This window comes from Nuphar pumila, chromosome 12, assembly GCF_984573655.1.
Source record: "Nuphar pumila chromosome 12, dmNupPumi1.hap1.1, whole genome shotgun sequence".
Classification (NCBI taxonomy): domain Eukaryota; kingdom Viridiplantae; phylum Streptophyta; class Magnoliopsida; order Nymphaeales; family Nymphaeaceae; genus Nuphar; species Nuphar pumila.
Genome location: NC_143260.1, coordinates 98,933,968 through 98,997,931, shown reverse-complemented (window position 1 = coordinate 98,997,931; position 63,964 = coordinate 98,933,968). Strand labels below are relative to the sequence as shown.

At 36.4% G+C, this 63,964-nt stretch overlaps 2 protein-coding genes across 2 annotated transcripts; both read left to right on the top strand.

Annotated features, from left to right (window-relative positions):
* Positions 1-7,576: 7,576 nt before the first annotated feature.
* PHIP1 (phragmoplastin interacting protein 1) lies at positions 7,577-23,954 on the top strand. Its single transcript, XM_089982540.1, has 4 exons — positions 7,577-8,231; positions 8,413-8,584; positions 23,063-23,109; positions 23,200-23,954. Exons 1-4 carry the CDS (start codon positions 7,660-7,662, stop codon positions 23,705-23,707), a joined length of 1,299 nt encoding a protein of 432 aa, XP_089838666.1. The 5' UTR covers positions 7,577-7,659; the 3' UTR covers positions 23,708-23,954.
* Positions 23,955-47,348: 23,394 nt separating this feature from the next.
* LOC149821291 (protein SOSEKI 5-like) lies at positions 47,349-50,768 on the top strand. Its single transcript, XM_089981930.1, has 4 exons — positions 47,349-47,574; positions 47,682-47,751; positions 48,382-49,209; positions 50,319-50,768. Exons 1-4 carry the CDS (start codon positions 47,349-47,351, stop codon positions 50,488-50,490), a joined length of 1,296 nt encoding a protein of 431 aa, XP_089838056.1. The 3' UTR covers positions 50,491-50,768.
* Positions 50,769-63,964: the final 13,196 nt, after the last annotated feature.

Sequence of the window (63,964 nt, the reverse complement as noted above, 5' to 3'; positions counted from 1 at the left end):
TTTTTTTTGTCAAGTCTCATTTCGTCGAGGTCAAAGAATTTACTAAAAAGGCTCGTCGAAAAAGTTCTGGTTTATAAAATTTGTATGTATAGATTCGTAGCGTAGTTTATTTTTGTATTTGTGTTTATTTGATTAATTTTAGAATCATTTTAGATCAAATCTGAGTTTCTTAGTTTTAAAATTTAGTTTTTTCTAAACATAAATTAGGCAAAAATTAGGGTTTTTTGATTTTTAGTGTTTTCTTCATATTTTGGGGGTTTTCTTCAAGTCGTTAGGTGAAAATTGTTTACTTTTTAGTGTTTTCATGATTTTTATTCAGATTAGGTTTAGATTTAGTTTATATTTAATTTATATTAGGTTTTAATATTCAGTTTTTATGTAGTCTTAGTTATTTAGTTAAATTAATGCTAGCTGATTAAGATTTTTATAGAATTTTTTTATTCCTTTTTAATTTTTGGCGGTAGATCTTGATATTTGCTATTTTTTTTACAGTAATTAGATTAGTTTCAGTTCAATAAGATTAAATTAGTTTAGTGAAATTAAATTTAATTGAATTAGATTAGATTAAAATCATTCTAGACGATTTCCTTTTTCTCTATGTAATTATCATTTTTTAGCATAGTTCATAAATTACCTTTAATTGAATTAACTGTAGTATTTTCTATTTGTAATTAATTAATTAGTAATCCACGTCAATATAGATTTTATTGGGTAGTTCATGTTTTGATTTTTTAATATTGCATAGACAAGTTAGATAAATATTATAGCCGGTTTAGTTTTTTATTTCAATTATCATATTTATAACATAGTAAATTGTTCTTCCTTATGAAGTTGATGATGTAGCTTTAATTTTTTTTATTCAGTTAGTTTAAGTTAATCATTCACATCAGTAGTTAGTTTTAAATCTAATCTTGCACATAGATTTAGTTTAGTTAAATTGTTTTTAGCCGAATCTTTTTACTTGTAAGTCATTTATTTAGTAATTAGATTGGATAGTTTTTAGTAGTTGTCTTTATTACCAGATGAGTTAGTTAGTTTTATCTAGATCTGAGTACAATACAACATGTAATGTTAATTAGGTTAGTTAGTTTGTATTTTCTTGTTCTTGTTTAGTTAGTATGTTAGTTATAAATCTTGAATCATACTATACGGGTAGCCTTCTTGTTAGTAGAGTTAATTAGTTTCTTACTTATTTGTTTCTTGTTCTCGTAATTATTAAAATAGTTAGAATCTTGTTAGTTGAGATTTTAAATCTTGTATGTTATTCAGTTAGATGCTTTCCTTATTAATATGTTAGTTTTTCAATCCTTGATATTTGGTTAGCTTGATTTCTTGATTTTTTAGTTAGCTAGTGAAGTTAGTTATTTCTTGTCTTTTAGTTATTTGTCATTAGTTAGTTTCAATTATTGAATTTCTTGTTTAATAAATTAGTTAGGTTTAGTTATTTCATAATTAATTGCATTAATTAAATTTTGTTAGTTTAGATTAATTACTACTTGGTCGTAGATAGTTTAATGTAATATTAGGTAATCAATTTTTCCTCTTAGTATTAAGGCCCCTTTACTTCGTAGTTTAGTTTTCTTAATTTTGTAAACCTTAACATAGTTTCCTTTTTATTTATTGTCCCACTTACTTATTTTATTACCCCTTTATTTAGTTGAATATACTTGGCTTATTGTTTAGAATAGGGTAGGTCCCTTCTCGTTTTTCTTTCTATTATTACAGGTCCCTACATTGTGCCTGCATAAGGAGGAGGGTGGGTTGAGGTGGATACATAAGAAGAGGATTATAAAGCTCCCTGAATTTCATCTGAAGACCCGAGCATAGTTAGAATTTTTATTGTTTTTGTTCTCTTTTTATTTGTATTAGATTGTAATTAAGAGATAGTGTAATTTTCCTTTCTCAGTTATTAATAAATTAAAGTTTTGAGTTGTTTTTGCCTAAGTTCCATTCCCTGTGGAGACAATACGACTTGCTACTCTGCAACGAGTGCAAGAACTGGTTTTAAAATTTATTATTTGGTGCGCAGATCTTGACTTAAAAATATTGTTTTCAAAATCATTACCATAAGACTTGTCTAACGGTCAAGTCAATATTATTCGAGCCTCGGGACAAACCCCACAAAAACAAGTCAACCAAAGGCATAAAATTGCCCCAAAGAAGGCAAACTAAAATGGAAATGGGTATGATGGAAACCCAAAATGGACCAGAGTTCAGAGATTTACAAAGTTCAATCAAGCTCAGTCACAAATCCTTGATCTTCTATTGTAAAATGACCCAGTGAAGTTCCCTGAAGTGTCAGATCCACTACAGATAAAGAAAAAGACTCATCTAAATATTGTCGATATCATCGGGCGATAGGCTATGACACTGAAGAATGCACCATCTTCGAGTATATCATACAAGATAACATAGAGAGCGTCAAGTTGGTGGTTGATAAGGAACAACAAAATCATGGGAACAATGATATGGGCATCTTTAAAGAGTCATTCCTCAATCACAACACAAAAGAGGAGGTCCAAGCTTGTGAACAAATGGATAATTGACTTCCATAAAAGGTTATAGATCATTGACCATCTGCCAACTCAGTGATATGCATTCCTCGAGCCCTCACATACAATACCATTTATTATCATCTACTACCGGTTCATCAAGTCTACTACCAAGGAGGGATGAGGGTACAAAGAAGGCAAACTCCAGAGAAAAATAAAGAAGTTTCAAGAGAGTCCCCCTCAAATAAGTGTGATTCATCTGGACCCTCCAAAAAATAATTATAACTAGATTCCTCACCCAACGTTCCAGCATAAGAAATCCATTACAGAAAAGGACAACCTCCCTTTACAGCCCATGTTCTAAACTGATGGGCAAACAAACATACTGACAGTTTGGCCAAAAGAGGAAATAACCCCATCATCTATCTCAATCGTGAACGTGACATTATCCAATTTAGGCCAAGTGCCAGTCATAGACTTCTCAAAAAGGCCCAAGGCCTTCAAGTTCATGGGAAGGATATATGACTTTGACCTTAAGAGTCATCCCTTATATCAACATATGTGAAAATATGTCAATGGATGGAGAATTGCCTTGCACATGGGATACCAACCTTTTGAGAGACTAGAAAAAAGCCAACAGGGCATAAGGGAGCCTCTCTCAGTAGTGTCAAAAGTAGGGACTCAAGGTCTAGGTTACAAAGGACCTGAATAGAAAATTAGCAAAAGGAAAAACCTCTCATGGGTCCTGAAATATCACTTCAAAAAAGGGTCAGCCATCATCGGCTCAATAGAGAGTCTGGTTGCTTTAGAGAACACAAGATCAACACTTTCTTTGCATCAACTCAGCTTGGTCTCATAAAAGTCAAACAACCACTTGAGTTCTTTATCTCCTTATGAAAAAGGATGGCATGCTCAAAACAAGGTGACCATAGGTCAGGGAAAAACCACAATGGTGTGAAGGAGAAAAGACCTTCTACATGGTTCATAATCACATAGTTCTAAGTAAGCCTTTAAAACCTAAATTTTGTAAAATAGTCCTTTAAAAGCCCTAAATTTTGTAAAATAGTCATTTAAAAAAAATAAAAATGGTTTAAAAATCTAAAAAAATTAAAATATTCAAAAAATTCAAAAAATGAGAAAAGCCATGAAAATCCAAAAGAATTTTCTTCTTTCAGGGCCCATGCTATCCTCTTTGTTCCAAGAGTATGTTATTCCTGTTAACAAGACTAAGAAAGCTTTTGTCAAACCTTTCTTTTCTTTTCTTTTCGGATCATTCCCAATGATATCTTTCTGTCAAAACTATGTGGAGGCACGTCAAAGGAGTTTAAACACATCTAAAACCCAAAGATAGGGTATCATAGAGCCATCTAAAGTATAAATCTCTTAAGCAAGAAGGGACTATTAGCAGCTAAGCATACAAACATTTGTTCATAAATTGGCTCGACCTCGTTTGATGAGATCCAGATGGTCTTGCAAGCTCAATTTTACCTCTGGATACTAGTTCAACCTCGTTCAACGATGCCCACAACGGTCTCCATACCCCACTCATCATTGAACTGGTTTGACCTCATTTGACAAGACCTCGACAATCTAGTTCATCTTGACTCCAACAATCATAGGAGAAGGATAAAGTTTCATCATGATGCAAGACATATCATTAAAAGATCATTAAAGGTCAATGATCTTGTCCTAAAATGGATCTAGCTCTCTTTAAAATGGTCCTCCACCCAAGTATGTTACTGCATCCGAGAGTCTAGTATATAAGATATCTAAGTCTTAGCAAAATATAAGGAAGTGATGTAGTGAGGTCAAGATACTTCAATATAAAATTCTATTCCATGAGCATATAAGGATGAATTATAAGGGCAAGAGATCATTACCAATGCATAAGTATAGAATATGTGGAAACTCACCTAGGTAACCAACTTTCTAAGAAAAGAGTCAAGTGCTGAACACCTTCAATGCCCATCTGCCTTATAGGTCGATCCCCTAAAACACCTTTTTTTTATCCCAACAGAAGAAATATTGAAAGAGCAGATAAAAAGACAAAAAAAAAGAAAAAAGGTGACCAATACCTACCTCTGGATCTATAGTATGGTGGCGGGCTCCAATCATACGATTGCCTTAGGGACAGAAGTTAGAATAAAAAAATGAGAGCTAGGAGAAAGTCAATACTTACCTCTAGACCTATGATCAAGTGACAAACTTCGATCATATGGCTTTCAAGAGACAGATGTTGGAGTAGTCATATAACTCATTATTTATAGGTCTTAGGTCAAAGTATAGAAAAAATGAAGAATAAAACCCTTTCAAGTTAAAATCAAAGACTCCAAGTTTAGATACTGTCTATGGGCAGATACAAGATAAAAACTTGATATTTCACGTTTATGCTTGAGTTTTTTAGATTTTTTCATGATTTATATTATATTTTCTATGATGTCTTGATTTTCTTGACCAACACATTATGGTAAAATAATTATACAACCCAAATTAAATACAAAAGTGCGGGTTATGCCTGCTGCAACCCAAGACAAATTTTTTATCCTATATGTAGAGTGATTCTTGACAGTCGATTTTGCAAAAAATCTAATAAATCATTGATTTTGAGTTAATGACTGATTTTTTGATATGTCATTCATATGAATAGATCTGAGAAAAATATGTTTCATTTTTTGTAAATCTTGAAGGCTTACACAAATCGTGAAAGATTCAAGATTTTGCAAAAAAACTGGATCTGAAACTATCTTAAGCAGGGTCCAATCCAGAAACCCTAAAAAAATTATATGATGAAGTTTTTTAACAAACTCAAATGATTTTGAAAGCTAATAAGTATACCTTTCACCAAAAAAATTGGGAGGACGAAATCCTTCTTGGATTGGGCTTGGTCATTGCTTCTTTGGAAAGCAAGATTCTAGTAGGTTTTATCAAGAACAGAAAACCAGTTTTGGCTATGCGAATTTTTACTGGCAAACAAAATCGTTTGTTTTAAACCTACTAATTGGAATTAAAATTTAATATATTCTGACATGATAGTAAATTTTTATAGAGTTATATTTGTTCATTTTGATGCTCTGTCAAACCCATAAACAACATACAAATTCTGATATTATACAGTTTTTTATTTTAAACAATATATTGACTTGTGAAAGTATGTTTCTAAAATCATGTATTTAATTATGATATGAGATGTTAATCATGCATATGTTAATATAGAATTAGTCATGAATATGTTGTATGTAGGCATGTGAATTATTTGGGCATAATAGCATGCATATTAAATATGAGAATTAAATATGATAATCAAACCAAATGATATGCATGATCATATATGTGTTATTCTATGAAATTTATGGTTCATGCTAAATTGAAATGAGTCTCGTGCATCATAGAGTGCGATATGTGTCATGTGATATATTGTGTCATGTAAAGCATGCATACATAGGGCTTGAATGCGAGTCAGGTTCGGTAGAACCCATGGGGTGCTTGTGAGTACCTGGTTTGGCTTTGATAAACATGTTTATATAGACACTCTCTAACTGAACTCTTGGGTACTTCTTAGTGTGAGTACGTACCTTGAGATATTCTTAGGTATTCCTTAGTGTGAGTACGTACATTGAGATACTCTTGGGTGCTCATTAAGTTGAGTACGTACCTTGAGTTGGGTTCAAATAAGCTATGTTATGACACCTGAGTGATTATAGGAGGTATGAGTCTGTACCTTGTGAGGTCGTGGTTTGTTGAGCTGGCTATATTGGAGCTTGGGGTTGTTGAGCCTGGTGCCGAGTGCACCCAGTGTTGTGGTTGAACCCAATATAAATAACAACTAATAGCTCATTTATACAAGTGACCTACCTTGAAGAGGGTAGAAGGTACACTCATCGACTGACATATTTTGAGAGCATTGACACATCTTGCCCTCCCAGTCGTTGGTGTAGGGAGCTGAGGCTGTCAATTTATCCTAGGTATACAGTCATGCTCTGCAGAGTAGGAATTGATTCTCTTTGACAACTGTTAAGTTCTCCCTCAGTTAAAGACTGCTTCAATGGATGTTTGGCATGGCTCTTCAAATCGATGAGTTAATTAAAATACATAGATAATAAACTCCCATCTAATTGTTGAATTAAGATTAGGTCATGAGTGTGTACCCTTCAGAAAAGAAAAGAAAGACAATGCATTAGATTAGGTTCACCAGTGGTTAAATGACATAAATTTATAGGCATGTCATGTATAATTTCTAGTTCATGCATATGTTGGCATACATAAATCCTTTTGATTACTAATAATATGAGACATATACGTTATTTGATGATAAACTTGAATTATTATGTAATCTTGCATGATTTGTGATCATTAACTGTATTGAGTCTATATGCTATGACATGCTATGATTTATTTGCTTTGGGAAAAATGTATGTTTTATGTATTTGTATTATTTTCATGCCTATGTGTAGGATATTTTTATACTAGAGTTGTGGCTAACGCTCGTACATTTTAAATATTTTAGGTAATGAATAAGCTAGAGGGTGATAACAGGAGGCTCGGGGTGGCGTCGAGAGGGTCCTATTCTTTTAGGTTGTTGGATGAATTAAATTATTTTATTTACTTTTTATGCTTTTTTTAGTCCTTATATTTGGAAGACTAGTATTTGATTGATTGCAATTTAATTAATGGTTTGATTCTATTAATCTAGTTTTTCAAGTGTGTATTGGTAACTGTAACTCGTTCACCATTCTTAAAAATAATTTCCGCTGTGTTCTTAAAAATCGTGTGAAGAATTTAAAAAAAAAATCCTAAAATATTTTATTTCAAAAATTGGGGTGTTACGTTACCTCCAGAGTATTTTGCAACAACTTATGTTTCTCAAGAAAGACTTAGGGAAACTATATTAAATAGAATTAGAACATGAATAATAAAAATGTCAGAATAATTATTTTTATCACACTAATTCAAAACAAGTTAAAAATGATATGTTTTTTTTGCCATTACATTTGCCTGTAGAATTCTCTAAATAAAATCACGATATTTCAAAATATCGGCGATATTTATGACATAGGTACCTTCACGGCTTCACCATTCCCGGGTCGTATCAGAAATTCAGAATAACTCTCTCTCCGAAAGGAGACCTGTTTTTTGGGTGGTAGGTAGGGTTGCAGTGTGTAGGAGCAAGATGGTGCTATCAAACAAGAAGCTCAAGCTGAAAATAAGAGCGACTCTCGCGGAGTCGGCACTTGGAAACCTGTCTCATGGGGAATCGAAGAAAAGAAAACGAGAGGGAGATGAAGCGGATGGCTCTCACCTTCAGTCCGTCAGAGAGATCCTCGGTTCGTCTATTAAGTTGCCTAGATTGTCCAAGAGAGAGAAGAGGAGGCAGAAATTATCGCTCTCGAGTAACACCCAGGAAGAGATTGGCGAAACTCCTGCTGCAGAGTCGAATGGTGTCGACCATCATCAGAATTCGAGCTCTGTGAATGGAAAGAAGAGGAAGGAGAAGAAAAAGCGGAAAAGAGAGGAAACAGACCAAGCAGCGGAGAAGGAGGAGAAGAATGATGCGAAGAAGAAGGAGAAGACGAAGATGAAAAGAGAGGAAATAGACCAAGCGGCGGAGAAGAAGGAGAAGAATGAAGCGAAGAAGGGGAAGAAGAAGAAGAAGAAAACGAGGAAGAAAGTTAAGAAGACCAACGAAAAGGGGGAGAAAAAACCCGAAGTAGAGAACACCCAATTGGAGAAATCGAATGTGAGGTAAGAATTCGGGCGATTAATGGCCTCTGTTGACGTTTTTCTTTTTTATCTTTGGGTTTATTTCGTTCTGTTGGTTTGTTTCTGGCAATGGGTTGTTTTCTGAGGTTAAGGAAAAGGTAGTTTTTTGTTAGCTTTCTTATATGAGTTTTCCTTATTATGTTGTATTCTGTTGGGTTTACAGTGAAGAGAAAGTGAATGTTTCAACAAAGGTTTATGTGGGTGGAATTCCTTATTATTCTTCAGAAGAGGATATTCGGAGTTTTTTTTATGGTTGTGGCACCATTACTGAAATGGATTGTATGACGTTTCCTGAGAGTGGAAAGTTCAGGGGTATCGCCATAATCACATTCAAGGTCAGTTTATACTTTAATTTGAATTTATTGAATTCGTTTTGGTTTAATTCTGTTAGACTCCTCATTTTTTCGGTTTATGTGTTTACTACTATCTAATGGAATGCAAAATTGTCTTATTGCTATTAAATGACTGAATTCACTTTTGGTTTATTTCTATTAGACTCCTTGTTGTTCGATTCATATGTTTTCTAGTATTGAATGGAATGCAGATTTTTTTTGTGGCTGTTTAATTTAAGTTTTGCATAACCGAACTGCTTTAATACATTATATCAAACACTTGACGAGAAGCATTGTTTCCAAAAGATGCTGCATATGCTACATGAGTTTCTCGTGAACTGCTTAAATGTTATTTTTATCTAGATTATGCATGAGTTAGAAGCGCTAAGTAAATATAAGATTTATGAGGCAGATGAAGGTCATATATGCAAGGGGATCCATGCGAAATTATCTCAATGTAGATAGATTATGGAGCTCACGTGTTGCAGCTAAAGAAAATGGATCACATATATCAGATTATCTCTATTCAAGCTGAATGAGAATGGTTTAAAAATATGACAAGGCACAAATTGAAGTTTGCGTTCAGTGGGACGAACCTACAGAAGATGCTACTTAGGATTCCTATAGTAACCTGATGGAGTGATTTCCTGGTTTCAACCGTGAGGAAAGGTCGGTTCTTGTTGGAAAAACAATGTTATCTGCAAGGGATTCACTTCATGAGTCATCTCCTTTTTTATTGAATCGGTTATTGTGTAGTAATGAGTGGTGGTTTGTGATGAAGGCGTCATATAGTAGGTTATGGAGTCTGTCTGAAAATTATGATTGTGTCAAGTATGGATTGGTTAACTATACTGTGACCTCTGCTAATTAAAGCTATGTATATTTAATGAAGAGGGACCAATATTCCTGTTGTATATTTGAAGGTCTTGTAATGAAATACAAACAAATGTCTCTTATGGGCAATTACAACACACACAAATGAAGACTACTTATGGGTCAAGATACAATTGCAACACAATGCCACTTGTGGGCAAGAGAGATGACATAAAAAATATAAAGAATCTTATTAAGAGAGTGATTGAGAACAAGCATCCACGAACACTGCAAGAGAGAGGGGTTCAACCCCTTTATATACACAACCACAAGGGAGAGGGGCCTTGGGACCCTCCCCAACAACTATAAATAGAGCCATTGGGGAGGTGCCAAGACTCTCTCATGAATACCTTGAATGCCCTTGAGCTTTAGCTAAAGGACATTTAAGTAAGATAATAAGAAAAACAAAAAATAAATACAAAAGCCAATTTACTATTGAGACCCTAATGAGCATAGCCTATTACATAAAGTGAAATGACTAAAATACCCCTAGTAGGTTTTACTTATTACATTAGGAAATATATATATATATATACATATTAATGCATATATATATATATGTACATACACAAAAACAATAAGTATATATACTTTAACACTCCCCCTCAAACTTATAGTGTAATCAGCAAAAGTTTGTCCAGCCAAAAATAAAACCGGGTAGAAGAGCTTTTGTAAAGAAGTCGACCAACTGAAATTCCGATGCTACGTAAGGCAGGAGGATGGTCTTCTTCAGGTACTCTTCACGAACATAGAGACAATCTATTTCGATATGTTTTGTGTGCTCATAAAATATGTGATTGTCGGCTATGTAGATGACGCTTTTATTGTTGCAACATAACCTTGAGGGTGATTGCATATGCATGCTCATATTTCCAAGTAATTTTCGCAACCAAACAATATTTGATATTGTAGTAGCCATTGCACGATATGCAACTTCAATGGATGATAATGATACTTTTTATTGTTTTTTGCATTTTCACGACATCGGATAATCACCTAAAAATATACAAAAGCCAATAGTTGAGCGGCGATCATTTGGATCTCCTTCCCAATCTGAGTCCGAATAAACAATCAACTCAAGATAAAAGGATGATAACAAAAAGCCTCTAGAGGTAGAGGTTTGTAAATATCTAACAATCTTCATCACAACACTCATGAACTATGGTGGGAGAATGCTAGAATTGGCTAGCAGTATTAACCGCATGCGCAATATCAAACTTAGTAATAGTTAAATAAGTTAAGGCGCCGATCATTTGGCCATACGGAGTAGGATTATCTAGAGGTGTTTCATCATCAATTTTTATTTTGAAATAAATAACTTCAGGGGTGTCCACTCTTTTTTCGTGAGTAATTCTTGATCTGTCAATAATATCATTAGCAAACTTGGTTTGAGAAAGTAAATGTCTCCTAGGAGATTAAGCAACCTCAATTCCTAGAAAAAATCTAAAAACTCTAAGGTCAATCATTTCAAAATATTTTTTTATAATACATTTAATATACTTTACTTTTTCTTTGTCATCACCTGTGATGATCATGTCATCAACATAAAGAAGGAGAATAACAATTCCTTCAACAGATTTCTTAGTAAATATAGCAGTATCAATATAACAAGATTTAAAACTAAGTTTAAGCATAACAGAGCTAAAACGATCATACTAGGCTTTGAGTGCCTGTTTTAAGCTATAAAGAACCTTTCTAAATCAAAACATCTTACCAGGAGGAGTATTTATATAAACTTATTCTTTTAAATCCCCATTTAAAAAGATATTTTATACATCTATTTGGTAAATAGCCCAACCTGGAGGTGAAGATATAGAGACTGCGACTCCCGAAAGATAGGAAGAGGAGTTTTTGATTAGTGGATGAAGGGCCTTCATGATTTGAGAGAATATGGTTTCAATGGATTTTGAATCCTCATTGGTTCCACTTTCTTCGTGAGACGTTCTCTCGGATGCCACATTTTTGTCTTCTCTTCATTTGAACTTGGGATAATAAGGCTTGATGTGCCCCGATTCTCCACAATTATAATATGTTATTATATTTCTTCTCTTGTTGTCATCATATCTAGGTCTTCCATAGTAAGGTTTTGAAAAGTATGGTTGTCTGCAAACATTTGTATTGGCATCCGGTCTTGATACGGCTAAAACATTATTCTTGATCTCCTTATAATCAGATATGGATTTAAACTTTTTCTCCTCTATACATACTTGTGCCAAGACTTCATACAAGGGAAAAGATTTTTTCCTATGAATGATATTGACCCGAACTTGTTCAAATTCAGGTCTAAGACCTCTAAAAAATTAGAACAATTGTACCTAATGCTTGTATTTTTTCTATTCTTGAGCATCATTAGGTGTCTCATATAGGCTCAAGCTTAGCCAATTGATCCCAAAGTCTTTTGAGGGTATTATAATGTTTTCTCACTTTGTTTGCAACTATGTATTTTGTCTTTGAGATCCTACTTGTGAGCAGCATCTTTTTGGGCATATATTTGTCTAACATACTTCCAAGCTTCATTCGCTCTTTCAAATTCAAGAATATCGGAGCAAGCCTCCTCATGCATACTATCCATAAAGAGAGAAAGAACCTTAGCATGACTCACTTCTCACTTTTTATAGGCTTTTTTGTATTCAAGTCTTTTCTCTTTCGATTCCCTTAAGAATCTCCTCTTTAGATTCACCATTAGTTTCAACAACCAGTTTTGTGAAAATTGGTTGTTGTTCCAATGCGGATCCATCAACAAAATGCCAGATATCTTTACCCATGAGGATTCTTTTCACTGGCGCAACCCCACATGTTGTAGTTTTTCCCATCAAATTTGATAAGAACAACCATTACAATTTCTTTATCGGTCATAGCAGAGGAAAGAAAAGAGATAAAGAGATAAGAAAGAGAGGAAAGAAGAGGAGAAGATAGCAAGAAAAAAGTGTTGAAGAAGTTTGATGGTATACTTACCGAGGCAACAAATCAACAAACCAATGCTCCACCAATCTCAAGGTCCTCCTCTTGATCTTCACGTACAAGTTTCAACCCAAGAGTACCAAAGGCTCTGATACCATGTAAAACATACGCAAATGAAGACCACTTATAGGTCAAGATACAATTACAACACAATGTCACTTATGGGCTAGAGAGACAACATAAAAAATATAAAGAATCTTATTAAGAGAGTGCTTGAGAACAAGCATCCAAAAGCATTGAAAGAGAGGGGGGTTCAAACCCTGTATATACTCAACCACAAGGGAGAGGGGCCTTGGGACCCTCCTCAACGGCTATAAATAGAGCTGTTGGGGAGGTCCCAACAACTCTCTCTTGAATATCTTAAATGCCATTTAAGCTATGTCACATGGGTGCATTTCAAAAAACTTGGGTGCGGGGGTGCGGCAAAAAAAAAAAAAAAAAAAAATATATATATATATATATATATATATATATATATATATATATATATATATATATATATATATAATTTGTGCAGGGGAGGGGTCAAGCCGATGAGTTGTGGAGCCTGATTCAGAGTTTTTGCCCTTGCAGAAAGGGGGGTTCGGGGGCTCCCCCGGCGTGGGTCCCATTGCGCGGTCAGCGGTCCAGGGGGCCCCGCCCCTGTCGGGGTCTCTGGGGGCAGCGCCCTCCAGAACAATTTTTTTTTAATAAAAAAATTGGACACAAATTTTTTTTTAATAAAAAAATTGGACCAAAATGACCCTGGGTGCACCCAGGGTCGGGTTGACTGCACCTGGTGCCGCACCCGCATCGAGTCGCGTCGATGCGGGTGCGGCACACTGCTAGCCGAATCCCTGTGACATAGCCTTTAAGATAATAAGAAAAACAAAAAATAAATGCAAAAGACAATTTACTGTTGTGCCCCTAATAGGCACAACCTATTACATAAGGTGAAATGACTAAAACACCCCTAATGGGTTTTACTTATTACATCAAGAATATATATATATATATATATATATATATATATATATATATATATATATATATATATATATATATATATATATATATATATATATACTTTAACAGGTCTATCCCTCTAATTAACGCTGTTAAAATGTAAAACTGTACATATATGTATATATAATAATATTATATTATTATATATATATAAATACATTTTTCATTTCTTTCTTTTCTGTAATTTTTTTCCTTTATTTTTATTTTTTGTCTTTATGTCATCTAGTTCAGTTTGAAATAGAATGACTGTTGCTAGTCAAGTCCTGTCCAGACTTGACTAGCAATAGAGCTGTTGGACTGACACATTCCAACAACTCTAAATAGAGCTGTTGGACTGTGTCCAACAGCTCTATTGAGTCCTCTTTCAGCTGTGTATATAAAGGGGTGCAACCCCTCTTGTATTTTATTCCAATGCTTCTTAAGCAATTGGTTTTTCATATCAATAAAGAATACATTTTTATTTTTATTTTCTTTCCAGTTATACCCTTTTTAAGGGTTATGCTTTAGTGTCATTCTTGACACTTGCCCTTGTTAATCTAAGCTCGTGTTTCGAAGATCCCCATTTCATTTCATGGTATCAGAGCCGCGGAAGTACTAAATCTTGAGGAAAAGCTGCCTCGGTTTCCGTGCCCGTTTGCAAAAGTGTTCGCCACTTGAAGAGAAGTGTTTTATCACTTCATTGAAGAAGATTTCACATCTTGTTGTATTGTTTTTTTTCTTTCTTTTTCATTTTCCTTCTTGTTTCTCTTCTATCCCTATTCTTTCTCTCCTTGTAATCGATGGATGACAATGATAAAGTCACCATCATGCCTATGAAACTAAGCGATACGAACTATGTAACATGGGCTTCAATCATGAAGCACCATATATGGGGAAAAGGCTTATGGGGGATTGTGGATGGTTCCGATTCGGAACCTAAGCTATCTCTTACTAAAAAGGAGGGAGATAAAGAGGTCCCTCTATCGGAAGAAGAGAAAATCAAGGCTATTGCCTCATACGAGAAGAAATGAAAAGAATGAAGAATATCTCATGCGAAGATAATGTCATGACTTATCAATAGCGTTGACATTAAAAAATGCTCAAGTCTTGCCAAATTTGATCATGCCGATAAGGCATGGGAATACCTTAAGAATATGTATTCCCTTAAAGATATTGCACACATGTGCAACCTCCAAGAAAAAGTTCGAATGATGACATAAGGAGACAAAACTATTCGTGAATATTACAATGGGTTGTCCGAACTTTGTGAAAAACTTTCCCTTTTAGAACCAAAGTGGCATTGTGCCGAAGACATCGAGCTTCGTCAGAAACAACTCGATGCTGAACATTTTTACCAGTTTATCACTGGATTAAGGTCGGAATTTGAAACCACTAAATCGGCCCTACTTCACCGGGGAAAAATTCCTTCTATTGTTGAAACTATTGAAGAGTTAACAATGGAAGAAAATCGTCTCCGGAAAGGTTCTTTAAAAATTGAAGATGATTCCGTTTTAGCCGTATCTAGACCAGGGAATCATGTTCGATCATATAGGCCTCCTCACTTTAACCGACAAAATGGTGACTATGATAAGAAGAAAGTTATTTGTCATCACTGTCATGAACCGGGACACTACAGGCCACAATGTCCCAAACTTAAGGAGCTGAGAGAAAAAAGAACTGCAATTGCTGGATCGGAGCTTAAAGATCAGGATGCACCAGTTTCCCTGGCCCAACTAATGGAGATTCTTCAGCCTCTCATCAAAGGTGCTTCTTCCTCATCTGAAGTTTCAACCGGCGCAACAACCTCATCTTTTTCTGATCTAGGTAAAATTTCTTTGCTTCTTGACTCTAGTGCATCTTTTCATATGACCCCAAATAATCAAAGTCTATCCAAATGTGTTAAAAATAAAACAAGTGTGTCAAAGGTCTTTACTGCTGATGGGACTTCTCTTGAAATAGAAGGAATAGGAAATTTTGAAAAAATTTATAAAACAAATTTTTTTTATTCCAGAAATTAGACATGTTCCCAAATTAAATTTAAATCTTTTATCTGTATCTCAAATTTCTGATTATGGGTGTAATATTTCTTTTTCTTCTCATGGTTGTTGGGTACAGGATCGCCAGTCAGGCAAGCTGATTGGGGAAGGCCATAGAGAAGGAGGACTCTATTACATGGATTTTTTGGAAATGCCGAAGAAAGCTTTTTGTTATAATATTCAAAAAATAGAGTTGGAACTGTGGCATAAGAGACTTGATCACCCACATATAACCAAAATCCAACATTTTCCAAATCTAGGGAAATTTTGTAACTCTGAATCATTTGGTTGTAAAGATTGTATTCTCGGCAAAATGAAAAGATTACCATTTCAGAACAGAACCTTTTTCTCTTCAAGACCACTTGAATTAATGCACTCGGATGTTTGGGGTCCTGCACCAGTAATTTCTAAAGGAGGATTTGTTTACTATGTTATTTTTGTCGATGATTTCTCCCGACATACGTGGATGTACTTTCTCAAACATAAGTCTGAAGTATTTTCATACTTTCAAACTTTTCATAATATGGTTAAAAACAAGTTTCAAAATGATATTACTATTTTTCGCACAGATTCAGGGGGAAAGTTTTTATCCACAGATTTTCAAAATTATCTTAAATTGCATGGCATCACACATCAAAGATCTTGTCCTTATACACCTCAACAAAATGGACTGGCAGAACGAAAACATCGCCATATTATAGAAACCACTAGGACTTTATTAATAGCAAATCAAGTCCCGAAAGATTTTTGGGCAGAAGCTGCCTTAACTACCACCTATCTCATTAATAGGATGCCATCTTCTTCGTTACAAAATATCACTCCCATTGAAAAACTTATGAACATTTCTCCAGACTACTCTAGACTAAGAATATTTGGGTGCAAATGTTTCATATTTACTGACAAAAATGATAAACTTTCCCCTCGTGTGATTCCCTGTGCCTTTTTAGGATATGCTGAAAACCAGAAAGGTTATAGATGTTTTGACTTCAAAAATAATAAACTATATGTGTCTAGAAATGTTTTCTTTCTTGAAAAGGAGAGCTTCTTTGATTTTAGAAAATTAAAAGACGTCACTGAGTACTCCTTTTTGTTAGATCTAACATCAACATCTGATGAATATGACCTTGACTGGAACTTTGATGATAATCAAAGAATTATTGATCTTAATGTTGAAAATGAAGTTCATAGAGATACTAGTATTCAATATTCCAGGCGACAAGAGTCTAATCCTCCATGTGCACTTGAGAAATATTCTAACATTCCAACTAGATAATCATCCCGAATCTCGAGGCCTCCAAGAAAGTTTGTATCATACGAGTCTTTCTCACCCACATATAAGGCAGTTATTGCATTAATTCACTCATATGAAGAACCATCCACATATTTTCAAGCAAAAAATGATATCAAATGGATAGAAGCCATGAAAGCTGAATTAGATGCACTTGAAAAGGCTTCTACATGGAATATTCAAGATCTTCCTCCAGGGAAGAAAACTATAGGATGTCGATGGGTTTATAAAATTAAAACCAAGAGTGATGATACTCTTGAAAGATATAAACCCCGTTTAGTAGCCAAAGGTTATGCCCAAGAATACGGGATTGATTATGAAGAAACCTTTGCTCCGGTGGCTCGTATGACTACTGTCCGAACCTTAATTGCCTTAGCTTCTATCAAAAAATGGTCTATTTTTTAAATGGATGTCAAAAATGCTTTTTTAAATGGAAAGCTAGTTGAAGAAGTATATATGGAACTCCCTTTTGGTCTAAGTATTCCTAAGGGTAAAGTCCTTCGCTTAGAAAAAGCTCTTTATGGACTTAAACAAACACCAAAAGCTTGGTATGATAGGTTTAGTCGTGTTATGATTGATATTGGTTTTCAATTCTGTTTAACTGACACTGCTTTGTTTATTAAGAATTCTGATGCAGGGATCATTGTGCTTCTTCTCTATGTGGATGATATGATCATCACCGGAAGCGATAAACAGGGAGTTGAAATAATCAAAACACTTCTTAAATCTCATTTTGAAATGACTGATTTGGGCTTGTTGAGATATTTTTTAGGCATTGAAGTTGCTTATTCTCCTAGAGGATATTTATTATCTCAGACTAAATTTGTTTTTTATATTGTTTTCAGGTCTGGTATTACTGTTGATAAGAAAGTTGACACTCCAGAAGTTGTTAATGTTAAAATGAAGATTGATGATAGAGAACTTCTTGCAGACCCTACTCCTTACAGACAGCTTGTTGGAGCACTTTCCTATCTATCCATTACCCGACCAGATATAGCACATGTTGTTCATACAACAAGTCAATTTCAACATGCTCCTACTTTTGTTCATATTGGGAGCAGTCATGCGTATTATCAGATACATCAAGTCCTCTCTTTCACGAGGACTTTTCTTATCTTTCTCCTCTTCTCTTGATTTAATTGCATATACTGATGCTGATTGGGGAGGTGATCCCAATAACAGACACTCAACCACTGGCTTTTGTGTCTTTTTAGGGGAATCATTGATCTCGTGGAGGTGTAAAAAGCAGCAGAAGGTATCTCTCTCATCCACCGAAGCTGAATACAGAGCCATGACAACCACAACCATGAAAGTAGTTTGGCTCCGACGACTGCTTGCTGACATGGGAGCTGAAGCAACAAAGGCTTTACAAATGTGTTGTGACAACAAAAGTGCGATCTACATTGCTAATAACAGAACATTCCACGAACGCACCAAACACATCGAAATAGATTGTCACTACGTCAGAGAGGAATATCTACACGGGATAATTGATCTGCCATATGTCACTTCAGAATATCAGTTAGCAGACTTCTTTACAAAGCCTCTCGCTGCTTCCTGATTTCACTTTCTCTTAGACAAACTTTCGCTCATTGTACCGTAAGTTTGAGGGGGAGTGTTAAAATGTAAAACTGTACATATATGTATATATAATAATATTATATTATTATATATATATAAATACATTTTTCATTTCTTTCTTTTCTGTAATTTTTTTTCTTTATTTTTATTTTTTGTCTTTATGTCATCTAGTTCAGTTTGAACTAGAATGACTGTTGCTAGTCAAGTCCTGTCCAGACTTGACTAGCAATAGAGCTGTTGGACTGACACAGTCCAACAGCTCTTGACACATTCCAACAACTCTAAATAGAGTTGTTGGACTGTGTCCAACAGCTCTATTGAGTCCTCTTTCAGCTGTGTATATAAAGGGGTGCAGCCCCTCTTGTATTTTATTCCAATGCTTCTTAAGCAATTGGTTTTTCATATCAATAAAGAATACATTTTTATTTTTATTTTATTTCCAGTTATACCCTTTTTAAGGGTTATGCTTAAGTGTCATTCTTGACACTTGCCCTTGTTAATCTAAGCTCGTGTTTCGAAGATCCCCATTTCATTTCAAACGCATCCCTTCGGAACCTTTTGGTTTTTGTCTCTCTTTTTTTTCTCCCCCACTGCAGCTTCTTGGGGATGTGGGCCTGTAGCCATAGAAGAGGCAGTGACAATGAGCATATTGATCTACAAGTATGTAAAGAAGCTGATGAGAAAGGAGTGTAATGGTAAGAACCGTAAGATAAATAAAGGTAAACAAAAAAGTGGCATTGTTCAACATTGGTGACTTTAAGAAATTCTTATTGTTTGTGCAAAAGATCTTATTAGCAAGTGTTGATATGCAGTTTAACTTTAGGGATGAAAACAGGATCGAAATCTGTTTCAATGTGTTGTAATCTTCAACCCTTTTTTTCGGTAGGATTGTAATCTTCAACCTTGACTTTCCAAATTCTGTTCTTTGTGGAAGGGATAGCTCCACTTATGCTGAAAAATAAAGGAGAGGTGACTTTTATATGCAGCCGGTCTGGTCCAACTGAATTCATTTAAAAAAAAATTAATGGACATGGATCTGCCACTTCATTGCAGTATTTCTTTTTTTATTTTGTTTATTCAGTTTTAATGTGCCATTTGTTTTAGTCTCCACTTTATTATATTATAGAGTTGTTACATAGAACTAGCTTCATAATAAGAGATTTTATGAGATATCATGGGCGCTCTTCATTGACTTGATCAATGACATAGCTCCTGCTCCATGATATCAGTGGTAATGCAGGTGGATCCTTAAGTCTCAATTCCTACTCCCTGTAATGAGAAGTGATTTTTGAGTTGACTAGTCACTATTATCAAACACATGCAAATTGCTTTATCTTATATTCCGACCGTTGAAGTATTAGGAACAATGGCATTCCTGTGGTTTTGTTGCCATAGTCTAAGTATATGCTGCAAAACAAATAAGGTTATTTAATAGTTGCTTTATTTTATATTTCTGCTTTGTAAAGGTCAAGAATGTTTAAATTTGAAGGGTTTGGGTTTAATCTTTGGGCTACAAGGAGAGGAATGGATAAAAGTTGTTAAAGTGTTTTGGTTTAACCATTTATGCCAGAGAGACTTGAAATTCCAAGAGAGAGCGCAGTGAGGAGAAATAACTTGTTTAGTCATTGGTGCTTGCTGAGGGAAGTATTTTGAAGATGATATGCCAAAGGATTCATAGGTTGATTACCTGGAAAGAAGATTTGAAAGCAGGGGAGACAGGGAATGTGCTCTAGTGTTACTCTATGCTTAGACTCTTGTTTGTGGACTAGACAGCAACTTGGCTCCATTTAGAGCCTTCTAAATGAGGTAATACTTAAAGGAGATCCAGGTCCTTGTTTTTATGTCTCTCACATTCTCTGAGAGAAGCATCTAGTGGCACACCCAGGGGCTCTAAATCTGGTATTCACTTGTTTAGTGCCTTCATCTTTGAGTCTGAGAATCATTTCAACCAAAAAACAAAAAAAGAGGAAAGAAATAATCTTTTAGTTAGTGAATGAACATTCTCATTAATTGAAAATTGAGGCTTCCCTTTCATATGAGCAATGGGGAACTTTATGCAGAGTCTGCAGACACCTTCAGCATGGAAGCATTAGGGATTGCATAGTTTTTTTGCTTGTTATTTTTTTCTTTTTAAGGCTCTAACGAGTAATGTGGTTATAGTGAAACTCTTGTACTGCTGAAGTGCCATTGGCATCTAGATGGCTTGATGGCATGGTGCTTGCATCATAGGCATATCAGTAGTGGCAAAGATATGGCTTTTTCTGTGGCATCATTCTGTCATCCCCCATCCATGTGCAACAGGTTATAATCAAGCTTAAATGGCCAAAATGCCACCTAAAGGATTGTGAGTATAAATGTGAAAGTGAACATGCAAAGGATTTTTGAGGAGTCCCAGTAAAACAATTCTTGTTATGATCTATTGCATGGTTACCAAAAGCTTCTTAAAACCTTAGAAGCTCGCCTTGAAGTGCCAATATTATGCTTCTTCCATGCTTCCAAAATTTTATGAGAAACCTGCTTACTAAAAGTAGAAATCTCAGTTCTCCAAATATGAAAATGAACTTCCTTGATATATTAAATGTCTTCCTCATGTAAACAATTTGTACCGTCTTTTTTAAAACTTATATTTTAAAATGAAATTTACATATTCATATTTTGAATAAAAATACTTAAATTTCATTTTATATAAAGAATAAAGAACTAAAATTTTAACTATATTTTTACGTTATTTTTTACTCAATGCTATTGTTGTTTCTTACTGCTTGCAGTTATGCTTCCTAACCACTCCACTATTCACATATCCAAGCATTTTTTAAACATACTTCTCTCTTCACGCTTCATGCATCGCTTCTCTCATCCACTTTTTACACAATTTGCAATCGAATGATATTCCAAAATAAATCAAACTGCTATAAATGTAGAATTGGATGTGCTAATTGTTTTTTGTTTATATGTAACACACAATCCACAATGGGCTAATACATCACACAAAATGAGCAAGAGAGCACAATAAAAATAAATATAATTTGTATTCAAAATGCTTAAGAAAAGCATTAACAAGAGAGGTGATGAAACCTTCTTTAAATAGGCCACAAGGCAGCTCAATAGAGCTGTTGGGAAGCTCCTACAGCTTTATTGGCTGTCTACAAAAATGCCCTTTCACTAATGTGAAAGGGACACCAAACAGAATAATAAAAAAATAAATAAAGATTACAATGCTGCCCCTAATGGGCAGCTCCTATTATATAGGGAGAAAATGATGAAAATGCCCCTGGTGGGCATTTCTAATTTACAATCATAGGAACATAATATATATATATATACATTTGCATGTATATATTTTAACAACACGCACACACATGCTACACTCATGGGTTCGGAACCTCGTAGTCAGAACTCATAGAGGCAGTTGTGTTGACCAAATCTAGCACCATAGATTTGCGCAGAATAGTCCGTTTATTAAGGATGGACCGTTGAATCATGTTTTTTTAATAAAAAAATATGATTTTTTTGAGGGTTGAATTTTTGGTACATTGTAGGACTTTGATTTTTCAACCCCCGGAACAACGTGTATAGTTGTTGGGAAATCATGGTCTGTTACCTACTCAATGAAGAGCATTTGATCTAAATAATAATAATAATAATAAATATACAAAATAGTGCTTTCACTCGTGTGTTTGGATCCCAATAGTGTAGCCCATATTTTCCCATATGTATGAGAAGTCCACACCATGAATGTGCATATTTAAAATTTTGAGAAAGCCATGGTCAAACAATCCATCTTCTGATCTATACTGAGATCATCAAAACAAAAATGTCATAAATGCTAGTTATTAAGTGCATGCAAATGATTATAAACAAAAAAGTGCATGCAAGCATTTTTCTATTTTTAATTGCATATATATACATATATATTGTATGTATGTTTTTTTGTATGTGTGACGTGCAGAATCTCTGGAACAAGAAAGTGAACATTCAGAGGATTTGGAGAAGCCCTGTTCAAACAATCCATGTTCTCATCTATCTAGAGATCATCAAACGAAAAGCTGTCATAAATACTAGTTATTAACTGCATGGAAGAATTTTTTTAATTTTTATGTTAAAATAAAAACAATTAACAGCTCTAATTCTAGCTGTTGATGTACATTATATGTGTGTATGTAAGTATATGTGCATGTATATACAATGTTGCCAATATTCCGAGTTGATGGTGATTTTATCATGATAAATTGAAATATCACCTTTTTTCACGATTTTAAGGGGTTTTATTTTTATATCTTTATGTTTGATACAATTTTTAACATTTTTAAAATTTATATTTTCCAAGAATTCTTGCATTTTTAAATTTATTAAAAGATTTCCCCTTGAGAAGAAATCCACATGCATACACACACACACACACACGTGTATGTGTATATGTATGTATGCATGTTCATACTTTTATTTGCATGTGTATCCCTATTTAGTCAGTGCCCTACCAGTGCTGATCATCAGTTGAGGCAGGCACAAGTGCCAAATGGATATGAAAGTCAAAGCAGTGTCTCCTTGTCCAATAGAAATATAGAATTTGTCAATAAACTGCTTCATGTATATTGATTTTTTTTCTCCCCATTGCACTTGCAAAGAGGAAAAAGGTAACTACCACCCTATGCTGTGTTAGATATGCCCACTCTGAAATTTTCCTGCTCTGTTACTGTGCTAGCGAGTTTCCTGTACATTTAGCTTGATGTTCATTAGAAATCTCGTGTTTGTTTGCAGACTGAGGCTGCAGCTAAAAGAGCTCTAGCTCTAGATGGTGCTGACATGTAAGCATGATTTAGTCTGAACTACCAAAATCCTTTCTAAAATGCTAGTCCTAATTTTTTTGCAAACCCCAAAATGTGTTTCTTCTCCAGGGGAGGCCTATTTCTTAAGATACAGCCCTACCGAACCACCCAAACAGAGAAATCAGATTTTGCCCCTGAGAGAGTAGACGGCTACAACAGAATTTACATGGGGAATCTGTCATGGGATGTAACAGATGAAGACATCCGAAATCTGTTTTCTGACTGCAAGATCAAGGCTATCCGGTTTGGCACGAACAAAGATACAGACGAGTTCTTGGGTTATGGTCATGTTGATTTTGCAGATGATGTATCGCTTGGAATAGCATTGACTTTGGATCAGCAGATGGTGCATGGAAGGCCGGTTAAAATAAGGTGTGCTGTACCGACAAAGGGAACAGAGAATAAGAAACCAGAGACTGGATCTGTCCCTGGCAAGAACAGTAAGAAAAGGCGGACATGCTACACATGCGGTACTCCTGGTCACCTCTCATCTTCCTGTCCTCAGAAACAGCAGCCTGATAAGAAAACAAATGAACAGGAATTATGCATTTTTCTCTCTGATCATGGCTTGCCTTGAACCTTCTAATACAATCAACATTTTCAAACTTCAGGCTTACAGAAGGCAATGTGGGTGCCGCTTTGGAGTGTCATATGAAGTACTTTGGAAATTTTGTAGCCTCAGTAGTGCATTTTTGTTATTTAAAGAACTTTTTTTTAGGATTTTTGTAGCTTGGCAGTGCATTTTTGTTGTTTAAAAAAGTTGACCAACTGTATACTGTGCTGAACACTTGCCATGGTTGAGAATCAGATTCTTGAAGTATTTCAACATTTCAGATTTTTTTTGGCAAAATTGAGAAGCCTTGTGTTGATATTGATGGATCGACTTTGCATTGAAACTGTCCTGTAATTATTTTCCCTTCTGGGGATTAATGTTACGACTGTCCCTGATGGACATGGACATTGCAGCATTATCATCACCATCATCGTCATGATACCTTGCCCCCCCATGTACTTGCCGTATGGATCCTCAGATGCTTACCAAGATAATTCTGAGACAGGTTGTAAATCGGACTGCCTCTTTCACCCTTTTTGTTGACAAGGAACCTTCTTAGGGAGAACGGTCACTTGGGGTGTGTTTGATTGCTGTGTCACGTGGGATGCCGCAGCACGTGTGCAGCCAAACTCAGGGACGTGCGAACTGTGCATGTGATCCGTAATGAGGGGGACAATTAAAAAAAAAAATCTCCCGTCAACAATCTTTCTATACTCAGTTTTTCTTTCTTTCTTTCTTTTTTTTGTTTCTATCTTGATGCTCCTTTTTTTTTGTTTTTAATTTTCAAATTCATAACATGGATCGTTGGATTCTGTATACTACCGAGCTTTGAGCTGATTTTTTGGGATTTCTTTTTATCAGTATAGATGAAAAATTGACGGTCAATTTCCTTATTTTGCTTCATTTACTGAATTCTGAGTCGATCTAAACCTTCCTGCTTTCTTTCTTTTCTTTTCTTTTCTTTTTTATGAAGATGTAATGGTTTGAGATATTTTGATGATTGTAGATTACTAAATTTTTGGAATTCGCTTTTCTTTACTTTTTTCTTTGGTTGAAGATTTTGTGTTCACTGTCTTTATTTGTTTCTCTTGTCCCTTGAGGAAGGCAGTATTGCATTTGTATATCCAAAATATGAATTTATTATTTTTTGTCAAATACACAAAATTTAAACATTGTTTGGTATTTAGATCCAGTACAAGACCCATATCTGGGGCTAAAATCTATAATTTTTTTGACATACTTTCATAACTGGATCCAATATGATACCCATTAAAACATTTGTATATAAAAAAATATGAACTTTTTTGTTAAATTACATAAATTTTAAATATTTTTTGGTATTTAGATCCAGTCTGATATACATATGCAGATTTAAAATCCAATCTAAACTTGTTCAAACACTGATTTGGTGGGTGGAACTGGGTCATACAATCCGAAACAAAGCTATCCGACTCATTTTACATATGTATCCAAGCTGTCCCCTCTGTGCAAATCAAATGCTCGACATACCAAACACTGGACAAGGACAGTTTTATTTGTCCGAGATAGAACATGTGTTATGTCTGTGCTGGACATGTGTTTCATCCAAGCTTGAACAAGCAGTCAAACACACCCTTAATGGGGCCACCTCCCTGCAAAGTAAACCTCGGGTAGTCCACCGACCCCCATATCTTGCAAGGACTGACCCCCACCGACCCCCATATCTTGCAAGGACTGACCGGAAAAAGCAGTGGGGTTTATGTGAATTTATTCTATGTTTGGGAACTGAGATAATGTTCATGCCATTAAGCTCATCTTCCAGCTGGAAGTAGACCTTCATATTACTAAAGCCATTCAATGTTTGCTTCATCCTGTTTTTTCTTTTCTTTCTTTCTTGTTTTTTATTTTTTGACAGGCAAGCTGTGGGATAACCTCATGTAATTCTAATCCGAGTCCTTTAGGTTCTGATAGTGCGACCCTCAGCGATTCAGCTATCTCACTTGAGCCTGCAATAGATTGTTCGTTTGATACATGTTGCACCAACTGATGTGGTCACATTATTTCCTAACCACTTCAGAACCCTAAATGGATTGTATTTGCGAGGGCTCAACTTCTCGTATATCCCTATAGAAAATTGTTTCGGATCTAAGTGATGAGTTGTGAAGCCTGATTCAGAGTTTTTGCCCTTACAGAAAGGAGAGTCCGGGGGCTTCCTGCGGCACGAGTCTCGATTTTTTTCTTGGGCTTATGTTTGAGACTCGGTTTCTTATGAATGAAACCCGATTCGTTTAGGGTTAGGGTTGTCGCCCTTACCTTGTATAATTTCCTTTTTTTCTTTGGCTTTTGTAACAGTTAAAGAAGAGCAATAAAGTTTTTATTTTGAGCGGCCGTGGTTTTTTACTCCCTCTCGGATTTGAGAGGTTTTTCCACGTAAATTTGTGTATCCTTATTGTGTTTGGTTTGATCGTTCTTGTTTATTGTTTCTTGCTTGCTGTTTTCCTAACACTAAGTAGACCATAACCAAGTCATCCTCTGCAAAACTGTCAACCCCTTATAGATCACATAATTTTCTCTTTATTTTGAATTCCATTTTCTCTTTATTTTGAATTGGGAATGTATTTCATAATTGACACAATATCCTGAGCCACAGGTGAGGACTCACTAATATAAGGAACCCGAGCCAAATCCACAACATGGATAGGTGACGGACTATAGACAGTCTGAAAAGAAAATCTACCAGTGGATCAATTCACTGTATTATTGTAAGCCAAGTCTTCTAAAAATTATCACCAACTAAACTCTGTAAAAAAAATTTTATTATGCAATTAACCAACTCAGTTTGTACATCAGCCTGAGAGTAATAGGCATTACTAATTTTGAGCTTAGATTTCAATAACGCCTGTTAGGGGTGGGCATTGGGGGCATCCCAGCTCATCAATGACGGCCCGGGCTAAAGGCCTTGTTCGGGCCGGCCCATTGAGAAAACCCTGGCCCACAGCATTAGGCCCATCGGCCTAATTGGGCAGGGCCAGTCATATTATATAATATATAACATATATTATTTATATAATGTATTCTATTATATTATGTTATATATATATATAATGTATCACAATATATAATGCATATAATATATATAATGGGCTGGACCGGGCCGGCATGAAGCCCAACCCCGGGGGCTGCCCGGCCCAGTGCCCCCCTCTAACGCCTATAACAATCTCCAAAAATGACCCAAAAATTGTGTATCATGTTCGGACGTGACAGAACAGGGTAAGCTGTGATAATGTACCACATCACAAAAATAATAAGATGCGACCAAAGATGTGTCAGTGGTACGTTTACAAGGTATGAAAAAGACCAACTTGGAAAATTGATCAAACCACCATTAAAATTGAATCAAAATCTCGTGTCATGTTAGGGAGCCCTAAAACGAAATACATAAATGTGTTCCCCAAGGGCAGTCAGGAATAAGAAGGGGAGTGTAAAGACCTGCCCCTTGGACACCTCTCAAAATCTCATCGCATATTGGACCTGGGTTATCAACAAGTCTGGTTTGTATTGGTACCCAACTCGACCCGAACCTGAATGTTTGGTATGGAAATGGAAAGTGCTGACCCGAATAATATTTGGGTCAATCTAAACCCGACCGAAACAATGTGCGAGTTGGGTTCGTATCATCAGCAGAAAGGATAGTCTGTTAACGACATATTTATTTGTCGCCAACATAAATAGAAGTTGGGATAAGGATACATTTTTCAGAAAGGCTATTCAACATTTATCGTTATTAGATCTCTTAATGACACATTAACCTGTCATTACCAGCTAATTCCTCGGGATGGATTTTCCCTTCCTAGGGAGTTCCTTTAGTGATCATTTCACACATTTTTGGGAATTGTTTTCATGCATACGTTTCATAGTATTTTTCCATGCTTTTCATGCATTTTCTATGTTTTCTCATGCATTTCAGTGTTCTTTAATGCACTTGTTCACGCATTTCATGTATTATTTCTTCATGAATTTCATGCATTCCATACACATTGCATTTTTTAACCTGTTTTCTTGCAGAAAAATAGCCAAACCCCTTAGAAAAGTCTACACACATCCCAATTTTAGATAATACAAGAGATTAAATAGGTCATTACTGACAATATTTATTGTTGGTTATATATTATTTATGATCAATAATAATATAAATGACAATAAATATCATCGCTAAATGCATCAGCCTTTTACAGTCGCTAATATTACTATTTTTTATGACAATTATATATCATCATTTTTATAGAAAATAAATTTTTATGATAGATATAGTCGGTATAAAACGGTTTGCTCTAAGATGTCATTGGTAATATTACCCTTAAAGTGACGATAAATATCATCGACTCTCTTTAACATCAACAACAATATTTATCATTGATTTTTAATTAAAGGTGACGATAATTATCGCCGTGTTGATATTGAAAAATCATATATGTTGGAATAGCCGACCATAAATATTGTCAGTTATGTTAGTTTAAACCGACGACAAATATTATCGACTATGTTAGTTCAAACCGACATACATATAGTTGGCTATATTATTTTATGCCGACAATAAATATCATCGGTTTTTAATTAAAGGTAACAATAATTATCGTCGTATTGATATTGAAAAATCATATATGTTCAAATAGCCAACCATAAATATCGTCGGTTATGTTACTTTAAAACGACAACAATTATCATCAGCCATATTAGTTTAAACCGACGATAAATGTCGTTGGCCATATTATTTTAAGCTGATGATAAATATCGTCGGTTATATATTAAAGTCGACGATAATTGTCATCGTAGATATTGAAAATCATATAAGTTCAAATAGTCGACGATAAATATCATCAGTTATATTTAAAAATTGATGATATATTGTCGACATTGACTGTAATTTTTTTTTACAAATATAAACCCTGAATTAAAAAAAAAGAATAATACAAACAATTAGCACAAATCATCTTAGAAGTAAAAAATACATACATGCATTTCTTCATGGTAGTATAAAGAAATACTCATAGGTCTGTCAAAGGCCTGCAATTCCATCAAACAGCAAGAGAGTGAGACACAATAGGTAACCTCCAGTGAAAATTGTCATCATCAGATTATTTACAACTTGGTAGAGAGATTGTTAGCAGTTCATCATTACAATAAATTAACAAATTTTAAGTGAACTTTACAATCTTGTAAATTAACTTTACAGTGAAAATACAACCATGCATTCATTGCAATCTTGGCAATTTCACAAGTACAAGCAGAATTGTAACTCAAATTTGTAAGCAACAAACGCAACTATGAACAGCCATATAAGTGTGCTAGACTAGTGATTGTTAGCAGTCTGAACTTGATCAGGATAAATGATAGTCCCCACAATCTATTTGTGCCTTAATGAGTGCAAATCCACATGAGGTAGTAGTTGCAGTAGGTGTAACTTCCTGAGCATGAGATGGGATGAGCCAGAAATGCATAGTTCACCATAATCATCTTGGCCATAATCACACTAAGTCCACAGCTGCACAAGCCTATCAACAAGAACTACTAGTGTTTGGCATGAAAACACCATTAATCAGAAAAAAATCATACTTTACATATATAAGCCAGGATAAGATGCTAGATGGTGACCTAAGAAACATATAAACCACAAACAACATTGAAAACCACATGAACGATGAGCATAGAAAAGGACAGATTTACATATGACTAATGAGTGAACTATTTACAACAGGATATGTCAATCACGTATGCATATCATATGGCAAGCCATTCATTATAAAAAATCTAAAACACCCATAACATAATTTATATACAAATTAATCTATGACATTAAAAATCTAAAGACAAACTAATTCAATGGAAAATCTAAAACCCAGGACAAAAAAAAATTACATTATCAGAGCAAGCAAGGTAAAATTTGACATCATGTGGCAATTTTTCTTGACATAGGTAGAGGGGGAAGCCATCTCATCTCTGCAAGGATCATGTGATGATTAACAATCTCTTGAGAAGCTTCTATTGGTCTTCTTTCTGAAGACCACATAAGATTTGGAAACATATTGGCCAAACTGGATGCAAACTATATGGAAATCATAGATCTCTCACTCCCTGACCACAAAACAGAGCTAGTGAAGGCATGTGAAGAAGTTGGTTTCTTCAAAGTCACCAACAATGGAATACCAATGGATTTCATATCAAGGTTTGAAGCTGAAACAATCAAGTTTTTCGCACTCCCCATGGCTGAGAAGGAAAAAGCTGGGCCTGCTAACCCATTTGGTTATGGTAACAGGACAGGGCCTAATGGCGACATCGGCTGGTCGAGTACCTTCTCTTGCGAGCTGATCCTAATTTCATTTCTCAAGGACCTATGCATGTTTCTAATGGCAACCCATGCTCTTTCTGGTAATAGGAATGTTTTGGAGGGAAAATGACAATTTCTTAATTTTTCGTGATGGTATGACATTTTCCTAAGCAAATGAGTGATAAACCTGATGCAAAGACAAGTCAAATCACACTTAAGGATGTATAAATACAAAGACAATATGGTTAATCCTTTCTAACAGTTTTGTTTTCCACTCTTTTATAATCTAACTCACAGTGTCACCATTTTAGTGGTGGTATGATTTAATATCTTATGTGAAATAATGTGATAGCCACATTTAGAAATCGTATGTATATATATATATATATATATATATATATATATATATATATATATATATATATATATATATATATATATATAGAGAGAGAGAGAGAGAGAGAGAGAGAGAGAGAGAGAGAGAGAGAGAGAGCTGAAAGAGGATCAACATTATCACTCATGAAGATCAACAAAATGTTGAACCCATGAACCGAACAAAATAGAAAACAAAAGGAAAAGGAAAAGAAAAAAAAACTACAGCCAGCTAGCAACAAACAACAAAGCCAAGCTCAACCAGGATCCTCTGGATAAGAAGGAACCACCGATGAGTGAACGTTGTTTAGACGGAAGGAGAGGTCTCTAAGATGCATACGTAGAATCGTGTATACATCAACCAAGATTTTATGGACAAGATTGTTAAGGATGACCGGAATTTGACGGAAAGTAGCATCATTGCGTGCCATCCAAACAAACCACCAAGTAGTAAGCAACCATGTCTTCCAGATCAGTCTCCACCGCTTGCAACATCTAATTTCAATAGGGCCTAGGAGCAGATCAAGGGCAAAAGACTCATCTTTGACAATTACGTTCGGAGATCTCCACGTGCTATTAAATAGGGCCACGAAGATTGGGCAGGACCAGAATAAATGAAAAGTAGTTTCTTTAGAAGCTTGACACAACACACACCAACTTGGAAACTGAAAGCCCAACTTCTTTAAATAACTGTGAGTCTGAACCCTATCATGCAAAATTAACCAAGCCAAGACCTGAGATCTTGGGGTAGGGCCCTTACCCCATAACGCACACTCAGGGAACCAATCTGCCCTTGGGGGGAGCAACGATCTATACACTTTGTGGGTGTGGAACACACCATTTGGTGCAATAGCTCAATGCAACCACTGATCATAATGACCCGCATCCCCAATTTGATCTCTGAAGGATGATAAGACTCTCAGCCACATGCTTTGCAAGTGCGAGATCGCCAGCCCCCCGATTCCATGACGAAAATTAGATAAATCAGGAGCACCATATTTAGCATGAAGCAAACGTTCACAAGGAGAACCTAGTCGATGGGCCATCCAACATTGCTTGGCCACAAGAGCAATACTCCTCTGTCTTGGAGCAAAAACACCTAAGCCAGCCATATGCTTAGGTAACACCACCGTTCGCCAACCAACCAAATGGCGCTTACTCTTAAGCTGACACCCAGACCAAAGAAAATCCGTCATTAAATGACAAATCCGCTTCTCCACGCCCACAGGCATCACGAACATTGACATGAAGAATTCAGGGATAGAAGAAAGAACATGTCTGATTAAAGTTAGACGACCAACAATGGAGAGATAAGACGCCTGCCACGAAAAAAACTTGTTTTTCACTTTTTGAATAGTTGGAGCCCAAGCAGCGGAAGAGAGGCGCTTCACTTGTAACGGCAGGCCCAAATATGTCATCGGCAACTCAGAGATTGCACAATTGAAAATCCGTTGATCCGCTGCAAGCATAGGATACTGAACATTGAACATAGTAATAGAGCATTTGCTATCATTTAGGGAAAGCCCAGAAAGAGAAAAAAGAACTGGAGAATAAGCTTGAATCTAAGCATTTGTTGCATGTTTGCTCGCCCAAAAATAATCATATCATCAGCATAAATAAGAATATGGTCCAAAAAATTTGAAAGATCTAGAGGATCTATCAGGCGCTTCTCCGCAGCACGCTTGAGCAACACCACGAGACCCTCAGCAATGACATTGAACAACAAAGGCGATAGAGGGCAGCCTTGCCTTAGTCCATGCCCCAATTTGATCTGACCACCTCTAGTGTCGTTAATCTTAATCATGGCCATAGCATTAGAGACAAATTCCCTCACCCACCTAGAAAAACGACGACCAATGCCAAAATTGGATAACATTTGAAATAAGAAGGGCCAATGCACAGAATCAAAGGCTTTATGAAAATCTAATTTAAGAGAAAAATAGGCCTGACCACTAAGATGTAAGGAGTGAATGACTTCAGAGGCCAAGATGAATGAATGTTGAATCCTCTTATTGTGGATAAAGACGAACTGAGAGTTTGAAAAAATTTGGTGAGCCACGACCTTCAACCTATTAGCCAACACCTTGGCAATCATTCGATAAAGGGCACTCATAACAGAAATCGGGCGAAACCTAGAGATATCAGTTGCAGCATCATCTTTCGGAATTAAAGAAATAATTGCCAAGTGGGTTTGAATAGGCAATCTGGAGTTGCGACAGAACTCATCAAACATGTTAATAACATCAGGCTTCACATAAGACCAAAAAATTCTGAAGAAATCCACATGAAACCCATCATAATCTGGAGCTTTCCACCCTGACAAACCTTTGATTGCCCTAAAAATCTCATCTTCAGAGAACTTCATTTGCATAATTCTAGCTTGATCTTGCCGAATCGAACCAACAAAAACAAAACCAATGACACCCTTCGCAGTAAGTGAAACAGAATATAAATCTTTGAAATACTGAGTGATAGCTGAAATAACGTGCTGATTAAGGTGCGAAACATTCCCAATGGTGATTGATGGGATGACATTCCTCCTATGACGATGAGAAGCATATGAGTGAAAAAATTTAGTATTACCGTCTCCGGCCGCAAGCGATTTCACCCTTGCCCGTTGCTTCCATCTAATTTCCTCTTTGACCCTCCAGTTCTTCAAAAGCGTTGATAACTCAATAGATCTGGCCTGCAAACTTTGCAAGTGGGAATCAGATAGAGACTCCGGGGAAGACATAGTTTGATACAATGTTGAAATCTCTTGCTCCCAAGTAGTCATTTGCTGAAATTTAACCACGTCTCGATTATGGAGCCAAGCTTTGATATCCTTAGCGAGACGAGATAGCTTCTCATGACACCGGATAGCTGCCCACTGCTCATTGGAGGGCTTGTTCCAAGAGTCTGAAATAATAGTATGAAAATCTGGCTCCTGGAGCCACCATTGTTCAAACACAAAACTCCTGGCGTAATTAAAACCACCCCCCCAAGTAGTGATTAACTGACCATGGTTCGAGATAGAAGGAGCCAACAAGACACATTTGACATCTGGAATGAGATCCAGCAAATTTGGAGTAACAAAAACCCTGTCAAGAACTCTGCAGCATGGGCGAATCCGCCTATTCGACCAAGAGTAACGCTCCCTAATAAAAGGAATTGAGTAAAGGTGATGCCGATGAACAAAATCTTGAAAACCTCGCATAGATGAATTGGGAAGAACGAGGTTATTAGAATCCTGAATAGACAAAAGGCAATTAAAATCTCCCATAAGAAAATGGTACTCCCTGTTTGAGACGACAATCCTATTTAAGTCGTTCCAGAAAGCAGGCCTCATGACAGCGTGATTAGGGCCATATACAACAGTGACCATAACCCTCCTGCCACTGTCTTGCAAAGTGAAGGCAACAGACAAAGAAAACAGACCCATGTCCAGTTGAGAAATATTTAAAGATTGCTTCCCCAATATATATATATATATATATATATATATATATATATATATATATATATATATATATATATATATATATATAGAGAGAGAGAGAGAGAGAGAGAGAGAGAGAGAGAGAGAGAGAGAGAGAGAGCATACAAGAGTGCCACAATGGAGAACAATGGATGCAGAGTATAAGGGGTATTGAGGAATTGGGCACAAAATCCCATCTTTTTAGATATTAAAAGCAATTGCATCATCATATGAACCTGAGACAGCAAGAAAAGCAATAGTATTTGCTAATGCTTCTTGAGATTGTGGTATAAAGATTACAACTAAAATTATGTCATCAAAAAAGAAAAGCGGATGAAATCCATAAATCACGGCTGACTCCATCTGTCAGGAAGATATCATATGAATTGCATGGGAAACCATCACGAGCAGCAATTCCTTCTGCTATAGCATCCCACAATCCCTTGATTCCTTGTAATCAGTCGAGGAACAATAGGTTACGTGTTCAGTGCCAATCCTTATGGTCCCAAAATTTTCTCAAATTCAAGCTTGCATTCTCTAATGTGTCAAATACCTGACTATGACTGTATGCATAGGTAGCTCTTCTAGGAATCTGATCCAAACTTTGTGAAGCTCTAGCAATCAAATCAGAACCGAAAACACATTCAATGGGCATTGTTAACACACTAAAATATACAGGGTTTAATGGATACAAATGTGGATGCAAACTAATCATGGGGTACATTTGTCCAACCAATCATGATTCTTTGAAATAAAAAAAGTACAATCAGGTGCACACTAAACTAAAGATTATTTTGCATAAAGTTTCTTTTGGAGTCTGCTTCCTCTGAGATCTACAAACTGAATCCTAGCTTAGCATTTACAGCCCATAAAGCTATGATGAGCAACTATTTCAATATAACTAATTAATCAAAACAATACAATGATTGCAATAATGGTATTTAGAAATACATATTTTATCAGAACAAAAGAATTTTGTTTCAGAAGCAAATAGACCACAAACAAGACTATGTCAAATCATCCAAATCTAGGCGGAGGATCTCATGCACATATTCATACCTGCACAAACAAAATTGAACATGAAGATCTCAATGCAATATGAACAACCATAGAATATAGAAAATAAAATATATATTTAGTAAAAAAAACTGAAATTATTTAATAATACATTTTAGCTTGAACTTTGGTCTTGTTACAGTAGCATTGCAATCATTCCCTCAAACTGTGTTAGCCTAGCTTCCAATCCCACCACCGTACCCTCAAGGTGTCAAACTCTTCTTTGGTGGTGCCCAGGTCTTCTTTGGTGGTCACCAATTCTTTCTTAGTTGATTTAAGCTCATGCCTAAGGGCATTGTTCAATGCATTGGCAGCAGAGCATGCTTGGGTAGGTATCGCATAACTCTCTATGCCTCTAACATAGCCAGGTTATGTATCAAAGACTTCTTTAAGTATCAAATTTAAAATATGTAGACTAAACAAGAAAGTTAGTGATTTGTATATGTTTAGATTATGAATACTGAATTTGGATCTAAATCCTAGCATTCGGGTCTAATATGGATCTAGATATTAAATTAGGTAGTAGATTTAAGTAATGGTATTTGGATCCAACCCAATTAGGTTTGATATAATAGGAATGGATTGAGTTTGATATAACTCAGGATATTTGGATCCAATCTTATTTGATTGGACCCAAGACGCTTCGAATAACGTCATTATTGTTTTGACAAAAAATTTAGTCGATTAGTGGTTCACCTATTAAATAGAAGTTCACCTTGACGTTTCTCATTTCCAGGGCTATCAAATCGACTATTTAAACATCGAATTTTGTTAAGTCTTTGAATCTGTAGGCCTCCTAGAAGGTTATCATGTCATTAGAGCCTAAGTCAGGGTATGAAGTCTCCACCTTTCTTTTTTAGCTTAAGTAATTTCAAAATCTAATGAATTAGGATCCATAATTTATTTTTTATTTTATTAATAAAGAATATTAATAGATATTAACCTCTTATATTAGAGATGATACTCTTGTCTAAGTCCATTTATAAATAGCGGCCTTTATTAGGAAGATTAACTAGGTTAGTTCTCTCTCCCTCTCCCATTCTCATTAGAATTCTTCTTCTTCTTTCTTCTTCTTCTTCCTTAGAGCGTTTTCAGTATCCATTGAAGTTGCTCCAAGGTGCTAAGATGAGAGACAAAGGTGTTGATACATCTGAAAATATGTTTCAGGTAAGATTCATCCTACTCATAGCATAGATCAAATGCAAACATATAAACCATGGGTCTTGCTAATTCTACTGGTTGATCCATGGTGAATTACAACTGGAATAGATTTGGAATATGTTTTAAAAGTGTTTTTAATTTAATATCATGCTTTAAAACAGATTTGCAAAATCATTTTTGGTAAATCTATGCTCAGACGGCTAAACCAAAAAATCAGGTAATGTGAAATGCATAGTTTTGCATTCCTATATAATTTTAGATGGTTGTATCTTTGTTTTCAGCAAGATTGGATGTATATTTGCTTTATTACATGTGTTTACAGTATGAATCATCTTCCTGCAAATTTATTTCATTTGGTTTCGCATGCTAGCATCTTAAACTAGCTATTTAGTGTAAAAATCATGATTTATTTTGATAGTTTAGATTCCAAAGCATGTATTATGATAATATGACATCTCTTTATCACTGTAGATGATGTTTAGATATTGTCCATGCGTTGATGCATGATTAAAAAATAAATATTACACATTTAATCTTGACTTTTCTTGTTTTTATCATGATTTATATTGTATTTTCCATGTTGTCTTGATTTTCTTGAGTAACTCATTGTGGTAAAATAAACATAACTTTCAAATTGGATCACTAATGGTTAAACCCTTTTATGGAGACCTTCCAAACATCTGAGAGGTATCTCAAAAAATTTTTAGGCTATATTGGTGGTATAAAAGTAAGAGTTATGACTACTGTAACCCAAGACAAAAATTATGTCCTGTGTGCAAAGCAATTCTTGACAACCAGTTTTGCAAAAAATATAATAGATCAATAATTTTGAGTTTACAACTGATTTTTGGATATGTTATGCACATCATATGAATAGATCTGAAAAAAATAAAAGAAACACATTTTTCATTTTTGTAAATCTTGAGGACTCACACAAATCATATAAAACTCAAGATTCTGTAGAAAATCTAGATTTAGAACTGTCACAGATAAGGTCCAGTTCAGAAAATCTAGAAAAATCATATGATGAAGTTTTTTAGCAAACTTAGATTATTTTGACAGGTAACAAGTATGACTTTCACCAAAAAAGTTTAGAGGATAAAATCTCTCTTGAATTGGGTCTGGTGACTACTTCTTTGAGAAGTAAGTTTTTGATAGGTTTTGTCAAGATAGAAAAATAGTCTCGAGTTCATGAATTTATATGGGCAAAAAAAATCATTTTTCTGAGATCTATCACTTGTATTTGAAAGTTAATAGCCTCAGATACTACTATAAATTTTTATAGAGATATATTTTTTCATTTTGATGGTCTATCAGACCTGTGAACAACATACAAATTCTGATGTTATACAGTTCTTGATTTTTTATAATATCTTGACTTGTGAATCTATTATGCCAAAACCATATGCTTGATGATGATATGAGATGTTAATGATATATATGTAGATGTGAGATTTGTCATGAAAATGTTTTATGTAAGCATGTGTATTATTTGTGTATGATTGCATATGAGACTGCATGTTATAACATGAGATTTAAGCATGATGAGTGGGTCATGTAGTGTGCATAAGCATGCATATGTTATTTTTATGAAATTCATGGTTTGTGCAAAATTGAAATGGGTCTCATGCATCATGTAGTGTAGTATGTGACATGTGTTATGTTGTAAGTCATGTGAGGCATGCATACATGGGGCTCGAATGTGAGTCAGGTTCGGTGGAACGAGGGGTGCTAGAGAGCACCTAGTTAAGTTGTAATAAATATGAGCATACACACACCTTTAAGTTAAACTCAGTTATTCCTTAAGTTGAGTACATACCTTGAGATACTCTTGGGTACTCCTTAATGTGAGTACGTACCTTGAGATACTCTTGGGTGCTCCTTAAGTTGAGTATGTACCTTGAGTAGATCAAATGGGTTATCTTTAGTGTACCTCAATGTCTTTAAAGGGTGTGGGTTCTTGCCTTGTAAGGCAAATGATTGGGTTGCCCATAGTGGAGCTTGAGGTTGTTGAACCTAGTATTGAGTGCACCTCGTGTTGTAGTTTAGCCCAGTGTAATAACACCTAATGGCCTATTTTGTTCTGCGGCCTACTTTGGAGAGGGTAGGTGCTATACATGCCGATTGACATGTTTTGAGGCCATAGAAATTTCTTAGACTCCCAGTCATCGGTGTAGAGAGTTGGGGATGTCAATTTATCCTAGGTAGATAGCCAGGCTCTGCAGAATAGGAATTGATTCCTTATACTACTATTAAGTCTCTCTCAGTTAAAGACCGCTTTAGTAGATGTTTGGTTTGGCTTTTCGAATCGATGGGTTAATTAAAATACATAACATAATAAAACCCCATCTGATTGTTGAGTCAGGATTAGGTTATGTGTGTGTACCCTTCAAGAAAGAAAAGAGAAACAATGCATTAGATTAGGTTGACAAGTGGTTAAATGATTCATTGAATGTTGGCATAAAATTCTATGCATGTCATGTATAATTTCTAGTTTATGCATATATTGCCATATATGGATCTATTTGATTGTGATCTTGATTACTAATGATATGATCCAGTACATTACCTGATGGGAAAAATGAATTATTATGTAATTCTATATGATTAAATTATTATTGTTGTGATCATTAACTTCGTTGAGTCTATATGCTATGACATGCTATGATTTGTTTGCATTGGGAAAGATGTATGCTTTATGTATTTGTGTTCTTTCTATGACTATGTGTAAGGTGTTTTTTTATTGGAGTTCTAACTAATGTCTCTACATTTTAATATTTCAAGTAACAGACAAGCTAGGGGGCGATGACAGAAGGCTCGGGTAGCGTCAAGAGGATCACTCTCTTTTAGGTTGTTGGATGGACTAAATCATTTTATGTACTTTTTTTTTAAGTCTTGTAAACTCTGATATTTGGAATACTAGTATTTGATTTATTGCAATTCTATTAATGGTTTGATTCAATTATTCTAGTCTTATATGTATGAGTTGTATATTGTAACTCATTCAAGGCTTTAACTGTATTTAAAAAGTATTTTCGCTATATTTTTAAAAATTATGAAAAAAAGATTTAAAAAAATTCTCTAAAATTTTTCAGTTTAAAAAATTATGGTGTTAGAATGGTCTATCTTAGAGAGGGTGGAACAATACAACTCTGAGTGACAATGTCGCATGTAGGTTTGAGCTACATGTCATACCAACTTGAATTAAGGAGCAAAGGCGTCTTTGGACCTCCAGTCACTCATAGATAGGGAGGTCAAGGTTGCCCAAAAGTGGTATACCTCAGCTACTACAGTAGTAGGGGATTGCAATCTGGTTTGCCCTTGTGCTGAAAATCTCTCAGTTGTGGACCGTGAGCTTGTGTTTATTTATCCGGTCAGTAGATACTATGACAAATATATAATTTGCATAATGAATACCATAGTATACTCTAGCTGGCACGATGACAATTGTCTCTGCATACTCAGAGGAGTGTAGACCTATTGAAACTAAAGTTACTAACCCTTCTAACTGAGTAACATAGTTAGTACTTCTTTATGTTATTTATATTGTTTACTTGAGATTACATGCTATAATATTAAGGTTACACGAGGAATTATCTACAATATATGACTGTCATAAATCATGCCATGATATCCATGATAGATGTTTTATTAATTATCATGATGCATATTATGTGAATTTACTCACTGGCTTGCAAAAGTTTTGACCCCGTTTTATGGGGCACAAGTGATGAATAACGATGTGGTGCAAGAGTGCGGTGTGCGATGAGGCCATGAACCATCTTTTCCTAACTATCCTGATGATCTTGGACAAGCTTTTGGGTGTATCATTATAAATGAGATATTTTGATGTTATTTGAGGATTTATAATTTAATATTTCAAACTATGTGAGACATGTGAAATGAAAATCATTTCTTTCAATTTGTGAGTTAAGGATGGATATATTTTTCAAGCAATTATTTTATTTTTGTAACCCACCAGGATTGCCTGACTTTTTAAATTCAAGTATATCCATTGTGCTATTTCAAAAAAAAAAACGGTTAAACTTCTACATTTTCAAAGTTGAAAATTTTAAGGCGTTACACAGTTTTTTATTTTTGCAAACATTTCAATAGATATATATCCATATTTGACAGATATCTGAGTCTGATTACATGTAAAACATCATATCTGATATGAGTTTTTTCCTATCAAAATCCAAATCCGAATCAATTTAGCCAATGTTTGGTTAGTTAGATTTGGCATTTGCCACATCTGACCTAACTGTTTGCATCCCTAGTTACTACTAGCAACTAGAACTTTAAAGATCTTGAATTCCCAGTGGTGCCCAAACATGCAATAATTTAATGCCACTAGATGTTTATATTCAAATCGAGGTTATAATTTTTGAGAATCAAGCTAAACTAATAAAATAATGGCTACCAAATTCTCATGGAAAATTGAAAATTTTCAGTTTTCCCTAGTTTTATCTACAAAATTAAATAAATTAAAATTTAAAAATAAAAATATATAAAATAAAAATAAAAAGTGATAATTAACTACAACTTCACACACACACACACACACACACACACTATATATATATATATATATATATATAATAGTTGGTACTATTGACCTTAAGGAGCTAATGAACTAGAAATAATGAGAAGTCATATCAACTCAATTTAACCGCATAGATGTGTTTAGCATGGATTGTGTGCTAAGGATCGATCAAGTCTTGAATCTTGCATTTCTGATGTAAAAACATGATTTTTTGAGTTATGAAATTTTGGCATATTGTGGGTCGTTGATTTTTTGACCTCTTTAAAGACCTAATTATGTGTCATAATCACATGGTTCAAAACAAGTTTTCTACTAAACAAACCATGTAGATCACATTTGTAACATGATTTTTTTGATCAAATGTTACAAATATGATCAATATGGCTTCTTTAGTAGGAAACTTGTTTCGAATCATAAAATTATGACAAGCAATTAGGTTTTTAAAGGCACATAAAAACCAACAGCCCACAATGTGCCAAAATTTTATAACTAAAAATATCATATTTTTACATCAAAAAATATGATCCAAGGCTTGATCCTTAGCAAACAAATCATGTTTAACACATCTATGTGGTTAGATTTGATCAATAAAACTTGCACTTATGATTTCTAGCTCATTAGTTTCTTACCTTCATTAGTAGTAAATATAGGTGCTTAGACCTACTCCCACCCACTAGAAATTATAGTTGCAAGTTGAATCTTCTCAATCAGACCTTATGGATGAAATTTATACATTTTATTTGATAGGAATCATGTTTTGGATCACATATTTTTACATAAAAATAGGTTTTTTAAAGTTATAAAATTTTGGTACATTGTCAGCCATTTATTTTTAAAGATCTTGAACACCTTACGTGTATGCCATAATCATGTGATCTAAAACTTGTTTCCAACTAAATAATTATTGTAGATCATATCTATAGAGTCTGATCAACAAATAAACACTCAAATTTTGAAATTTTGAAGTTTTTATTAGGTGTGAGTAGGTGCTCTAGGGCCACTCTATCACACACACATAGATATGAACCGTTAGATGTGTTTCCTTCATTGCCATTGATTTTGGATCACCGGAAAAACCTGTATACAGGTCAGATTCTGGTGATCCAAAGTCGGTTTCCACTAAACAAAACCTAAGATCACATCTATGGTGTTAGATGTGACAAAAAATACCAAAAAATTATGATTTTGAAGGGGAGAAAAGAGAAAGTGAGCAGAACCAGCGCATTACTCTCTCTACATATATAGAGTGATGTGTGGCAACACAATCCATAGGTGTGCAACTTAAAACAGGATGTTGCTGAGCATCACATGGACGCGTTTTTTCTCACAAAAAATGCTGAAAACAAACAAAACCATGCAAAAACCCCTTTAGTGTCCATTCTGTACTAAAGGTCTTAGTTCTGGCACTCAAACCATCGCTAAAATCATTTGCAAAAATGTTGGGCACGTTCCCTGTGAGGCATTAGCAACACTTTAAAGTGTCTCTAAAGGTCCCAGTTGGACCTTTATTGATGCATCAAAAGCGTTGCTAATTCAAAAACTTACAAAAACAATGTTTTTGGCAACTTTTTCTGTTGTTTTTGTGTGTTGCTTATCCATCTCGTGCACGATGGATGGCTAGCATGATTCCATTTGTAGCTGTGCACCTAAGGGTTGAGCAACTACGAATTTCTCTCTCTCTCTCTCTCTCTCTATATATATATATATATATATATATATATATATATATATAGAGAGAGAGAGAGAGAGAGAGAGAGAATCTCACTATGTAAGCTATTTTGACTCAATCTAACATCATGTGTTCATCATGCTCGATTTAGTGGAAACAACCCTTGGATCTTTTTTTGATTAAAAAAATATTTTTTGTGAATAAGTAAAAGTAGATGCATTTAGAACTTTCAAGTTTTGCATCGCCCAACAAAACCTGGATACATGTTTGATGCTAGTGATTCAAAAGCCAGTTCCTTTTAGCCTCCAATATGGATCTCAAACTGGATTTAAGTATGAAAAAATATTTAAACTTTGAGTAATTTGAGAAAAATAAGAATCCATATTTTATTATATACAAATGCAAAACAATAAATAAATCATAAAAAACCTAAAATGAAAGAAAATAAATCATAAATAAATAAAAAAAATCCTAAACTACAAGAAAATAAACCATAAAATCAAACATAAAAAACCCTAATTCAAACCATAATCAAAGAAAATCAACCCTAATCAAATACAAGAAAAACCTTATTCAAATTAACTATAAAATACCTTAATTAAATAACTTTGATTCAAAGCCCTAATCAAAGAAAATCAAAGAAACAACTTAATCAAAAACCACGTAGATCACATGCATGGGTAATGTAGACCAGAAAATAAACTTCTTAGTAAATACAAACATTTTTTTTTTTTTGGATAATCCAAACCAAAAGCCCCCGTCACTAAGCTCACATTGGTTGGTCTCTAGTTGGTGTACCCTTGATGTCCCCCATGCTCACGGGGGAGTACACCCAGCTTTGACATGTCAGCAAGGGACTCCACGTGTCTGTTTCAAGCTTGTGACATGTGGTCAACTTAGTGACCACAAGTTACCCCTGCCTGATGAGCGGAGCCTTTGTGGGCTGTACATGCAAATGATTATAGTTTTAGATGGAGTTTATCTTTTTGATGAGCAAAACTCAAAGCTTTTAGGGACAGTTTGAGTAAGTTGTGGAGAAGCTTCTTATTTCTCCCTAGTTAATTAATGTGAAAATTTTGTTAAATTTCATAAGGCTGAGCAATGTTTATTTGAAAACTTGTCTAAGATAACATTTTTTATGATAATTTATTAAAAATTTGAAATAGATTTAAATAAAGAGTGAGCCTCGGTGTGTTTTTTTTGACAAATTCATTCATTATATCTATTTTCTCTTAGCAATCAAACGACCTCTTAAAGTAGCTGTTTGTTAAGAGATTGATATGCTTGTTAATAGCTTGAATAAACCCATTTCTATGAAATCAGGATAAATTCAATTTATCAATGCCATGACATTTTAATACAATTGTAGCTTATATTTTATTATATATCTAGTTTAATTTCAACTTTATCAAGATTTTTCACTATTTTTCAAAGAGCAACAACAACAACTACACCTTCATCCCAAAACAATTGGGGTCGGCGATATGAACCAACAAAAAAAATCATTCTGGGTCTTCCACATGAATCCTTCTCCTCCAATCATTTCTATCCAATGCCATGTCCTCGGTGAGGTTCAAAGCATTCATATCATTTCCTATCATCTCCATCCAAGTCTTTTTAGGCCTACCCCAACCTCTTTTAACTAATATATTTTTTCATTTCTCCATCCTTCTAACTAGAGCATCATTTAGGCCTTCGCCGAATATGTCCAAACTACCGTAAACAATTTTCTCTTATCTTATTTTCAATGAGTGCAATGCCTACCTTCTTACGTATCTCCTAGTTTCGAATCTTATCTTTTATGGTATTTTCACACATCCATCTAAGCATACGCATCTCAGCTACACTCATTTTTAAATTTTCAAAGAGCAAAAAATTTTAAAATCTTTTCACATATAACTTATACCAAAGCTGGGTCTGACTCAAAAATATCTTATGACATTTTGTACCAAACCTAAGTCCAACCCAAGTTCCAAATAAGATCCACAGTTTTGAATGTAAAAAAACTTAAAAATATTACTGGGTCTAGTTTATGTAATCCTTGTCAGATCCATGTATGGTTTCACTATTCAGTCAGATCGGGATCTGAACCCTATACCAGCACCCTTAATAGAATCCGAAGTCCCAACCAACCCATTTGGCAAGAGTCCGACTCGTCTAAGCACTTTGGTGATGCTGAAATCAAAGTCCAAGACAAAGTTTTCATCATTTTTTGTGATACATAGGAAAAAAAACTTTGATTTTGTGTTTTTTATTTATTAGTCAAGCCCAAGACTCTTACAATCTGATGGTTTGTCTTTCAGGAATTTATCGTGGGTCCCACCATGGCTAGATTCGCCACTAATCTAGCCCTGTAGTTACAAGATTTTTGTACAAGATAGACATCAAATCTTTGAAACCGCGAAAACATTCAACCTGATTGTTCACACCAGAGGCACAACCTCTGTAACAAATATCGCTAGATTTTATGAAAAAAACATAAATACCCCAATTTAAACGCGATATTTACGTTTTAAATGGCTATTTATAGTGAAAACCCCATATATTTTTTTTAATAATTTTTTTATAAAATATTTTTAAAATTTTAAATTTATTTTTTTACTGCCAAGATTTTGCCAAAAAAATGCAAGATTTATGAAATATTTTCAATTTCTCCCGAGTTTTTGACAAACGAGATTTTGCCCAAAAAAAAAAAGTTTGTCACTATGGGCACAAGGCCTGAAGGTCACATAGTGAAGTTTCTTATTGTAGGTAGCGGTATCAATAGGTCGGGTTTGAGGCGGACCTGACCCTTACTAAACTTTATAGGGTCAGGGTTTGGTGATAAATAAGGAGGTCCCATTAAAAACCAGGTCGGATCCAAACAGTACATTTAGTATACGAAGCTGGGACAGTTTGTGAAAATTTATACCAGACCTAGGTCCAATCCAAGTTTCGACTAAGACCCATCATTTAAGACGGAGAAGCTACTCTCGCGATCAAAGACCTAGTCGTGCTGGTTAAGCCTGCCATACTTATGGTCGGTGTAAACCCCAGGGAGTTGCCAAGCTTTATTTATATGCAGCTAACACAAAACAAGGTTTTACAAACCTTAGCTTCACTTAAAACCCAGTTTTGAGAAAACCTCACTCACTCTTAAAAGTATATTGGGAGCAGATTGGTAAACAAAATGAGCTGCTCATAGCTGGGCTTGTGTTTGGTTGAGCTCATCAAGCTCGTGAAATAGGCTCGACAAGCCGTAAAACGAACAATCAATGCTCGGCTCAGGACATATGGGCTCATTAATTAATAATAAAGAAATTTTATATTACATAAAGTCAAGTTGGTTGAAGTGTTTGACTTGCTAGCAATAAGTTTAGAGTTCAAATTTTATTGCTCACAAGTTTTAAACAATTATTTGATGGTTGACGTGTTTGACTTGCAAGCAGTAAGTTTAGAATTCAAATCTTACTGCTCACAAGATTGAAACAGTTATTTATTTTGTAAGATAAGTTAATTATTTGGCTTAACAGGTTTAGGATCAAATTTTTATTTTTCTTGCAAATTTATTTTCTCTCAAAAAATTTATTATTTTATAACTTTAAAAATTATTCTTTTGCGAATGAGCTATCTTTTTCTCGGCTCGTTTAGCTTGGGAGTTGGGACCATTTGATCATCAGTATGCTATGGTAAACAATAAGCAGGACGGCTCTACTAAAAATTTTGTTATAAGAAATTCTAGGTTTTGGTAAAACCGCGGTTTATACCATAGCCTAAATCAAGGTTGTTAAATGCGATGAGGCGAAGCGAGGCGTTGAGCCTGCGCTTCGCCTCTGAGGCGTACGCCTCTCACAACGTGAGACTCTCAAGCAAGGTTGTAAATGCGATGAGGCGAAGCGAGGCGTTGAGCCTGGGCTTCGCCTCTGAGGCATACGCCTCTCACAACACTGGCCTAAATTACTAAAGCTAAGTTTTGGTATGTCTCATCCAAATAATTTTTAAAAAGGCTTTGTTCAGGAGTTGGCATTGAGAGTGGTGGCAAGGATTCACGGAAACTCAGTTGGTCTCTGCCATTTGTATTAGGGCTAGTAAATAAACCGATCCGCTCATGTCTCAGCTCAGTTTGGTTCGTTATGAACTTAGCGGGCAAGCTGAGTTATGAGCAGCTCGTTTAGCTTAAACAAGTCGAGCTCGAACATAGGGTGTTCGACTTGGGTGAACTTATATTATACAGAGAGATACTAACCACTTTTCTAGCTAATCGGGCTTTCGAAAGGTATTTTTCATGTTTTACTTAAATGTAACAGTAAAAAAAAACATGAGAAAGTTGCGCCACTAAAGATATATTCCCGCATTTTTAATTAAAAAATATCATTTTTACTAGCATAAATATTTTTCACGCCAGTAAAAGCTATACTGACGTTCAGGTAAAGATGGACTTTTTTTTGTAGTGTTTAAAAACAAGCGGCTTCTCTAGAGAGCAACAATAAAAAAATGGTAAGAAAAAACGGCATTGCAATTTTTGAGGGAAACGAAAAAAGTTAATATTTAAAAAAAAAACAAAGTGAAAAATAAAAAAAAAATAGTTATGAAATGGAATAAGAAATACATAAAAAGATAAACAAAAAAAACCTATTTCTTCTCGACAAATGAATGATGAGAAATAAATATCATGCCAAATATTTTTACAAAAGAACATATCATAATTTTAAAAGACATACAATTTCAAAGAACAAAAAACAAACAATATTTTGAACGTTTTCGACGGCAGCCAAGCTATTCTTTTACCGGTAGCGAGGAAAACTAAAATAAAATAAAATAAAATAAAAGAGAGAGAGAGAGGAAGAAGTCAAGCAGTATGACGTAGGGCAAGAGTCAAACAAAACGTACCAAAAACCCTCCTTAAGCCTCTCGCCCGTTTGGTTTGAAATCCCCAAACCGTCCCTTCCTTTCCCTCCCTCCACTGTATAAATACCCTACCCCTTCTCATTCCTCTTTCTCTCTCTCGTTCTGCTCCTCATTCTTCATTGTGTTTGGTGGATCATCCCCTCGAACTCAAGGAGCGAATCAAGGGGAGTCCAGAAACCATAGATTGATAGTAGGAAGGAAGGGAGGAGAGCAATGGCGGTGAGAGCTAGAGGAGGAGGAGGAGGAAGGGGGAGGGTGGAGATTCCGGTGAGGAAGAGCCGGGAGACGAGCCCCGAGCGGACGAAGGTGTGGACGGAGCCGAGGGCGAGGCATGAGCGGAGGGTGCCAGTCGTCTACTACCTCTGTCGGAACGGCCAGCTCGAGCACCCCCACTTCATGGAGGTCCCCCTCTCCTCTACCGAGGGCCTCTATCTCAGAGGTGAGCCAGAGTCTTCTCGAACACTCTAGGGTTTTCTTGTTTTTTCCTTTCTCGTTCTTGCGAGTCTTTGAAGTTTGAATCGTTCGGGTGGTTCTGGTTCTTTCCAGACGTGATGGGCCGTCTCAACCTCCTCAGAGGAAAGGGGATCGCCTCTATGTACTCTTGGTCCTCCAAAAGGTATGAATCTTTTCGTTACTTGGATTTTTCGTTCTTTTTTCATCTTCTTTTTTATCATGAATTGTCGTTTTCTCATTCGAAAAGAAGAAAAACCACCGCTAAGAAATTTCGATTTTTTAGTGTTTGTTTAATTTTGTTGTGGATATATTTATAGGCCTCTTTTTTCTTCTTTCGGATTTGTTAGATTGTGGATTTTTTCCTTAATCGTTATATGTTTTTCTGATTTTTTTTTCCATTTTCTTGCTAAAATCTCTATAATATTGCATTAATCTGTGCTATTTTTATTCAATATCGTACTAATCTCTGCTACTTCTCCATCCATCTCACTTATCTCCCTGTTTTTTTGGTAAGATCATTTTATGTCGGTGTAATTTTTTTATTTTCTTCTAATAAAAAATCAGGTAATCTCGCTTCGTTTCAATGATTCGTCATTTTCGCCCAATTTTTAGTTTGCACACTTGTTCTAATCTGTTGGTTTTCCTATCATCTTCCGCCATTTGACCGCCTAATCGCGTCATTTTCTCCTTAATCCTCTTTCTTCTCTGTCGAATATCCCTGATTTCGTGATATTTCTCCGGTGAGAAATTCCGCTGAAACTGATTTTTCCGGCTTTCCTCTTCGTTCTTGCAGGAGCTACAAGAACGGTTTCGTCTGGCACGATCTCTCCGAGAACGACTTCATTTACCCTATCCACAGCCACGAGTACGTCCTCAAGGGGTCGGAGATCGTCAACTATCTTCCTCCTCTGGCAAATGTCTCCCCTGTTTCTGGCTCGTCCAAAGAACCCAAGCAGTTCATCGAGTTCTCTCCGGAAGCTTCCTCCAGCAGCAACGAGCGATCCGGTGACTCCGCCCCCCTGCTTGGACGGAAGACCGTACACCAGACGGAGTACAAGGTCTACACATCTGAGTCTCCGTCAGAAATCTCGGCGAAGGCCGCGGACGCCGCGACGCAGACGGACGACCAAAAGAGGCGCGGCCGGAGAGAGGCCGCCGAGGCGGCGTCGACGGAGCTGAACGTGGAGGAAGTGTCTCCGCCTCCGTCCACGTCGAGCCGGTCGTCTGGGACGGACGGCAAGGATCAGACGGAGACTCTCGAGGCGATGATGAAGGACGACGGCCAGCTGGGGAGCTTCCGGACGGCCGAGGGGTCGCCAGAGGAGCTCTCGGTGAGGACGGTGAACCACGCGAGGGTGAGGGCCTCGGCCATCCTGATGCAGCTCATCTCCTGCGGGTCCGTGCTGGTCAACCGGCCACGACCGCACCGCCACCAGAGGGCGTGCCCGGAGGTGGGGCCCGCCGCCGGCGAGCTGGATTGCTGCCTGGACGATAACCCGAGGCTCGCGGCGCGGGTCCGGCTGGAGGAGAAGGAGTACTTCAGCGGGAGCCTGATCGAGACCCAGAGGGCCGCCGAGGAGGGCCCTCGTCTGCAGAGGTCGTCCTCCTACAACGCAGATAGGTAAAACCAGTAACTGACTCTGCTCTCTTTTGGATCTACTCTTACTTTTCCTTTCATGAGTAAGCAAGAAACCATTCACAGCGACTCGCCACTTAGATGCCCTGTCATAGTTAACACGACTCGTACACGTTTAATCGACACGACTCTTGCACGCATTCTGGGCGTTGTTTTAATCGTTCAGAACTTTACTATCTTCAATGATGTTTCACTAGTAATTTTTTTTTATATATATGAAAAATATCATATTAATTTTTTTTTTGGTTAAAATAGAGATGGGTGTCGCCGAATCCTATCTTACAAAAAAAATAAATTGAAACTTTCGTTTTCGAACGAGTCGAGTGGTCGGTCGGACAGGTATCTTTGTGAAACGGGCATGGAGACTGAAGCTGCTTGGGGAAGCATTTCTGAAATTAGTTGGGCTATGAGGCGACACTGGCTAAGTTTGACTCGAGACACCTAGTTGGTTCGAACCTGGCTGTGTGGGACTCACCCGGTCAGTTGATGCATGACTCGCTTGGGTTATTACCATAGGTGGGCTTGACTTGGACTCCGTTTAGGGCTGTGCGAGTTCTCCAATGCCGTCTAAAGCTGCACACCGCAGCAGCAGTGCAACAGTAGGCGCGCTCTGTTAAGAATCTAAGCCCAAAGAGGTGTGGTGGCTTCACAACGCTTTTTGCTTTGGTTGATGGGGCTTGACTTGGACTCCGTTTAGGTCTTGGGCGAGTTCTCCAATGCCGTCTAAAGCTGCGCACCGCAGCAGCAGTGCAACAGTAGGCGCGCTCTGTTAAGAACCTAAGCCCAAAGAGGTGTGGCTTCACAACGCTTTTTGCTTTGGTTGGTGGCTGTAGTAAAAAAATAAATGCATCTTTGGATTCGTGGGGTTGACCTTTGGTCTGTTTGATGGACACGTCGGGTCAGCTTTTTCAACGGACGCAGCAAATTTTTCTAACTTCTTTTATTGTTTTAACTTCCGGTTTACCGCGTAGCATGAATAGCGTAAAAACGTAAAGCCAGAGAAGAGGTGCCAGACTTGCATTACTGACTCTTGATCCCGTCTATCGTTATCATCATGCATTGTACAGTAAAAAGAGGTTTGTTGGGTTGTGCAGGGCGGACAGATCGGAGGTGACGGAGGAAGAGACGGAGGGAGTACGGGCCAAGTGCATCCCGAGGAAGGCCACGAGGTCGGGCAGGAAAGACGGGAGTAGCGCCGTATCGCGCAGCGCCCATGGCAGCAAGCGCATCACCGACGAGCCCGCGAAGCGAGCCACCACAGAGTGAGTAAGCGAAGGAAATGCGCTTTGTAAGCTGTTGGTTGAAGTTCCCATGAGAGCTCTGTGTGCTACGCGCCTTGCAGGGCACGGCGAGTTTCTTTCTGGGCATTTGTAATGCGTGAGAGGCCCTCTCTCTCTCTGTGTCTCGATCCGGGGACCTATGTATGGATTGTAGGGAGTTTGAGAAGGGGATCAGGGGGGGTTTGGTACTGGGCTCGGGGAGCGTGAATGGGTTTTGTCCTAACGTTTCATTTAAAGCAGTTGACCTTTACATGGCTCCAACATTCCACGTTCTTTTTTTTTTTATTGGGTTTTGATTCTTGAGCCATCCTTTTTATTCCTTTCCTTGGACACTTTTAAGGCACGTTTGGAAAGAAAGGAAGATGTAGGAAAAGTGGTGCAAAATGAAAAATTCTATGGATTTTTTAACCCTTTAAAACGAGAGTTTTTTTTTTTTGCTGAAAAAGTTTTTTTTTTAGAAGTACACTTTTTGACAGAAAACATTCCTATATAAGATGGTTGGAAGAATGTTTTCTACCAAGAAAAAATATATTTTTACACTCCTCACCACCCATATCACTTCATCTCACCACCATCCTCCTCCTGTCTCATTTTTTACATCTTACTCCATTTTTCTCATGTTAAGCAAACAAGTGAAAAACTTTCTTTTGAATAAGTCATATCAAAAAACTCTCTTGGGCAAAGTTTTTTTTTCATACGAGAGTTTTTCTCTCTTCCAAACGTGCCCTTAGAGAGAGAGGATTCAGCCTGGAAGGTTCCGGACTTAAATGTCATCCATAAATAGTGGCAGAAGTTACAAATATCTTTTTGTCCGCCATAATAACTAGGCAAATTTTCAAGGTCCTTTTCAGAATTCAGACTTTTATTGAATAAATTTCGGGAAAAGGTTTTTAGGAAATATATAAAGGGGGAGGTTTTTAAAAAATAGTTAAAAATGATAGACTTTTTTTTACCCTCGTATGGACATTAAGTTTAATAAATGGTCAGTGCATTTAATCATTCTTGACTCCAAATAAATAAAAGATTTTATCATAAAAAAATTGCTGATAATGATTCTCTAGTTGGCCAAAGTCAGAAGTTGAAAAAAAAAATAGTGAAAAATCATGATCTTAATTTCTTATCATATCTGACACTTTTTAAATTAAGTCAAAAGACTGTAATTTTTAACTTGATAAGTACAACGTATGATAATAAAATGAACCATACTACAGCTGGCTTTGATGGGATCCCACTGTCTGGACAAAGGGTTCTCGTGTTTGGATGCTATAGGCTGTACTGTTTTTTTTTTATAGGCAGGCTGGGCTTAGTCCTGACCCTGCCAGATATCTCTAAAGTCCCATGGATTCGAACCTGGGCCTTGAGCTTGACACAGGACCCCGCTTACGACATGGGATACCACCTCGGTGGCTGTACTGTTTTCATAATACGTAAAACGCTGAATTCTGGTGGGATCCAGATCCATCTTTAAAACTAGCTGCACATCCAGTTGAACTTTCAACCAAGCACAGCCTGGCTCTGGGTGCGCTTATAGACCTGATTACATGAAAAACTCATCGGATCAGGCCGAGCACAGATCCATCTTAGGAACCTGTACTTCATCCAATAGAGCTTTGTTCCTTTGCACCATAGACAGCTAGACCGTGTAAGCTTTTGGACCCCCACAAGTAGGGGTGTCAATGGGTCGGGTTTGACCCGGCTTACCAAGTGTCAGGGGTTTGGTGATAAAGAGGAGGTCCGATTAGAAACCTGCTCGAACCCAAAGGGTCCAATTAGTTTGTGGAGGTGGGTAAGGTTTGTGAAATTTCATACCACACCTGGATCAGACCCAAGTTCCGATTAAGACCCATGATTTTTCAATTTAAAAAACAAAAAAAATATTTTACTGGGCATATATGGACTGGATCTGGTTCATGTAATCCATATAGGGTCCAGGTAAGGTTTTCCTTATAGCAGACCCGATAGGATCCAAGTCTGGACCCAGTACCTGCACCTCAAAACAGATCTGGATTTGGACTCACCTGGGTTCAAACTAGACCTGAACCGGTGACACCCCTATCAACACGCCATGAAAAGAAGCGTTGTTACATGTGTCCTTTTTAGGGCTGTTAAATGTATCGGATATCTGACCCATTAAAATGCAGTGGAATCCGCTTAGTTAACATCTAGTCTAGCTCGTACCAAGTTCAAGTCGTGTCGTGTCGAGAAAATGGGAAACCCAATCCCCAATTGTGTGATTCAAAAAGTGTACTTAAAATCAGCATTTTTACTTGAAAATAGTATGGCACACTTGTTATCGGATCGGGTCTGGTTGGATATCCGATGAAAGTCCTACACCAAATCCTGCTAGAATATGTTTAGGTCAGTATTTTTATGCCCATGTCTTGAAATTTAGATTCGGGTCAGATCCGATCCTTGACAAACATCCAGCCCAGTGACAGCCCTAATCCTTTTCCCCAGGAAACCAACATTGTCTTGGTGGCGTATCTACAGTGGCTTAGCTCTTCCATCACTTGTCTGGATCATGGACCCTGTACCATAACCGGAAAAAACATCAAATCCATCCCCGCTTTGAGGCATTGCAGAGTGCTCCTGAAGGGACAATACTTTTTGTTTGTGGGTACACTTGACTTGATGATTGAACAATCAGTATGATCCAACTGGGGCTCAAAAGGTACCCTATTCAACTTTATAACACCTCTTTCATTTTTGTATTCTTGCTTTTGGCTCATTCCTAGGAACATGGCAGAAGACAATCACAGTAAACCAAGATCTCCTTTAGCCAAGATCATTTCCAGAAATAGTTGCAGTCTTGCAGATGCAAAGGAATTGGTGGAGTTTTACTTGAGAACCAAGTAGGTGTGGCAAAACCTGACACGACCCGCCAACCCGACCCGCCTCTTAGGCGGGTTGAGTTTGGAAAAAACGAACCCGTTTAATAAACGGGTCGACCCGCCTAACCCGTTTATTAAACGGGTCGGGTTCGTGTTAGGGGTATGCCAACCCGCCTGACCCGTTTAATAAACGGGTTAGGCGGCTGGGTCAACCCGTCAACCCGACCTGTCAACCCGCCAACCCGACCTGAGAACCCGTTTACCCGACCCAACCCAACCCATTTATTAAATGGGTTGGTGGGTCGTGTCGGGTTACCCGTTTATTAAACGGGCCGGGTTCGTGTTTGCCACACCTGACCCGTTTAATAAACGGATCAGGTTCGGGTTGAGGTATGCTGACCCGCCAACCCGTCGGGTCGACCCGCCAACCCGACACGATTGCCACCCTTAGGTGTGTGCCCCATAAAGTAGGTGTCGGCCCCATATTAGTTGGGTAGGTTACCACCATGGGTTCAGCCTCGTGGCCAGCAGGGGTGTGAAGGTGCTGAGATATTGAAGGCATCAGATCAAACTCTGCTGGTGCATAGGTGTGTCCGTAGCTTTCAGAGGTGGGCCACCAAAGGCAGGGTGGTCGTGGGGCTTGACCCAGGGTTTTCCTTCGATGAGGTCATTAAAAAAAAGTGAGTGGTTGAGGCCCACACCTTTGGAACACCCTGCTAGGAAGAATGTTTGTCTGCACCATGTTTGGAAAAAATATACTTGTGAATGATTGAACAGAACGTATAAGCCCCGGATGCACAATTATATACATCCATATCAGAATGGGACCCATGATCGAAACCCAACCTGTTCTTTGATCACGTTTGGAAGTGGTAAAATGTTCATAAGAAAATTGAATTTTCATATGAAAGATTATGATGCGAAATTCATGAGATGCATGGGGCAAGAAAATTTTTACCACCGTTTCTCCACCTCTTTAAGGGCATTTGATAGTGCCAATAATTTCTCCATCAAGGAGAAACTTTCATTTTTTGGTGTTATCCTCAAAAGAGGGAGATAAAAAAGTAGCTAGGTACCCCCAGTGGCTTTTTATCACAGATAAATTTCATAGCGTCAATCACCCTCTTTTAGGTGTAGAAATTTCTCGTATGTAAGATTGGGAAAATGCGATCTTTTTCATATGATTTTTTTTTTCACTTGCTTAGTATGGAATTTGAAATCTTTTTCATATTCCATGCAGAATTTTCCTAATCTTTTGCACGCCTAGAAACGTGACCCTTGAATGCATAGTCCTGGTGGGGATTCTTGGTTGAAGAGTTTTTCCTTGGACTCTTTTTCCTAAGACGTGTTTGGATTTGATATGCAAAGTGTTACAATCCAATGACATTAGCAATTTGGGGCAACACTTATTATTAGAGATAATCTGAGCCATTCAAGCTTGTTAGCTGATGAAGGCACCAAAATGGGATCTTTAAGATCTATGCTGCAATCAACTAACTACCATCTGTTAATCTATGACAAAAATAAAATCTACTACAAATAAATAAAGAAAATAACTATCAATAATCGATTCAGCACTTTCCCTGGAAATGGCTTTTTCAAAGAAAAGATGCTTAAGGGAGTTGAGATCAAAGGAGCGGTTAAGTGACATGGCTAAGGGACATGGCCAATCATATGACAGCATTGCACGGGACTCACATTTACAGAGTGCAGGCCCCACATGAAATGCTGTCATGTGATTGTCCATGGCACATAGCTGCTCCCTGGATCTCTGCTCCACATAAGGCCTTTAGTGTGGATATTGAGGGTGGTGCCATTTTAATGCAGGTTTTGCTGGAACTACTGCACAGTCCTTCTTATGTTTAAGGGTGTGGTTGGGACCCAGGTGGAACCAGACTTGGACCAGATTTTCAAGTCTAGTATCGGGTCTGCACCTGAATATAATCGGGTCTACTATAAGAGACCATACCCGGATCCGATAAGAACTACATGAACCATACCCGGTAAAGTAATATTTTTTATCATTTTTACATTGAAAAATTATGGGTCTTAATCAAAACTCAGGCCGGGTCCGGGTCTGGTATAAAATTTCAAAAACTATAACTGGGTCCATGTATTAATCGGACCTTTGGGTCCGGACCCGGGTCTTAATCAGGTCTTCTTATTTATCACCATACCCGAAACGTATAAGGTTTGGTCCAGGTTGGGTCCGGGTAAACCCGATGGGTAAGAAACCTTACTTATGTTTCTCATGACAAGTTCTTTACAGCTAAGGTGATGGCAGCTTGAGTTGCACACTACTTCAGAGTACAAATCAACTTAATTATAGCAAATTTCAATGGCATGGCCTACACTATGCACTAGGGACTTATTCTATATCTTTATGACAAATCGACAAGAATTTCATTGATATAATTTATGGAGAAGTAATCTTAGGTGGGCCCCAGGGTATTAAGAACACATGGGGTTGCATCGCCTAGGATCCTTGATATTGGTGGCGAGGATGTTGCCATCTTAATGCAATTTAATTTGGGTTAAATTAATGCATGAGATGTGGGACCTACTTCAAGCAAATTGCAAGTTTACAACTGGATGATCATTTTTTACATAAATATGTCGAACTTGGGTAGGATATAGTCGGATCTTGGTTAATTGGATTTGGACCATGTTTGGAAGAAAAAATCTCACATGAAAAGAAAATTTTACTTATGAGAAGTTTTATGCAAATGTTTGGCTTTTCTTTGTATAATGTGTTAAAATAGAATTAAAAGAGAGAGAGAGAGAGAGAGAGAGATCAGCTTGTCATATGAAAAATCAATTAAATTTCTAGAGATATAGGGATATGAAAATTGAGATTTGTAGGAAATGTTTCATGTCAAAAAATTTCTCTAGTATGGAAACAATTGGGAAAAGTACAGCTTTTTCTTTTCCACTAAATTTTTTCCTATCTTTTTTCCACTTCCAATCATGCCTTTAGAGTCGGATTTGGATTTAGATGAAAAGTACCTCTACAAGCGGATATATGATTAAGCTTTATACTCTAATTGTATGTATATTTACATGTAATCAAATCTGATTTTGAGTTAGTCTAGGATTTGATCAGATGCAAAATTATTACGATTGAATCCGAGTCTGACTGGTAACTGGGATAGAGTTTTGTTACCAAATCTGACCAAATGGACATGATTTTGGTTGGATATTTGAACCAAACCCGAATCATTTACACCCCCAATTGACCACAGACCTTTTGAGAATTTATGTGGGGACTAGCCTATATTACCAACAACAAACAACAACAACAACTATGCCTTCATCCCAAAACAATTGGGGTCGGCCATATGAACCAACAAAGAAAATCATTCTGGGTCTTCCACATGAATCCTTCTCCATTCATTTCTATTCAATGCCATGTCCTCGGAGAGGTTCAAAGCATTCATATCCTCCTTCTAACTGGAGCATCATTAGGCCTTCGTCGACGCCTACCTTCTTAGGTTCCGAATCTTATCTTTTATTGTATTTCCACACATCCAAAGAATTTATTAGTCATCTTTTGTTTTAAGTAGAAATAATCTTATGGAGGGCCCCAAGCAATGAGACAGGATATGACAAATCTTTGATGGTCTAGGCGTATGTTTAGGCATCACGTGGAGCATCAGACAAAGTTTATGAACTCATCCATGCAAAATGCAGATTCCATAAACAGTTGAAGAAATGTTGGTTGCATAAACTTGGTCATATTCCTTATATCCCTTGACATATCTTGGGTGAATAATTGGTCTGTCCTCCCTGTTTGAGTATGGACTCGGTATAGACCACTTCTAAAAGTTAGAAATGCAGGCTTTTTTTTACTAATTTGATGTTGTAGATATGTTTATTACCATCTGTTTATTGAAAAAATCTGATTTAAATTGAATTGTTTTGATCGAAAAACTAGATTTTTTTCATTATAAAGTTTTGGTAAAATATATACAGTTGATTTTTAGATTCTTTTAAAAACCTGCTCTACCAATAGAAATAGACTATAGAGATCACATCTGTTTATAGAACATGCAATAAAACCTCTAAAATAGTATGGTCTAATACCGAATCCATACTCGGATTACAGGAGGACAGACCAACTACTCTACCTAAGGCTATAGGTGAAATTAAAGAAGCATTTAATTTTTTTTATTTTTAGGATATGAAAAACAATCATACAAGTGAGAAATTCGTTTGTTCTTATCCAAGATTTATTGCCACTATGGAGGCTTTGTCTAGCTCTAGAGAACAACTTAGGCCATAGGGTTTGCTTATCAAATGAAGCATTTTATCTATTTACAAAAAGCAACCAAATGTTCGGGTTACTGCATTCAACCACCTAATTTATCTGAATGCATTTCAAATACCCACCTAAGACATAAAATGACATTTTGCCCTTTTCTGTAGAACAACTCATGTGATCTTATGGTCCTTTTGTTAAAAAAAAAAACAGCAAATGAGAGTATTTTATTCACTTTGTCTGTCTAAACAAAGGTCAACCGAAAAACCGTGTGTGTCTTTAAAACATAAATTATAAAATCAGGCAGCTAAATGTAATTATCAAAATGTAAAGCAACTTTCTGTAAATAGCCGATGAGTGAGGCATCTTTTTGTGAATTACTCTATAATAATATGTGAAACATGGCAAGCTTTTCGGGTATTTGTTTCCACGCTTCACGTGTTGTTTTTTATGGATCTGGTGGTTGATGGGAAAATGACATATACTCAAAAGAATTTTGGGTCTTTGTTTGGTCCCATATACTTTGTTATCGCAAGAAAAGGTCCTAAAAAGTTGCCTATTTGTGGTTTTGGACAGCCGGATTTCAGAAATTTTAGGGCATTTAGGAAAAATGCGTCATTTTATCATACAGTATGGTCATTTTTCGTTAAGATTTTTGGCTGTTTGCAAATTAATTTCTCATGTCAAAAATGAAAAACTGGTAAATTGAGAAAAAAAACTCCGATATGAATCTATCATGCATGTGTCATAATGTTATCATGTTATTTCTTTGAGAATTTATTTCTTAAAACTATTTAAAGCTTCTCTAAAATCTCAGTTCTCGTTATTTTTGGCTAAAAATTTGATGTTCATAAAACCCTAGACCATAGTGTAGAGACATGGTATCCACTTTGGCCATCGAACGTCTAGGTTAGACAATGTATGTAGATCACTATAGAGGTCATCATTGTCAGATTGATATAAGTAACGTACTATTAATGTGTTTTCTATATATCGTTGTATTGTCTTTTTTTGTTTTTTGTTATTTTCTTTAATGCAGGTATACTAGCATATGTTATAGTCTAATCCTCAATCTACAAACTGATATTGTTAAGGACGTTGATCAAAGTGTTAACATGCAACTAGGGATGGCAGTGGACGGGACGGGGGGAAGCGCGGCCCCACCCCGCCTCGCCCCGTTTGGACCGGGGATGAAGGGTATGAAACGGGGGGTGGAGGCGGGGTCGCAGGTTAAAATTCATCCCCGTTCGGGGATGGACGTACACTTTTCCCCGCCCCGACCCGTCCCCGCCACTTTTCCCTGCAATATCCCCGCCCCGCCTCATCCCCGTTTGAACCGGGGATGGAGGACATGAAACGGGGATGAAGGCGGGGGTGGAGGTTAAAATCCATCCCCGTCGGGGATGGAGGCGGGGATGGAGGTTCTAATCTTGAGGCGGGGCGGGGGTGGAGACCTTGTCCCCCCGTCCCACCCCACTGCCATCCCTACATGCAACACCGCCATTGCTAGAGTTTTTGCCTCTTTCTCTAGAATCACAACTTTCTTCGTTGTCCATTTTTTTAATTCATATTGTTGTAGTTATGTAGGTAAGCCGGTACAACATCCGCCCAATATGTTTGTTTCTTCAAATTATGTTCAGACCATATCAAGTTCTTAGTTCATTATATCCAGTGCTACTAAACAATTTGATCTTGCTAACGCTTTACTAAAAGAAGGTAATAACAATAATTGCATTTTATTAACCCAAAAGAAATACCTTGAGAGAGATGAATAAGGTAAATTAATTGACCATTAAGGGCAGAATCTGATTATTTGGTCCTTCAATCATGCCTTTATTCAATGTAATTCAGATCCCAACCAATGTTATGTGTGTGCATTTTCATGTGAATCACACTACGCCAAAATGACCTTATAGTGACCACTCCAATTCGTCACTTAAAAGGTTTTTCCCGTCACTATAAGTAATAGTGATGGTTTAGTGTCCCACACTATAAGTTCTGTCACTTATAGTGATTACTTGGAGCCGTCAATAATTTCTTATTTGACCATCACTATAGGTTCACACAAGTGACGTCTTCATGAGTATTGGTGACGAATCAACCATCACAAATATGTCTTATTGGTGACGGCTTGAGCCATCACTAGTTCTCAAAAAAACGAGTATTGGTGACAGCTAAGACTGTCACTAATACTCGTTCAAGTAAAGAAAAAAAAAAACAAAATGTTCATCACATTACAGCTGCTTGGAATGTTCATCGAGTTTCAACTCCAATTCTGCAACATATGGCCTGCAAACTAGCTTTCATTAAAAAGAAATTAAGTTAAATTACTACATGTACAAATTGTTCAGTGATCCAGTACAGAATTTTAACTTCTAGGTGTTTTTCCTTTTACTGCTAATTTTCCCTTTTTACCAGCTAACCAATTGTGTTTATCAACTGGAAAAACTTTGTGCTTGTTTTTCAGCAATAGAGTCCAAGAGTTGTATATCTTTGGCAACCTGTTTGCAACAGCTAAAAGAAAATTGCAAATTATATGGCATGAAAAAATCAAGATATGCATTAATAATATAAAAGACTTTTGACATGATGTAATTTTTGCCAAGCTAACTAAATCTTCACATTAAGGTTCAGATTTATATCAACCTCCATTCAAAATTTCAGGAAATTTGAATTTGAGAAATGTGTCATACATGGGTAAATCTGGATCATCTAGTCCATCACCATCAGGATTCCCACCATTTTTGCCCTGATTAACCATCTGCAACTTATTCTGCCTCTTCTTCTACTCTTCCACTCTATGCTTTCATGTCACACTTCCGTAACCATACACAACCAGGTCTTTCAATGGCCTAGGTTGCACAACTTCAATCCAGAAAAGCTAGTTCAATAAAACTATGAAAACAAACAAAGCTAAACCCTTAGAGCAGCTTACAAGACAGTGAAGAATGTGGAAACGACATTGGATAAACACGCTTGTCGTTGCCCATGAATGGAGGTACAAAAAGTGCATGGCTATAAAGAGAAACTCCAACATCGTACATTAGAACTCAAACAATGAATATCTATCAAAATTTATCCAACATGAAAACATAAGAGCATAATTAGAACCAAGCAAGCACCTCTATTCATTGGTCGTCACTTTTTTGTTAGGGTTTAATTGCTTAGAGGATTACCGACGGACGGTCTTGGTCGTCACTCTTTGTTTGTTACAAGCCGTCGCTGAAACCTCTTTTTGGTGTAGCGATCATGTGCTAATTCTTTCCATTACTGTGATACTTATGCAGATTATCACTGTCATAAGTTTTGAAATCTCGTGATCTTGCATTTAGTTGATCAGGCCTAGTGTGTTGGAATTGCATTCAAGTCTTTTAATCATGAAAATCAAAGATGACGACATTGATTATATCACCTCAACTCTTATCATTATGCACTTCCAAGACTGAGAATTCAGGGGAATATACAAGCATCATGAAATTTCATGGTATGATATGTTACCTAAATATTCTATTACCATTTTTTTATTTTGTATCATTGGATGAATTGTATATTTTGTCCATCACTATAATGTAACAAGTTGCTTCATTTTCTTTATTATGACTTTGACGAGATACATCATTAACATGTGCCTAGATTTTAATTACTTTATTATCAATGGACATTTTGATTACCATTTTATTTACATGACAGGGTTCTCATCCTTGCAGTTAAGTGGTAGACAATGGAAAATCTTGATCTATAAAAGGCTATGGAAATGACCAAATCATATAGGAGTTTGTGTGAGAAGCGTAGAACCCACTGCCTTATCATATCATTTCTTAAAGCCATCAGATGTCATTCTAAGTTTTGATGGGATTGATATCCCAAATGATGAGACTAGAAAACTTGTTAATTTGATAATATATTTGGTAGGGGCGGCTCATGAAAGTCATCGAGTTGGAACGTTATGAGCTTGAAACCTACATGTGAGCATCCCTTGCCAAAAAGGTTGAACTTAGATGTACTCGACCTGGTTTCACACTAAAAGAAAGGAATTGTTATTTACCATAATCACTCAATTACCATGTTTACCAATAATATCCTTACCATTTTGTTGTATTCGGTTATTTAAAATCAATGAAAGCAAGATCAATTGATATCAAGGAAAATCAGCTGGTATCAAAAGGAAAGCAACTAATATCAAGGAGAATCAGCTCATATAAGGAAAATAGTTAACCTCCAAGCTGATATTGTGTATATGTAACAATTCTTTCTTCATTTTTTCAGTAGAATAAGATATATAAACTTTCATATTCTCGATTCATCCTTTCTTTCATGGTATCAGAGCACTCAGGTGATGCCCTAATCTAATGGATAGCAAAAATGAAAGTGTATCAAGACAAAATTCTTATCAAATGAAGAGCTAATTTTTCCTCTATCATTCTGACAACCTTGGCATGTCGCTAGTATCACAGTCGTTAATTGGTGACAACTATTCCAAGCGGTGTCGTGTTACGACTATGGCACTCTCTGAGAAAAACAAGTTTGGATTCATAGATGGGTCCAGCAAAAAGCCAACCTCTCTCATCAAATTTGTTGTAGCCTGAGAATGCTGAAACAACATGACCTATCATGGCTTTTCAACTTGTTTTATTCAGATCTATCCTTAAGTGTCATCTACGTTGAAACTACTGTTAAAGTGTAGGCCAAACTCCGTGATCACTTTTCTCAATCAAATGCCCTATGCATATATTAGATCTAACAAGAAATCATAAATCTCAAGCAGATGCAAACCTCCTTGACAACCTACTATACTAAAATGAAGAGCCTATGGGTTGAGTTGTCTGCATACATGACTAGTCCTCTGTGTACATGCAGAGTGGTGAAGGTCGTTCATGAGCAGTAGAACCTAGAAAGACTAATGCAATTTCTAATGGGCTTGAATGAAAGTTATAGTGCCATAAGAAGCCAACTGCTCTTGATGACACCATTGTCAAATATATTCAAGGTATTCACACTACTAGTGTAGGAAGAAAGTCAGCGTGATCTTTGGGTCACGGCTAACCAAGAACTAGTGTCAACAATCGTTAATGGATCCAATACTCAGATTAACATGAATCCAAGTAAAAATCAGTAGAATCACATTCATCCAAAATGTGATCACTACAAAAAACTTGCCCATGTAAAGGCCAAATATTTTATCTTCATGGGTTCCCAAATCAATCTGGTACATCCTCCAATGCCTGTCAATGAAGTCAAGCTAGTGCTAACTCTGTGTCTCCCGAAAGCAACAAGTTTTGTCCTATTCAAACCTCTCAACAACTTGATCAAATAGTTGTTACAATAAATTTAGGTAATTTTAAACCAGCACCTACGGTCAATCTAATAGATAATATTTATACTCCTTTTGTTGGTTCTATATAGTTCAAAAATCGGATCATAGACACGGGTACGACAAGCCACATTATAAATTCTTTGTGAAACCTGATACTTCTAACTCCCATCATTTTTTTCCTTATTAGATTACCAAACGGATCCTCTACACATGCGGCCTACATGGGTAGTGTCTGATTGGCATCAAACAATCTTCTTTCGAATGTTCTCTTTATTCCAAAATTCAAATTTAATCTCATTTTTGTGAGTAAGTTAATTCAAGATCTGAAATGTGATGTTTTCTTTTATGATGATCATTGTATTTTTCAGGACCATCTTTCGAAGAAGAAGATTGGAGCGGGTAAGCGACATAGTGGACTCTACATTTTTTAGATTAGTGACAACCTTTCTTTAAATATTTCATCTTTTGATTCAAATATTTGGCACTTGAAGCTTGAACACCTTTCAAAATCTAGATTACAAACTCTTACAAATTGTAATAAATTGTATGGTTGTGTTCCTCACAATCATTTTGATATTTTCCATATGACCAAGCAAACTCGCCTTCCTTTTTCAAGTGGATTGATCTCTTCATCAAAACCCTTTTAATTGATCCAATGTGATATATGGGGCGGATATCAAACCACTTCGTTATATGGAGCACAATACCTCTTGACCATAGTGGACAAATACTCTAAAACTACATGGGTTCATCTCATGCAGCATAAATCAGAAACCATATTTTATATTAAAAAAAAATTCTTGCTAGTTGAAAATCAATTCAATCACAAGATTCTAAGTCTCAGTTCTGACAATGGTATTGAATTCTTTTCAAATGATATGCAAAACTTTCTTCAAGAAAATAGGTTTGAACACCAACATAGCTGTGTCACAACCCCTCAACAAAACGGAGTGGTTGAGTACAACCATACAGACTTACTTAATATTGCGAGAGCTTTGAGATTTCAAGCCTCTCTACCCATTAAGTTTTGGGGAGAATGTGTTTTTACAAATGCATG

What these genes read in the sequence shown, in the direction of transcription:
- PHIP1 (XM_089982540.1), top strand. Translation starts at nt 7,660, where the DNA reads ATGGTGCTATCAAACAAGAAGCTCAAGCTGAAAATAAGAGCGACTCTC. An exon ending in TCGCCATAATCACATTCAAG is followed by an intron (nt 8,585 to 23,062) that starts GTCAGTTTATAC and finishes GTTTGTTTGCAG; the next exon opens with ACTGAGGCTGCAGCTAAAAG. An exon ending in GCTCTAGATGGTGCTGACAT is followed by an intron (nt 23,110 to 23,199) that starts GTAAGCATGATT and finishes TTTCTTCTCCAG; the next exon opens with GGGAGGCCTATTTCTTAAGA.
- LOC149821291 (XM_089981930.1), top strand. Translation starts at nt 47,349, where the DNA reads ATGGCGGTGAGAGCTAGAGGAGGAGGAGGAGGAAGGGGGAGGGTGGAG. An exon ending in TACTCTTGGTCCTCCAAAAG is followed by an intron (nt 47,752 to 48,381) that starts GTATGAATCTTT and finishes TCGTTCTTGCAG; the next exon opens with GAGCTACAAGAACGGTTTCG. An exon ending in TCCTCCTACAACGCAGATAG is followed by an intron (nt 49,210 to 50,318) that starts GTAAAACCAGTA and finishes TGGGTTGTGCAG; the next exon opens with GGCGGACAGATCGGAGGTGA.